The sequence below is a fragment of the Mercenaria mercenaria genome, chromosome 4 (genome assembly GCF_021730395.1).
Source record: "Mercenaria mercenaria strain notata chromosome 4, MADL_Memer_1, whole genome shotgun sequence".
Lineage (NCBI taxonomy): Eukaryota > Metazoa > Mollusca > Bivalvia > Venerida > Veneridae > Mercenaria > Mercenaria mercenaria.
Window position 1 is genome coordinate 11,953,371 of NC_069364.1, and position 72,089 is coordinate 12,025,459.

A 72,089-nucleotide genomic window follows, 5' to 3' on the forward strand; every position below is an offset into this window, starting at 1 on the left:
TAATAAACTTCATAACCCAAAGGGACAACTTTAAAGCCTGAATTTTTTTTAACATACACACAAACTTTAAAACCTATTGCATTTTTTTTCTGGGCCTTAATTCTGGCGGGAAAATCCCAGTGCTGAATATATTTCCCTTTTTTCAAATTTTTGGGCAAATACTTCCGGAATATGTTACAAAAAAATTTTTTAGATTTCTTATGCAGGGTCATAAATATGGGCTAAATCATACATCCCCTCAAAAAGTTAAGGTGCACAACTTCACATGCTGAAGAAAAATCCTATGTCTGATGACTCAAGGTCAAATAGTTTTTGAGACATGTGCAACAAAAATTCAAACGGATCAAGAAAAAAAGACTCGAATGACAACAGAATACAAAACTTCAACTCAAACATTTTGCATAATAAATTGTTTAGAACGACTGTTTTTCAGGGGTAAAAGTGTACCTTTCATAATCAGTTATTAATGTAAAATCTTCTAGTATATCTGGTTTTATTCTAGCAACAGATCTAGAACGTATTTCCAGTTACCAGAGTAATCAATCTGACTAAAGTACATCTCCTATTCGCTACGCATTAGGATCTGAAACGACCTAATACATTGCCTCGTCTGACGGCTCTTTACGCTAGCCATTCAGAGCCTAGCTTACAACATCTGCAAATCTTACATTACATTGACTTTTGATATTTACAAATCTTATGACGTAATGTATCATATAGCCGGTTAGCTCCGTCCGGTAGACCACTTGATTTGTAAACGAGGGGTCCCCGGTCGAGTCCTGGAATAACCGCATATTTTTTCCTTATCCTTTTGACAATCGAACAAGTGCGTCTGATTGGATAACATAAAATAGCAATAATGGAAAACCAAATATACAGAAGACGAATGTGAAAAGGGTCGTTCTCCGAGATCTTTCGTTTAGAAGATCAAGTAACTTTAGCAGATTGCCAGAGTAAATATAAAAAATTTATTGTCTATTCAAAAAAAATTTTTATGAATGTTTTGTCTGCCCTTTACTAACATTAACTTAGCTAATATGGATATTTACAGCTTTAACTGATAGAAGAAAACCCTAAAGTCCCTGTGGGAATTACTTCTGTTCCCACTGTAGAACCAGCAACCTTCCATAAGCTAGAAGAAATGATGGCTTCCTTACAAGAACAAATTTGAATTCATAGAGGTAAGGGGGCCTGTGACTCAAATTCAGTGATTCTAACTGCATGTCACTGAAAGTCCCACTTCAATCTTTATTGTTATTAAGTGCATTAGTCAATGATATTTTTCTGCTTAACTTTTATTCTAATGTATAGAAATGCCACATATAATAGGCTGATACACTATTACCATTTAAACAGCAGTATGAGTATAATTCATATGGAAAAATAACCTGTAAAAGACTGATATGCAATTAAAAATCAACAGTACTAATAAATTCATAATAATTATGAAGTTCATCCATGCAGAATGACAACATACAGGCAGCCTGTATTTCCAGTTAATGAGTTCCATTGTAACTTACCTCAAAAAAGCTTTCTACATATTGTAACATATACACGCCACAATCACTGAAGTTGTTTTGTTGTGGAACCTTAGGAGCACAACCTTTAATTGAAGTTTTACTCAGTTCTGGGCCACCTTTTTTCACTGCCCATTCCACTTGTAAATACTCTTTTAACACTGTCACTATTCTATTTCTGGAAGGACCCGATAAGGAGTCAAATATCATGATACATGGTCTGAAATAATAAAATATCATCAAAACTATTAACTTGAAAATTTAAACAGAATATGTAAGTCATTCATGTTATGAAGTGGAAACATTTTGTTGCCAGTGAATTACCAAGATCAAGAATAAATGCCTTTAAAAGATTAATGCATGCTTTACAAGCAGTTAAGCTAATTACACAACCATATAAAATGAAATAAGCAGACCAAGTCTAAAATCAAAGTCCTGTCAAGATACTCTCTTTATTTTACATACTTTGGTTTTATTATTGCATCTGAAGTCACACAAATACCTAAACAAACTATGATTTCTAAGCTTAACAGAAAATGAAGATTACAGCTATTTCTAGGAACAAGAAATCCTTCAAGCCAGCTTGATGGCTTCTTCAAATGGAAGAATTCAACCTTAGCCACCTCAAATCTACAGTGCCAAGGCACGGAAATATTCTAACCTTAGCCACTGCCACTTGTCCTTGATTAGTGCTGGTAAGACAATGATACAGGAGACACTGAATCAAGCATTTATGGAAGTGTCTTATTTCATATAGATATACAACAAGCTTCTTGTATCATATACAGTGCATTCGCGCTGCAGCGAATCGAAATTTAATGAAATACTGGTATAACTATACTACGAAAACATTTTGTGGTCCCGCAGCTTTTCTCTATTTCTATGTTACAAAGTCGCGGTTTTACGAAAATGCAATTTTTTAAAAAATTTTTCTCCTATAACTATTAGATCGGATGGCATACCAGTCCACACTTGCTTCCAATATCTATACGTCTCAAACAATCACTGCATAGAATATTTAATCCTGAATCGTTTGTATCTTGTCGTTATATTAATTTCAGAAAACTATACAGTAAAGGGTAGCTGAGGGTTCGAAAATACAAAGAGGATTTTTGTTCTCGTGCAACAGTGTACTCTGTATATGTATTAGTACAGTTGAATAAAAAGTAAAGAAAAGTACGTTTAATATCAGAAACCAGATTCGAATAAAAATTTTGTAGTAAACCCAGATGTTCATTGGGTATAAATGTACACCGATACGAAAATCACCTGTTAAAATAACTTCTCGGCTACGACTTGGTAAATATAAGGTGCGTTTAAATGAAATTTCCTATACTACCTCGAACAAAATGCGATTTACGAAAGAAAAGGAAGGCCGTCCCTTGGCTTTTCGTAGGATCGCGATTGTACTGTAACTGAGAAAGAAAAAGTATATTTATAATCCCAGCCTTCTAACAGAGTCGAGGATAACTTACTGTCTGACACCACAGATAGCCTCAGGAGGCAAGGTTTCTCCTTCAGATACAGCCTTTCCACGTATACTCTGTAAAACATGTTTTAAAATAAATATTTAAGTAACAGATCAATACCTAACTTTGATGTATGATTGAAATGGTAAACGGTAGCCCCATAGGCTAGCCCTACCGAATGGAGAAATTTGAAAATACAGAACTGTCTTAAGTTACAATCGTTTACTGTAAAATATGTTTCAAAATCCCAAATATTCACATATGCCAAAATTGAACCATAATGGTTTAAGTAAATATTTTTAATAGGTAACTTAGCACTGAAGGTTGTCTTTACTTTAAAAAGATGACCAAGTGATTCTTCTGAAGTACTCTGATTTCAGCAAAACTTAAAACATCTTTGTTTGACAAAGGAAAGTTATCTTTAATTGTTCATTATAAGACAATTATGTGTCATTACTTTGCAAGATACTACATACAATGGACACTAATTCATTACTAACAAGGCAGTCTGAAAGACAGCTAAATCCCCCGCCACTGCTATGGATAGTGAAAGGGTAAACCTTTGATTTTAGCTGTGACCTTGACCTTGAACTGACATGGCTGACTCATGAATTCTGCACAACGTCTTGATGAGTTGATCATTTGACCCAAGTTTCATAAAAATCCTTCAAGGGGTTTAGGAGATACAGAGCTGAAACCTTTGACCTTCAGTTGTGACCTTGACCTTGAGTTGACATGGCTGACTCATGAGTTCTTGATGAGGTGATCATTTGACCCAAGTTTGATGAAAATCCTTCAAGGGGTTTAGGAGATACAGAGTGGACACAAAACGGAAGACTCAAACCTTCGACCCTTAGTTGTGACCTTGACCTTGAGTTGGCATGGTTGACTCATAATTTCTGCACATCGTTTTGATGAGGTAATCATTTTACCCAAGTTTTATAAAATTCCTTCAAGGGGTTTAGGAGATACAGAGCGGACACGAAATGGAAGGCTCAAACCTTTGACCTTCAGTTGTGACCTTGACCTTGAGCCGACATGGCTGGCTCATAAGTTCTGCACATCGCCTTGATGAGGTGATCGTTTGACCCAAGTTTGATGAAAATCCTTCAAGGAGTTTAGGAGATATAGAGCAGACAAAAAATGGAAGGCTCACCCCTTTGACCCTAAGTTGTGACCTTGATCTTGAGCCGGCATGGCTGACTCATGGGTTCTGCACATCGTCTTGATGAGGTGATCATTTGACCCAAGTTTTATAAAATTCCTTCAAGGGGTTTATGAGATATAGAGCGGACACAAAATGGCAGACTCAAACCTTTGACCTTGAGTTGTGACCTTGACCTTGAACCGACAAGGCTGACTCATGGGTTCTGCACATCGTCTTGATGAGGTGATCATTTGACCCAAGTTTCATGAAAATCCTTCAAGGGCTTTAGGAGATATGGACCGGACACGATTTTGTTACGGACGAAAGGATGGACGGACGGACGGAAGGACAGACGGACGCAGACCATTCCTGTAATCCCTCCGCCACGGCGGGGGATTAATAATACATAATCATTTGAACGGAAACTTTTCGCAACTAATCAGTACAACAGCAAAGTTTAAGAATCTGTTTCTTTATTCTGTTACAAAAAAATTGTTAAGACTTTCCTTGAAACAGATACCGGTACCTGTAAATATGATAAGATGTCATCTTAAGAGACTAAGTATCAATTATATATCTGCTTACACTCCTGTAGAAAATGCTTTTACTAAGAAGGAAATGTATGCTGAACATTTCAATCTTTCTGACCAATATTCTTAAATTTTAATTATTTTTTTTTGTTGGATTTAATGTCGCACCGACACAATTAAAGGTCATATGGCGACTTTCCAGCTTTGATGGTGGAGGAAGACCCCAGGTGCCCCTCAGTGCATTATTTCATCATGAGCGGGCACCCGGGTAGAACCACCGACCTTCCGTAAGCCAGCTGGATGGCTTCCTCACATGAAGAATTCAACGCCTCGAGTGAGACTCGAAACCACATCGGTAAGGGGCTAAATTCATTTTACCTTTAAGATTGTTTTCATGGATCTTGTCTGTTTCACTCCGGAATCCCCTTGACCACATTCTGATTTTTCACCCGTAGTCTCAGACCCAGTCTCTTCCTCTTTTCCTTCAGAAGATTCTGCTTTTTCAGACTGTGACTCAGCTTTTTCTGACTGTGAATCAGTTTTTTCAGACTGTGTATCCTCACTATTTTCAGAATCATTTTTATTTGGCTGGTTCTCAAGTTTTGAATTATCTGCTGCAGGATTAGACTGTGACTCAGTCATTTCTTTCGCATTGTCTGTAACTTCTGAAGATGAACCATTTGTATCAGGTGCTGGAGGTTTTCCTACTTCTGTATTGGCATTTGCTATATCAGGCAAAGGATCCTAGAAAAAATAAAATTTATATTTAATATATTATATCTAAGAAATAATAAGTATCAAAGTTAGGTTTATCGTTGAATAATCCGAGTCTGGAGTTCTTATGCGTATGAATATATCCCGAAGGCCGGAATGATTAATTTCTACACATAAGAACGACAAATGAGGGTTATTCTACGATAAATCTTATTTAGATACTTATTATTTCGATTCTAACACGACTCTCTTCAAATAACATTAGATGAGAATCAGAGGAGTATTTTCATCATACGTAAATTACACCTGCCTGCCACGCCGCAGCATTTGGAATAGCCAAAACACGGTGCATGCCCAGCATAGTTCAAGGTCGGTTTATTGCAGAATAACCTGAGACAGATTTTGCTCCACAAGTATGTAGGTTATCAGCTGGTTGTGTTAGAATTTTTGATAATTCACGCTATATATATATATATATATATATATATATATATATATATATATATATGTTTTTATATGCAATAACTTCACAATCTTGGTATTGGGTCACCTTAGAATCATTTGTGCAAAATAATTTCAAAATCTGGTCAGAAGTTTATGACATCATCTTTAGTTTTTCTTTTCTGCTACCAAGGCAACTACAGTTTTGCAAGGTTTGGAGTAATTTGAACAATTTTAGAATAGAACCAATCGAGGAAAATTCATGTGAAATTGGTTGATATTGGCTGAGTGGGTTAGGAGGATGACTTGGAGTCACATCATCCAAATTAAACCTAAACCTGCCCACATTTTAGGGAAAGCAAATCTTTTTTCACAGTAAAAATGTTTATGAATTTAATTCCTGCTGCACAATTGCAAATTTGCAATGCAAAACATTCATCAAAGTCATTGAATTAAAAATCGACTTGTGCCGATAGATAAATCGTTGAGAAACAGAAATTTAAAATAAATTATTTTCACGCTTCAAATTGGAATTTGTGGTTGTGGTAGAATACTCCAGATATACATGTATGCCTAACCTGTCAAACACAGGACTATTCACTTTCGTGCCAATACAGACAATAAGCTAACGTAGCAAAACAAAATATATCGCTAGAATTTCTAATTCTACAGTAAACTTTAATGCAAACATACTTCATTATCCTCCGTGTCCATTTCATCCCCACCATCATCTGTAGGCTGTGGAGGTGTGGGGCAACTTGCTGGATCTATCAATGGAGTTGTCACTGGCTTTGGAATGTATGGATTCTCCACTGGTTTCTCCAGTCCCGGGAAACAAATGATAGCCAAGAACCAGTGAGCACTGTTGAGAAACAATGGAATTTTTTTTTTTTAAATTTTAATATGTACTTATGCATGCATGTACAGTGCATTTAGTTCTTACAACTAGGTATTTTGACCATGCTTGATGAGTAAGTCTAGATTTCTAGCCAGTATCCATACACGATTGTGAAGACAGGTGACTTCTGGGTTAGGACTGATGCTGTAGTTGAAGAATGAGAGAAATACTGAAGATATTTTAACAACGAAAATGTGTTTGTGTACTGGATTTTATAAGATGCCTTATCATGTATCAGCAATATATAATACTGGCTCTCAGACAATACTTCCTCCTGGATATTCAACAATATGCAGATTACTGACAACTCTCCGTCACAATAAAGGAGTTTGATATATCATTCTCCAAAGTTAAACTAGACAAGGCAGTCTGAAAGACAGCTAAATCCCCCCCCACTGCTATCGATAGTGAAAGGGTAAACCATTGATCTTAGCTGTGACCTTGACCTTGAACTGACATGGCTGACTCATGAATTCTGCACAACGTCTTGATGAGGTGATCATTTGACCAAAGTTTCATGAAAATCCTTCAAGGGGTTTAGGAGATACAGAGCTGAAACCTTTGACCTTCAGTTGTGACCTTGACCTTGAGTTGACATGGCTGACTCATGAGTTCTTGATGAGGTGATCATTTGACCCAAGTTTGATGAAAATCCTTCCAGGGGTTAAGGAGATACAGAGTGGACACCAAATGGAAGGCTCAAACCTTCGACCCTTAGTTGTGACCTTGACCTTGAGCTGGCATGGTTGACTCATAATTTCTGCACATCGTTCTGATGAGGTAATCATTTGACCCAAGTTTTATAAAATTCCTTCAAGGGGTTTAGGAGATACAGAGCGGACACAAAATGGAAGGCTCAAACCTTTGACCCTAAGTTGTGACCTTGACCTTGAGCCGGCATGGCTGACTCATGGGTTCTGCACATCATCTTGATGAGGTGATCATTTGACCCAAGTTTTATAAAATTCCTTCAAGGGGTTTAGGAGATATAGAGCGGACACAAAATGGCAGGCTCAAACCTTTGACCTTGAGTTGTGACCTTGACCTTGAACCGACAAGGTTGAGTCATGGGTTCTGCACATCGTCTTGATAAGGTGATCATTTGACCCAAGTTTCATGAAAATCCTTCAAGGGGTTTAGGAGATATGGACCGGACACGATTTTGTTACGGACGGAAGGACGGACGGACAGACAGACGGAAGGACGGACGCAGACCATTCCTATAATCCCTCCGCCACGGCGGGGGATTAAAAATGGGTATAAGAACACGCTCTTCCTAGTTTGCTTAATACATTTAATTTGAATGGCTCTTGAGGATCCTCGATACCTTACCCTCACCACAGTAGGTTCAAAGTTTGGGGTGTAGTAGAATTCTTTCAATCAAGCAAGATTGCTTGTGAAGTTGCTTAGATGTGACTAATGTAATGCCCAGAGAAGCAACTTGCGTCACCATCTACTATCTATGCTGAAAAGAAGCTGGATCTAACATGGAAAGGAGTGACTTACAAACAAACCAAATAAATATACACTTACTGTTCATTTATAGGAATAACTATAAAATCCTTTTCAAATAGATCTAATTTCCTAGTCCAAGTTTTTACTCTGGCATGTCTTTTAACTGGTAATCTAAAATAAACAGAAAAAGAATCACTTTTTCAATGGTCAATATACAGTGTTATATTTCAAAGTTCAACATCCTTTTTTTAATAATGAACTGTTAGTATCACAGGTACAGTAATTTAAACAGATTTTATATGAAGTCAAGACAGATAAAACTGGTAACGTAACCAAATTAAAGGTTTGTTTCCTAAACGAGACACTCATGATTATTGTATTGATATTAATTTTTTGTATGTATATTACATACATAACTTATAGATGTATTTAACTCCAATTCAGGTCCACTTTCCACGTAAGGTAATAAACCTATGACGTTTGATATTTCAGTGCAACTATGTATTTTCTATAAGTAATTTCCCCACACTCAGATTGTTGCACTTGTATGCGGTACATTTACTGATGGAGAATGGCAAACACAGCATAGGTGAATACTGTAATGCACGGATATTACTGGTTGTCAGTACCGTTCAACAAGCTTTTAAAACAACTAAACATTTAATATATACAGCAATATTTATACTACTACAAATTGAAAATACTTACGTTACATTTGGATCATCATCTATCGCAGCCCCTCGTATACGTTGGGTTAAACGTTTATAGAAAAATGAACTGAAGATATGAGTACGATCATGGTCCTCTGGACTCAACTTTTCACGCAACAGATACCTGAAGGAATAGGGAAAATCTCATTTCAACATGTGTTACAAAACTGTTAGCCAAACCAAAATCTTTTCTACATATATCTAGCAACTGGTGAAAAGACCTTTAAATGAACAAGCAAAAAGATCAACAACATCCTCTTCTCACCATACATGAAAACTGCCAAAATCAAATGCTCCTTGTGTGGCAAAGTCAGGCTAGTTTTAATTAAATATGTAAATACTATTCATGTAACCATTTTGTGAAGTGAAAATTAAAACAACCATTTATTAACAGAAATTCTGGACATCTCACTTACCTTTTAAGTGTGTAACTACCTTTATAAGATATTCAATATTTGTTACAAACTGCCAAATACTTGTGTATTGAAATATAACTTATTCAAATACAAGCTTGAAGAGCTGTAGTCACGCTTCATAATTATGGCATAGAAAAATCACCACCCATTATACTATTATCAAGCATACATGACAGGAACAAATTATATCACACATAAATGTTTTGTTTTTAATTCACACCAGTGTATATACTTGGAACACACATCCTAACTCGCAGTATCAAATGAACCACTTGTACACAATGAAACTATGTTCTATTTCCCATTGTCTATATACATTGGGTTGACTGCAATTTCTTACTTGAGATAGAAGTCAATGATGACATCATTTAGGAATTCTCCTTCCTGTAGACAATACAGATCTTCATTTGTTATCGAGATTCCACCTTTCGCTGGCGGTGGTGGGTATGTCAATAACCTGAAAACAATTGAAACGAAATAGTTATAATAATTTACAATATGTATGCTTTCTTGTTTTGAGGTTCATTTAGAAATTTCTATTCAATTTATTAATTTTGACAGAAGAGGTTTTATTAAGCACTTTTTTGTGTGTTTCATACAGTAGCATATTTTTAAGTCATATGGCTACTATCCAGGTTTTAAATGGTAGAGAAAGATCCCAGTTGCCACCACTCATTATAAATTCAAGCAAGGGCATGCACATGCATAGTACCACAGACATTCTATAAGCCAGTTGGAAGCATTCTTCAAACTAGAGCTATCACTAAAGGTGATGAATGTACCCCCCGCATGCACTGACACAGTACATTGCAATTTGACACACACAAGACTGCATAATTATGTGGACTGTATGTATATAGACTGTATGTATACAGTATAGTAACAAAAAACAAAGTCCCATAACTATGCAGAATATTTATCTAAAAGAATGTAACATGCCTCATGCACAACTAGGGTTGGTACTGATCACTTGTGTGAAGTTTCATTAAATTGTGTGCAAGGGTTTGGTAGATTAGGCACGCACAAGATTGCATATGAAGACTGTATGTACATAGTATGTTAACAAGAAACAAAGTCCCATAACTCTGCAATTTTTGTCGCTGAAAGAACCTAACATGCCCCATGCACAACTACTGTTGTTACTGATCAGTTGTGTGAAGTTTCATTAAATTGTGTCAAGGGGATGAGGAGAGATGGTGCGCACAAGATTGTGTCTATGTCTATAGTATAGTAACAAAAATACAAAGTCCCATAACTCTGCAAATTTTTTTTTCTGAAAGAACCTAACATGCCCCATGAACAACTACTGTTGTTACTGATCACTTATGTGAAGTTTCATTAAATTGTGTCAAGGGGATGAGGAGAGATGGTGCGCACAAGATTGTGTCTATGTATATATTATAGTAACAAAAAAAACAAAGTCCCATAACTCTGCAAATTTTTTTTCTAAAAGAACCTAACATGCCCCTTGCACAACTACTGTTGGTACTGATCACTTGTGTGAAGTTTCATTAAATTGTGTCCAGGGAATGAGGAGAGATGGTGCGCACAAGATTGTGTCTATGTATATAGTATAGTAACAAAAAAACAAAGTCCCATAACTCTGCAAATTTTTTTTCTAAAAGAACCTAACATGCCCCATGCACAACTACTGTTGGTACTGATCACTTGTGTGAAGTTTCATTAAATTCTGTCAAGGGGATAAGGAGAGATGGTGCGCACAAGATTGCGTCTACGGACAGACGACCAGACGGACAGACAGACAGACGGACAGACAGACAACCTGAAACCAGTATACCCCCCCTTACAACTTTGTTGTCGGGGGGTACAATGAATAGAATTCTACATCACAAGTAAGGTCTTGAACCCACAGTGGTGTGGTCTAGTGATCTAAACTCATCAAACACTACTAGAGTAACAATACATTGTCAGGAAAATATACAATAAATTCCCTTGCCTTGTGCCCTCTAACAGATGGATTCTTAATGCCAAACATAAAACATGAAATGGCATAATATGCTTTCGATGTAAGCATTATAATCACAGTAACTCCAATGGGAGACAAAACAGAAAAGATGCTTACTTGATAATAGGGCCAACGAAGCCTATCTTTGGAGATGGTGATCGACTTTGTCGATCTTCTTCACCAGCCTGACTATAACCATGATCTGTAACCATAGAAGCCGATGTGACAGCTTGCTGCACTCTCTGCACACTGGTGGACTGTCGGAATATCTCGTCTGCCTCATCTTTGCTTAGTTCCATAAAGAAAGCTTCGTCACCCTGCTTTCCCCAGGACTTGAATAATTCCATGTATTTTTGGAAGTCGAGCCTAGTTTCCACAGATACTTGATCCATCACAATTGTGATCATCTGATGTCGCATATCTGACAAGCACAAAAAAAAAATGAAAACGTTACTTTAGTGATGTTTTTTATTGCATTACCCTAACAGCTGAATTCATAAGTTTGCAAGCCATCTAGACTGGTGTACAAATCTCAATCTTTTCCATCGCAATCCTGTTTGCAGTTACTGACATAACACCCTTAACAAAGGTGTTCTTCAGGTACAGACCAGAATCCAGGTAAAACAATGGATCTTCAGTTACTCAGCTAAATGACATGAAAGAAATCAACCTTAACAACTGTCACATCAATGCCTTTGTGACCACTTTTACCAAAACAATTGTAGAAATTAAACCTGCTAATCTACAAGACACACTATCATATTAGAAGAAAGAATATGATCCCATTTGCTGAAAAACATAGTAACTTTACATCAATGTCCCCAATACACATAAATGAAGTCCTTAGTGTAGGAGAAAATACTTGAAAATCACAAATGAATATCAGAATTGCAGCACCTACCTGCCCCAGCAGGATCATAGTAGTGTTCAGGTGGTGGTTTCATGGGGTCCGCATTCATAACCATGCCCAGATCTTTCCTGGTCCTTAAAGCACAGGACTGTGTGGTCAGGAAGAATATCAGGTTTGGTTCACCATCAAACTTGGTTAAGCACTGCTGAATTTCCTGCGGGTACAGGTGAAACGTGTGGGTCCCTGTCACACCTGTAAATAAACACAGCCATGATGCTTCAAACTATAAACAGGTACTATTTACAGAATAATTCTGAGTCAAAATAAAAGCTTATATGCCTATATAAGGTCAATATTCTCTTGCACCGTAACAGCATATTACCCTTTTTTATTTCTCTCTTCAACTGAAATTCACCAGGTTGTCTCTATAGAAAAAGCATGACTCCAATTTAAACGATCTTAGTAGAGTGTCATCAATTGAATATGTCTGTGAAATTATTAAAAATTATTTAAAATTCAACAGTTCAGGATGAATTGCCATTCAATGATTTTTTCTAGCTCTGGTGGCCCGTGTGCAGCCGAGCAGAATAGTTCAAACAACTTTGGTAGAGAACCATAAGACGAACATCATCAACTTCCATCAAATGCTTTCAGAGATGTATTGAGAATGTCTTAAAAGATACGGGTGACCTTGAGCACATTGTGACCTGGCGAGCTAACCACTGTTGAAATGGATGCAGGCATGCACATTTCTTGACTTCAATATAAATTCTGTTTCCAAAATTTAATTTGATCTCAAGTTCTCAATTTCTGCAGCAGTATAATTCATACTATATACAACATAATACCAATACAGCAACATTTCTACTGTACATACATCTGTTACAGACATTTTTTAAAAACATTATACTAATGCTTCTACATGTAATCAAGTTTCAAAACTTGAAACCTATTAAAGAATGATAAAATGATATAATACTGTATTATGCTTGCATGAGTAAAACAAGAGGGTCATGATAATCCTATGACGCTTACAGTTAAACTTGGCCTTGGGATCATCAAGTTTGACATTCTGACCAAGTTTTATGAAGATAGGGTCGTAATTATGGCCTCTAGTGTTAACAAGCTTTTCCTTTGATTTGAGCTGATGACCTAGTTTTTGACCCAACATAACCCAGTTTCGAACTTGGCCCAGGAATCATCAATATAAACATTCTGACCAAGTTTCATGAAGAAAGGGTCATAAATATGGCCTCTCGAGTGTTAACAAGCTTTTCCTTTGATTTGAGCAGGTGACCTAGTTTTTGACCCAACATGACAACTTGGCCTAGGAATCATCAAGCAAGTTTCATGAAGATCGGGTCATAAATGTGGCCTTGAGCCTTTGACCTGGTGAGGTAACTACAGTTGAAATGGATGCAGGCAAGCAAGTTTCTTGACTTCAATATAAATTTTGTTTTCAAATTTGACCTCAACTTCTGCAGCAGTATAGGTCATACTATACAACACAATATCAATACAAAAACATTGCTACTATACATACATCTGTTACAATCATGTTTTATAAACTTATTATAAGTGTTTCTACAATAATCAAGTTTCACAACCTGAAACGTATTAAAGAACGATAAAATAACATAATATTAAGCCCGTATGATTAAAAAAAAGTTGAAATTTTGATTCAAATTGCAGCTGTGTTTCATATGAATGCTCAAAGAAACTAGAGCTGTTTTTGAGAAAAGTGCATGTCTCCCACAACTGCCTAATCATCTAGATTGGCATTTCTTCTCCATTATGTATCTGAGTCAACCATGCACCAAGACCTGTATTACTTGTAACTGGCAGGAGTATTTTCGGTAATTCAAGGGCCATAATTCCGAAGTGCCTAAGCTGATTTGGCTAGTTATTGAACTTGGTCGAGGACTTATTGGCAAACACATTTTGTTCAAATTTGGTGAAAATTGGATGAGAACTGTTCGACTTAGAGCGTGGACAAGATTTGTGACAGACAAACACATAGACACACACATGTAACACAGACAGGAGTAAATCAATATGTCTCCGACCACAGTAACTACTCAATATTTAGCTAACATGCATGAAAACAGAATTTACCTTCAATGAAGAAGTTCAGTCCGTTGTCTGAGATAAGTATAGGTTCTACTGGTGCGCCCCTGAATGTGCCTACTCGCACTGTTCTCGCAATCAATGTAACCTCAGTTGGTGAAGGAGATTTCTCTCGGGAATTGGTGCCCTCCTAAAATCACAATAACGTTGAGTGTACACAATGCATTTCACATTGCATTTTCTTTTAATTCTATTCAACAAGAATGGTCAAGGATGTCAATGTTGCCTGATAATGTCCCCTGAAAATGCTTGATGGTATTATATTTGAATATTTATTGTCAAAAACTTAATTTCTTTCAAGTTATCTTTATTTTTGCTCAATCTTTTTTAAAAATTCATTCTTTCTACAAAGCAAGTTGATGACATAAAGCTTTTAAGGAGTCTTAGGTAAAATTCAAGCAGTAGTTTTCAAAAATCAAGTACCTTCCCTGTCTTTCAGGATTTTAGTCATTTTCAAGGACTGGCATTAAATCTAATAACTTTTCAAGGTCTGTTTAAGCTGTAATATTTTAAATTAGAACAAGAGCTGTCACTAATGGTGACAAATGCCCCCCGCAGCACCTTAACCTTTGACCTGATGACCTTGACCTTTGACGTGGCGACCCCACAGTCAATAGGGGTCGTGTACTCAATAAGTACTATTAGCATGTGAAGTTTGAAGGTCCTGGGTGCAGTGGTTCGCGAGTAAAGTGCCTTTATGCAAAAAGTTAACACTGGCCCCTGTGACCTTGACCCCAAAGTCAGTAGGGGTCGTGTACTCAGTGAGTACTATCAGCAAGTGAAGTTTAAAGGTCCTGGATGCAGTGGTTCGCGGGTAAAGTGCCTTCATGCAAAAAGTTAACGTTGGCCCCTGTGACCTTGACCTTTGACCTGGTGACCCCAAAGTCAGTAGGGGTCGTGTACTCAGTAAGTACTATCAGCATGTGAAGTTTGAAGGTCCTGGGTGCAGTGGTTCGCGGGTAAAGTGCCTTCATGCAAAAAGTTAACGTTGGCCCCTGTGACCTTGACCTTTGACCTGGTGAACCAAAAGTCAGTAGGGGTCGTGTACTCAGCGAGTACTATCAGCATGTGAAGTTTGAAGGTCCTGGGTGCAGTGGTTCGCGAGTAATTTGCCTTCATGCAAAAAGTTAACGTTGGCCCCTGTGACCTTGACCTGGTGACCCCAAAGTCAGTAGGGGTCATGTACCCAATGAGTACTATCAGCATGTGATGTTTGAAGGTCCTGGGTGCAGTGGTTTGCGAGTAAAGTGCCTTCATGCAAAAAGTTAACGTTGTGACTAACGAACGGACAGTTGAAAACTAATATGCCCCCCTTCGGAGGCATAAAAACAGGGTAAAACTCAAGAAAAACTAATCAGACATGACTGTCATGAAAATATGAAATGGAAGAAAACTATAGGAGCTGAATACACAAGAAAGATGGTATGATGAACAGACTGACAGTTCAAACACTTATTTTCCATTTTCATTTTTGTTCATCATCATTTTCAGTAATCGTCTCTCTAGAAGAATATGCTCAGAATTTTAAACAAATTGTTGTACCTTGTTTAAACTTCAAATGAAGTGGTGAAGCTTAATTCTTACATTTTGTACTTTCTGCATTTTTTTCTGAAAAAAGTTTTTTCCTCCGTGAAAAAGATCAGCATCTATTCAACAAAAAAAGTTTAGTTAAAGCGGATTTCATAATTTATAAATTTAGTTTCATCTGAAATCTTGTTTTTTTGTTTGTTTTTTTTTGTTTTTGCAGGGTTCAACATGTTCAACATCGCACTAACACAGTTATAGGTCATGTGGTGACTTTCCAGCTTTAATGGTAGAGGAAGACCCCAGCTGCCCCTCCAAGCATTATTTCATCATGGGCGAATGCCTTGGTATAATCACCGTCCTTTCGTAAGCCAGCTGAATGGCTTCCTCACATGAAGAATTTAACGCCCCAAGTGAGGTTCAAAGGTTCAAATCAGTGAGGGGGTAGTGATTCAAGGTCAGTGACCTTAAACACGGCCACAGAGGCCCCCTAAAATCTTGAATTTAAGAAATGGCATACCGCATCTTCCATCTTTTTAACTCTGGCTTTTTCTCCTTTCTTAAGTGATAGTGGTATGGTAGGTATAAGTGGAGACTCGGGACATTCTGGCTGGTCCCCGGCGTGACTAGGAGATCTGCTGGGTACCGAGGCTGGTGTGGCAGGGGCTGACATTGATTGAGATTGTGACCTGTTTGTATCACTGCTTTCTTCCTCATCTGATGATATTGTTACTGTTTCTAAAAATATAAAGTCAAGATTAATATTGTTATTTAAAAAAAAAAAAAAAAAAAAAAAAAAATGTCAATTGTCTTGAAATTTTATCTGATTCCTTTGACTGATTCAATTAATTTCAGATTAACATCAATTGTTTTTTTTATTGAAGAATTCCCAGCATCTTCCCATAATCTATACTAGTAAAAATATTAAGAAATCAATATCTGTGGCAATTAAAATTCATCAATTTCGCAAATACGTCAATCCTCGAAATTTGATCCCAACAAACAAATACAATTTCCATTTATTTTATCTATAATATCTAATATTTATAAGTTCTTGTTCCCCCAACACCCACCCCACAAGAAGAGCTGATTTTTTGAAAACTGCTAAAGTCTATGCCCATGGAATTAAATGCTTTCATTGTACTTGATGCTGAAACAAATTCAGTTTTCTTCAAATAAGATGAAGCTGCAATATGATTCATTCCCATTGATAATAAGTTGCATATAACAGCCTTTATAGTCTGAAGTTTCAGATCCTTACATTGGCTGTTTTACAGTGAATAATGAACAATTCCTTTTATCAAACCCCTGTGTTACTATAGACCGAGCCTAAAAAACCAGCAATCACAAGATGTAATCACAAGCTAACTATTTTGCACAAGTTACTTCTAAAATTCATGCCTAACTGGAGTACTCACTAACATGACTTGTTTATGTTTACTGAATCTTTACAACATATGTACATCTTTCACATGTTTTCAATTTTTTTTTATTATTTCATCAATATTCAAGTTGCAGCTGATATATCAACTGACAGCAGCTGTTATAATGAAAAGCTAAATCAGTAAATGGCTAACATGCTAGTTTGTGTTTATATTACAATAATTATTTCTTTTCAATTCAACTTTTAAAGTCACTATTTTCTTACTTAAAAACTTCAAGTACTATACAAAGGAAACTTTTACGCTCTAAATTTACAACCATCTTTTACTAAAAGGTTCATAGTATAAACTGAATGTTGATTTGCATATATATGTGTATCAAAACTACGATACTGAACAGTCAGGGGTGTAACTGTTTTAAGTTATGTAACCTATTTCAGTTATTTTTTCAAGCATTTTATAACCTGTATTAGTTATAAAATGTAAGTTAACTCGGGTAAGTTATTCAAAAAAAGTCTTTTTGCTGTTCTCACAAAGTTACCTGTACAGTGAAATAAGTAGCAATCTGTGGTTAATCAAATTCTCTTTCAGTCTGGTCATGACCTGATAAGCATAATGGGATGCTAAGAGTTTTATAGCTTTAAACCTTTTGCGTAAAACTTTATCAGCCTTGCGTAAAAAAATTTACTGCATAGCTGGAAAGATAAGAGTTCAAGGATTCAGGAAATAATTGCATTAGTCACATTCAAAATGAGGAATTGGCACAGGAGGGCTTTGTAATATTTTATGATAACTGAAACAAGTTATGAAAATATAAGCAATAACTCAAATGGGTTATAAACTGTGATAACTTGAAACAGTTACACCCCTGACTGCTGAAGTCACTTTGGTAATAGTTCTTAATAATGAAGCTCCTCAAAATTATCAAAATGACATTTTGAATGTAAAATAACTCATACAATTACATAAAGAAAAATATACCTGGAACAAAAGTACCGCGCCCCCGACCTCGCCCCCTTTTCCCTCTTCCATAAGCTGGTCGAATAATCCGAGGCTGGTGCCTTGCACCTGGCCCCGTCACAGCATTGTTCGAGGCGTTTATCACTTTCACATATATTTCACCTTGTTCTTGGATCTTTTTACTATAAAATGAGCTTTTATCTACACTAGTTATTGTTGAAACTGTAGTTCCTGTTTCAACTGTAAGTTTTCTACGTTTTGTTTCCGGATTACCGTCTCCTGACGCACTAGGGATCACATATTTAGTAGCACTAGTGAACATTCGTTTACAACTTTCACATTTATATTTATCCATACTGGTAGTTCCACAATATTGACACACTGCATAAGCACTTGGGTCCTAAAACAAACATTTTATCAATGTACTTGTAATAATTCCATTAACTTTAAAGAATAAGTTACGACAGTTTGACGTTTAAACCTTAACCCTTACCCTGCTAAATTTCTATAACAAACTTGTCCACCTTCCAATTTGCAATTTGGACAGTACCATTAACTGTTAAAAGGGAAGCTTACCAAAAAGATACTGGCTGAATAGCGAACAGTGTAGATCATGATCAGACTGAACAGATGTGCAGGCTGATCATGAACTAAACTGGTCACAAAGGCAGAATCAATCGCGTCCAGCATGATAAGGGTTAAGTAAACCTACCCTTCTAAACACACCATTTAGTTGGAAAGTCTACTAGATAGACCTCCTGTCCATTCTACTCAAATCTGGAAAGGGCTAGAGAAGTAATAAACTAAAGCAACACCTCAGCATATACAAAAACCACAGCTGGTATAATTAAGAAATAATAAGTTCCCAAACATGGTTTATCGTAGAATAACCCAAGTTTTGAGTTCTTATGCTTAAGAATATATCATGAAGGTCGTAGGAACTTATTATTTCGATTCTAACACGACATACTAGCATCAAAAGTGTTAGGAAAAATGGTAACTACTTTTTACGACCGTGCTATGCACGTGGATTGGATGACGTCATTGCACGCGAGTGGTATACTGCAGAATAACCCGAGATAGATTTTGCTCTACATGTATGTAGGTTATTTGCTGGCCGTGCTAGAATAGGTATTTTAGAGCATGCAAGTTTTTTTTTTCTTCAACCAGTTCTTGGATGAATTGCAAGAAGTCCTAATATGGTTTATCCCGGGCCCATCTAAACCATTAAATTCTTATACTTAAGTTTTTAAAATATTGTTTCTAAAAATTAGTTTTGCTTTCCATGAATATCAAAACACAAAAAAGAAATGTCTGGTTCACCGTTGTCCCAAGTTTTTAACAATAGAAAAGCCAAAATGACTTGCCCATGTTGAATTGAAATCTGCCTTCCGATATAAAAATATAGTTCCTGATTTAAATTTAAAATATTCGTTAATCCAGGAAAATACATTTGCAAATTTAATTTTTATCATTACTGTCTGAAAAAATTGGTTTCAGTTATAATCAGATGTTCTTTTTGAAATTTTGGTGTCAAATTCTGAAAAAAAAATAATAATAAATTCAGAAAGCATTTTTGTTCATGTTCTTTTGTGAAGAACATAAGTTTGCAGAAAGGGTCACCCTTGTCATTATTAAATCAATTATGTTCCTACAAAAAGAATTTTTTTTTTCTTCCAATGAAATACTCACAGAGAATGTAAATATCTGCAAATAAAAGTGTTTTTTAAGAGAGGAAACTAAAGGAAGTGTGTAAGTTTGTAACATTTTTTGTCCAATGTGGCTGAAATTTACAATGGACAATACCTTATCAAAATTAACTTTTGGTGATTTGTCTAAAACGGATCAATTTTATTTTCAAATTTTCTTATTATTACTCTTGGGAGACTTTTTGAATGATGCATAACATGAATGGTATTAACATAATACTGTGAAATCATTAATATTCGTGGGGGACTAATTTTCGTGGATTTCGTGGTTGAGTCAATCCGAGAAATTTAATCCCAACTAACAAGTAAAATTCCCATTCATTTTATGTTGTAAAGTTAAAATACACGAATTCATATCCCCATGAAATTGCCATTTTGACCAAAACCACGAAATTTCATGCCCACGAAATTAAATGATTTTACAGTAATTATATTCAAAGAGAAATCCAGGAAACATTTTGTTAAACATGTATAACTAAGCTGAATCAGTGTATATCAATATTTTGTTGGAATTCATCAGTGAGATTTAATCTATTCAAGAGGGCCATGATGGCCCTATATCGCTCACCAGAGTTTATGAGGCTTACTGACCTAGTTTCTAACCCCAAAAGACCAAGTTTCGAATTTGACCTAAAGATCATCAAGACAAACATTCTAACCAAGTTTCATATAGATTGAGTCACAACTGATGCCTTTAGAGTGTTTACAAACTTTTCCTTTGATTTGACGATGTGACCTAGTTTTTGACCCCAAATGACCTAGATTAATATTGGACCTAGAAATCATCAAGACAAACATTCTGACCAAGTTTCATAAAGATTGAGTCAACACTGTGGCCTCTAGAGTGTTCACAAGCTTTTCCTTTGATCTGGCCTACTGACCTAGTTTTTGACCCCACATGACCCAGTTTCGCATTTGGCCTAGAAATCATCAAGACAAACATTCTGACAAAGTTTCATAAATATTGGGTCACAACTGTGTTCTTTAGAGTGTTCACAAGCTTTTCATTTGATCTGGCCTACTGACCTACTTTTTGATCCAACATGACCCAGATTCATACTTGACTTAGAGATCATCAAGATAACCATTCTGACTAAATCTCATAATAATTGAGTTACAACTGTGGCCCCTAGAGTGTTCACACACTTTTCCTTTCATTTGGCCTACTGGCCTAGTTTTTGACTCCACCTGACCCAGATTCGAACTTGACCTAGAAATCATCAAGACAATCATTCTGAACAAGTTTCATATATACTGGGTCATAATTGTGGCTTCTGGAGTGTTCACAAGCTTTTCCTTTGATCCGGCCTACTTACCTAGTTTTTGACCCCACATGACCCAGATTCAAACTTAATATAGAGATCATAAAGACAACCATTCTGACCAAGTATCATAAAGATTGAGTCAAAATTGTGGCCTCTAGAGTGTTCACAAGCTTTTCCTTTGATTTGACCGGGTGACCTAGTTTTTCACCCCACATGACCCAGGTTCAAACTTGAATTAGAAATAATCAAGACAATCATTCTGACAAAGTTTCATAAATATTGGGTCACAACTGTGGCCTCTGGAGTGTTCACAGGCTTTTCCTTTCATCTGACCTACTGACCTAGTTTCTGACCCACGTGACCCAGTTTCAAACTTGATCTAGAATTCACAAAGACAAACATTCTGACCAAGTATCATAAAGATTGAGTCAACATTGTGGCCTCTAAAGTGTTCACAAGCTTTTCCTTTGATTTGTCCAGGTGACCTAGTTTTTGACCCACATGACCCAGATTCAAACTTGATCTAGAATTAATCAAGACAATCATTCTGACCAAATTTCATAAATATTGGGTCACAACTGTGGCCTCTTGAGTGTTCACAAGCTTTTCTTTTGATCTGGCCTACTGACCTAGTTTTTGATCCTACATGACCCAGTTTCGAAACTGACCTAGAGATCATCAAGACAAACATTCTGACCAAGTATCATAAAGATTGAGTCAAAATTGCGGCCTCTGGAGTGTTCACAAGCTTTTAATTTGATTTGACAAGGTGACCTAGTTTTTGACCCCACCTGACCCAGATTCGAACTTGTCCTAGAAATCATCAAGGCAATCATTCTGACTGAGTTTCGTAAATATTTGGTCACAACTGTGGCCTCTAGAGTGTTCACAAGCTTTTCCTTTGATCTGGCCTACTGACCTAGTTTTTGACCCTACATGACCCAGTTTCAAACTTGACCTAGTGATCATCAATACTAACATTCTGACCAAGTTTCATAAAGATTGGGTTACAAATGTGGCCTCTAGAGTGTTCAAAAGGCAAATGTTGATGGACGCCGGACAATGACCGGTCACAATAGCTCACCTCGAGCACTTTGTGCTCTGGTGAGCTAAAAACTTAACTGTACGTGAGGCAGCTTTGTCAATCTACTTATACAATGTGTACTAATGACTTTTTCACATAACACTGGATGAAAATTGTACCATGCTTGGTTCTTTACAGTATATTTCTTGATTCAAATAACATTGCCGGTACCCGACAAGCATTTATAATGTTATGCTGTAAATAAAATATATGATGTAATTTTATATTGTTTGCATCTTTGTTATATCAAAAGAGGTCTGTAAAAGTTTTGTTTTACGCACCAGTTTCCTGTGCTGAGACTAACATTGGTTGCAAAATCAATATTTCAATGTAAGTAAGGGTATAATGAAAAGAAAATATTTTTATTTTTTTATGAATTTTGAATATATCTCACTTCTACAGGAGACAACTCAAGGACTGAGAGCGAAACTACTTTATCTTCTTCTTAGTTCATATACAGCGAGTTACAATAGTTTCGCCCTCAGCCCATAAACTGTGTCCCTTCTAAGTGAGATAGATATACAGTATTCTATATTCACTCTGTACACTTGATATAACGAGATGATTTGTAGTATAACTACTGCCTGTTCATAACTTATTATTGTCAGATCTTATAAATACCCTAACACAATTTAGATTTTGTTAATCTATTACAATGACTGCAGTTGCCAGGGATATTTGACATAATTATTTGAGAAGATTGCAAAGAAAATTACTCTGATTCGTACTTACTTCGGGTACATTTGGAGGGTCTAAAACATGTTCCTTATCTGTTGCTGCTGGCTCACTCCCTTTCTGTTCAACTTGTTCTATAACTGCCTCTGGCCTAATAATACACACACAAACATAACAATACACTGTACCTACTCATTACTGTAATGAAGTTAAAGTTTTTTTGTTTTTCTATGAGAAATGAATAAGTATGAAAACATACAGGTACTATTTCCTAAAACCATATTTGATTAAAAGAACACCAGCTCTTACTGAGATCATACTTATATCAGTAAATATCATTCAAGCACTGCCCATTCTAATTTCTATTTTAAATAAACCAAAATACGCACACTAAATTACATTTAAAACTTCTTGTATTCCTTTAAATTTTTTAACTAATTCCGGAGTGCTTTTGTGATATTTCAGACTTTCATATCTTTTATCGAATCGTCAAAGAGAACTTTTGCCTTGCCTGTGGATCAAACTCCTGACCCAACGATCTGTAAATCTGCGCCCTCCATATTGAGCTACCTGGGGGGGCACCAAATGTGAGTGGTCAGACAAAATATTTGCCATATGTGGTATGACTGAATTTAATCATAATAAATCTAAAAGAGTCACATTAACGTACTATCTGTTATACGGCTGCTGTATCAGTTTTTGTTGGTAGACGAAGAGCCCACCTGCCCCTCCGGGCATTGCTACAGGCACGAGCGGGACATAGATAGAACCACCAACCTTCTATAAGCCAGCTGGATGGCTTCCTCACATGAAGATTTCTACACCCCAAGTGTGATTTCAAAACCTCCATCATTGACAGGCAAGTGATTCTAAGTTACCGTCATCGTACGAGTATAAGACGCACATTTTTCACCGAGATTCTGGTCATGAAGGACTGATGCGACATATACACGGGGATAGAACAAGACCACATTTTCCCCCTGACTCAAAAAATTTAAAAAAATTATTTTTATTTATACCGCGTACTTTTACATTGAACAGAATTCAAGGGGAGTAACTACCTATGACTCAGGCATAGCTAACAGCCGGTATCGGGACCCGGCGTCTTAAATTAATTTTGTATAAAATGTAAAATTAAGAGCTCACGTAAAAGCTTTAGATAAATAAATGCTGTTTTTCATTAAAATATATTTTACAACGCATTTCTGTAACTCATCATTAAGTTTTTAACAAAACCTGTGTAAAACTTTCCCAACGTGTTTTCACACATTTTGCAATAAAATACTTGAAACTCTTTATCAAGTAGCCCGGATCTTCAAACATAATTTTGATAGTTGTCTATAATCCCCTTGTTTATCGAGAAATTCACGCCCGAGGCATTAATTATCTTACCACCTACTGTCACAATCTAACAATTAACCGTTTAATCATACCCATGTAATATTGTAAACATGTGCATGTGAGATTTTAAACTGATCCAATAACATCATAGTCGCTGATCCGTAGTGTTCAAAACAATATGCAACCCAGTCTTAAAATTACGTCATTTTACCACCACCTGCTAAAGTGTACTTTCGTTTTCGCTGGCCTCAATATTTATGGAGCAATCAGAGGATGCAGCAGTTTAGTGCTTACACGAGTTTATGCTTTTCAATCTAAATACTTGCACAACATGCAAAACAAGAGCTGTCGGAGGACAGCTACGCTCGACTATTCAACAGCCTGGTCAGTTGAATGAAAATTAAAGTTGAAAAAGGGACATAATTTTGTAAAATTGCAAAACAGGGTTATGGAACCTGTAAAATGCAAATCAGTTCATGACAATGGACAATTGTGTGAAGTTTCAATCCATTCCCATAAGTGGGTACTGAGATACCACCTTACATACAAAAACCTAACCAAAAACTGCTAAGTCAAACAAGAGGGCCATGATGGCCCTATATCGCTCACCTGAGTACCATTGCTTTAACCAAAACCAAAAAGAAAAAATTCTTACAAGGTACAGATATGTCAAAATACACTTAAAAATTGGAGGTACCATACATGTTGTACCACAGAAAAGTGGTCTCAGTTTTTCCCTACGGCCAATAATACAAAAGTTACTAAATAAGCTATTTATAGTAACATAAAAGGGAAGTAATAAAAAAATAACATTGTAAGCGAACAAAAGAAGGATCTGCCAAATAAAAACAAGAGCACTGCAATGCAACTCAAATGCAGAGCAATATTCACATAAAACAAAGTCATATGACCTTTGACCCCTAAGTGTGACCTTGACATTGAATTTAGCCATCCGAAACATGCGCTCTGCATCTTATAGCCTAGTGGTAGAGCGTCCGCTTCGAGTGCGGGAGGTCGTGGGTTCGATCCCCGGCCGCGTCATACCAAAGACGTGAAAAATGGTACCAGTAGCTCCCTTGCTTGGCGCTCAGCATTAAAAGGGAAACTGGCCTCTTCTCTCATACCCTCGTGGCGATAGATACCATCAGGAATGAGGTGTCGAGAGTGATTAATATAAGTTGTAGAACTTCCTTCACAATCGACCTAAAATAAATTATGTATAGACTAAGGGAAATTGCTAACCAACACACAGACAGACAGACGGACACCAAGGCGGTAACAAAATAGGTCCCTGTGGGCGTATAAAAAGAATCAATACCTTACGATGATACAAGTTGTGTGCAAGTTTGGTTAAAATCAAATCATAAATGAAGCTGCTATTGTGCAGACAAGGTCTAAATAGCCAATTATGGGATCTGGCCGGTTCAAGAATGGAACCAAGATCTTTTGGTGACTCAAGTTTTGTGCAAGCTTGATTAAATTCAAATCATAAATGAAGCTGCTATTGTGCAGACAAGGCCAAAATAGCTAATTCCGGCCCTATCAGGGGCCATAACTCTGGAACCCATTAAGGGATCTGGCCGGTTCAAGAAAGGAACCAAGATCTTATGGTGACACAAGTTTTGTGCAAGTCGGGTTAAAATCAAATCATAAATGAAGTTGCTATTATGCAGACAAGGTCAAAATAGCTAATTTTGACCCCTTCAGGAGCCATAACTCTGGTGCCATAATGGAATCTTGCCTGTTCCAGAAAGGAACCAAGATCTTAAGGTGATACAAGTTATGTGCAAGTTTGGTAAAAATCAAATCATAAATAAAGCTGCTATTGTGCAGACAAGGTTAAAATAGCTAATTTTGGGCCTTTCAGGGGCCATAACTCTGGAACCCATAAAGGAATCTAGCCAGTTCCAGAAAGGAACCAAGATCTTATGGTGATACAAGTTGTGTGCAAGTTTGGTAAAAATCAAATCATAAATAAAGCTGCTATTGTGCAGACAAGCTTGAAATAACTAATTTTGGCCCTTTCAGGGGCCATAACTCTGGAACCCATAATGGGATCTGGCCAGTTAAAGAAAGGAATCGAGATCTCATGGTGATACAAGTTGTGTGCAAGTTTGATTAAAATAAAATCATAAATGAAACCACTATCGTGCAGACAAGAAATTGTTGACGGACGGACGCACGCACGCACGGACTGACGACGGACGAAGGGTGATCACAAAAGCTCACCTTGTCACTATGTGACAGGTGAGCTAAAAAGGGACATAATTTTGTAAAAATGCAAGGTAGATTTATGTAACCTGTGCATTACATGTCAGATCATAACAGTGAACAAGTGTGTGAAGTTTCAATTCATTCCCATTAGTGGGTAATGAGATACCAGCTTACATACAAAAACTTAACCAAAAACTGTTAAGTCGAAAAAGGGACATAATTTTGTAAAAAAGCAAAAAAGAGTTATGGAACCAGTGCAATGTAAGTAAGTTTATCACAGTGAACAAGTGTGTGAAGTTTCAATCCATTCCCATAAGTGGTTACTGAGATACCAGCTTACATACAACAAGAGCTGTCCGTAAGACAGCCAAGCTCGACTATTCGAAATATTGTCACAGAAGCAGGAAATTATTACCCAAAATGTTAAATATCAAAAGAGTTTTAAGTTTGAAAGGGGACATAATTTGACCAAAATGTATATCAGAGTTATGGGACTTGACGCTATCAACTAGTTTTATAATCCCGAAGAAACATGTTAAGTTTCAATTCAATATCTGCATTAGTTTTGGGATAGTAACTTGCATGTAAAACTTTAACCAGAATTTTCTAAGTCCAAAAGGGGGCATAATTTGCTCAAAATACATGTTAAGAGTTATGGAACTTGAAGCAGAGAGGTTGGTAATTGACCTAGAAAAAGAATAAATAAGTTTCAAAGCTATATGCCTTTTGGTAATAGCTGTATGTACTTGCACGCGAAACTTTAACCAGGATTTCTAAGTCCAAAAGGGGGCATAATTTGCCCAAATTACATGTCAGAGTTATGGGACTTGATTCTATCAACTAGTTTAATAACCCCGAAGACACATGTGAAGTTTCAATTTAATATCTGTAGTAGTTTTGGAGATAGTAACTTGCATGTAAAACTTTAACCAGGATTTTCTAAGTCCAAAAGGGGGCATAATTTGCCCAAAATACATGTCAGAGTTATGGGACTTGACCCAGTGAGGTAGGTAATTGATCTAGAAAAAGAAAAAATAAGTTTCAAATCTATATGCCTTTTAGTAACAGCTGTATGTACTTGCCCGCAAAACTTTAACCAGAATTTTCTAAGTCCAAAAGGGGGCATAATTTGGCCAAAATACATGTCAGAGTTATGGGACTTGACCCAGTGAGGTAGGTAATTGATCTAGAAAAAGAAAAAATAAGTTTCAAATCTATACGCCTTTTAGTAATAGCTGTATGTACTTGCATGTAAAACTTTAACCAGAATTTTCTAAGTCCAAAAGGGGGCATAATTTGGCCAAAATAAAGGTCAGAGTTATGGGACTTGGTGCTATCAGCTAGTTTTATAACCCCGAAGACACATGTGAAGTTTCAATTCAATATCTGCATTAGTTTTGGAGATAGTAACTTGCATGTAAAACTTTAACCAGAATTTTCTAAGTCCAAAAGGGGGCATAATTTGCTCAAAATACATGTTAGAGTTATGGAACTTGACCCAGTGAGGTTGGTAATTGACCTAGAAAAAGAATAAATAAGTTTCAAAGCTATATGCCTTTACATGATAGCTGTATGTACTTGCATGCAAAAACTTAACCAAGGTGTGACGCCGACGCCGACGCCGACGCCGACGCCAGCCAGGGTGAGTAGAATAGCTAGACTATTCTTCGAATAGTCGAGCTAAAAACTTAACCAAATCGGGATGCCGACGCATGAGTGAGTCCAATAGCTCTACCTATTCTTTGAATAGTTGAGGTAAAAATCGACCATGATTTAGCAAAAATCGACACGTTCATGTCAGAAACTATAGAGAATTTCGGACAAACATAAATTCGGGTAAGTGAATTTTACGAGCTAAATTGCAATTCATACTACCCTAAGGATTTTGCAAGTTTATAAAAATTGATTGACATTCCTTTTGTGATATTGCAATGTTGCATTAATTAACATGAGAAGAATTCCCAGTTTAAATACATGTAGTTTTAATCTACATATGGACAATCCAGAGCAAGAGATTCCCTTTTTTCTGCTACCAATACATGGGTATAAGCATTTTTCCAGAAATCTGTTGATATTTTTTCACTGCGTCTTATACAGGAGTGCGACCTATACTCGTACGATTACGGTATCTGCCTTAACCATCCACTATAGAGGCCCTGATATTTGATTTTGAAATTTTGATTGATTTGCAACATTTATGTTAGGTACTTACTCAGTATAACTCTCCTCTGGATTCTTTGGCTTAATCTGCGCAGCTGGCATTAAGTTCTGCAGGGACAGCTTCGGCCGCTGTTGAACCAACTGTCCCGGCACACCGGGTGTTGTTACAACACTAATAATTGGCGCATTTAGGCTGCCCTGTGAGGTATGAATAACATGTCCCTGGTTTGACAGTTGGCGCATTTGCTGATTGCTTGGGTGGCCAACCTGATGAATTAAATTCTGTCGCAAGAAGTTCAATTGTGGACGACCTGGCATTGGAGTGTTATGCCGCACCGGTCTCATCCCGTTATTCATGGGTGAAACTCTGCAAGTTTGATAACATATAAAAATCATTCAGAAATCATCTTATCATTTTCTGTTCCTAATATTACAGCTAATCTGACACGCTGTTCACAGCAGTACTGCTGATCCATGATTAAAACCTTATGGCAGAGCAATAGATAAGCTCTACATTTGTGTACATACACAAGTTGGTTAATAGGCAATTCAAATATTGATAGCTCATACCAAAACGCATATGTAAATCAAAAGTATGCAAATCTCTATTTAATGCATGCATACTGGAGCCTCGACTTCAAAATCATTTTGTTTGTCTGGACCCAAGCTTATTCATAGTTGCCACTAGAAACCCGTATGGGGGAATTCTCTAGTAGACTGTTAGTGGTTTCACTTGTGGGAAAGTGCAAGATACAGATGTTCCAATTCCAGAAGCTTCCCCGGTTCCTTAACATGACAGGTGTAATGCACTCATACACCAGAGTCTTACCAAAATGTTTATTTTAGTTGGAGGAGCAGGAATAAGACACTTGCCCTTTGTTCCCCCAAAAACTAAAGCTAAAATTAAATGACCCATGTACTAGAAACACAGAATAAACTCGTAAATACTTACAGGTTATTACACAGGGTTGGTGTGCCTTAAGGCGATATTGGCATACTAGGAGAGGTATTGGCCCGAGGGCAAATACCAGTCTAGTATGTCAATATCGCCCTAAGGCACACCAGCCCTGTTTTATAACCTTTTTATTGCATATGTTCTACTGTTGAAGTGAAAACGAGATTAAAATAATTTAATGCTGCACAGCGTCATTGAATGTTCATGTAATGTGCGGGAACGTCCGAAGAAACAAGTGAAATTTCAATTCAATAGTAACTTGCATGCAAAACTTTAACCAGGATTTTCTAAGTCTAAAAGGGGGCATAATTTGGTCAAAATACATGTCAGAGTTATGGGACTTGACCGAGTGAGGTTGGTAATTGACCTAGAAAAAGAAACAAGAGGGCCATGATGGCCCTATCTCGCTCCGCTCACCAGAATTGATCTGGTCTACTGACCTAGTTTTTGACCCCACATGACCCAGTTTCTGATTTGATCTAGAGATCATCAAGACAAACATTCTGACCAAGTTTCATAAAGATAGGGTCACAACTGTGGCCTCTAGACTGTTAACAACAGGTTTTTCCTTTGATTTGACTGGGTGACCTAGTTTTTGACCCCACATGACCCAGCTTCGAACTTGACCTAGAGGTCATCAAGACAAACATTCTGACCAATTTTCATGAGTTTCAAACTTAAACCATAGACTCTAAGAGTCTTAACAAGCTTTTCCTTTGATCTGGCCTACTGACCTAGTTTTTGACCCACATGACTCAGTTTCAAACTTGACCTAAAGATCATCAAGACAAACATTTTGACCAAGTTTCATAAAGATAGGGTCACAACTGTGGCCTCTAGAGTGTTAAAAAGTTTTTCCTTTGATTTGACCGGGTGACCTAGTTTTTGACCCCACATGACCCAGATTCGAACTTGACCTAGAGGTCATCAAGACAAACATTCTGACCAAGTTTCATAAAGATTGAGTCACAGCTGTGGCCTCTAGGCCTCTAGAATGTTCACAAGCTTTTCCTTTGATCTAAATATTGGGTCACAACTGTGTTCACAAAGCAAATGTTGACTGACGATGCACGATGGACGCCGGACAATGACCGGTCACAATAGCTTACCTTGAGCACTTCATGCTCTGGTGAGCTAAAAATAAGTTTCAAAGCTATATGCCTTTAAATGATAGCTATATATGTACTTGCATGCAAAACTTAACGAAGGTGTGACTGACCCCGATGCCAGGGTGAGTAGAATAGCTTGGACTATTCTCTGAATAGTCGAGCTAAAAATGCCAGTTTTCCAGCTGAAGTACAAATTCATGTGTAAAACTTTAGTGTTTACACAGATGCTATGTAGTAACTGTTGCTTTTATCATAAAAGAAATTTGGGCTTTAAATCCCTTTCAATCAAATTATAACATCTCTATTTTTATAATCTATTTTTTTTTTCTTCTTTTAAATATACATGTTCTTATGTTCTTACCCTCTAACATTCTGAGTCATATGAACACCAGTGGCGTTACCATGGAATTGACCACGACCTCTACCTCTGCTTCTACCACCACGAGCACCTCTACCTCGCTGACTAGAATCTATCGCTGAATGCTGAACTGTTTTTATGGTAATAAGATATATAAATTTGTGCACTCTAGCATAAAACTGCTGTTGAAGAGTAAATGTGTGTTAACAAAATCATATGCTTCTAAAACACCTTTATTATACAGGGATCATCCTACAAGGCGATTTGAGCGATATCGTCGCTGTAAAGTCAGCCACTTCGCCTAATTATCGCCTCCAGGCGAAATCCAAATCGCCGAGTTTTTCAGAGTGTTGTAATCTGTTTACTAAAAGTTGTAAAACTTGATGCATATTCTAGATTTAATTACCAATAAATCCATAGTCAACCCCGCCCACTCGCCTGTCAAACCAGCCAATCGTACCGTTAATATCCCACTGTTAATAATATTGTAAGCTGCCGCCATTTTGAAAATTTTCAATCGGCATGTAAAAAGCCGCTAAATTTAACTAGTGCATGATCTTATGCATCAATTGTATATTATTTCTTGATTTTATTAAAAATTACTTCAAAAATTATTTCAAATACAGCCGATTTCTGTAAATGAATTGCCCGTGCGTTGTGGATATAAAAACAAGAGGACCATGATGGTCCTGAATCGCTCACCTCTTCCCACATGACCCAGTTTTGAGTATGACGTCGTTTTTTCTATCATTTGACATAGTGACCTAGTTTTTGAGCTCATGTGACCCAGTTTTGAACTTGACCTAGATATTATCAAGATAAAAATTCTGACCAATTTTCATGAAGATCCATTGAAAAAAATGGTCTCTAGAGAGGTCACAAGGTTTTTGTATTATTTGACCTGGTGACCTAGTTTTCGAAGGTACGTGACCCTTATACTTTACCTAGATATCATCAAGGTGAATATTCTCACTAATTTTCATGAAGATCTCATGAAAAATATGGCCTCTAGAGAGGTCACAAGGTTTTTCTATTTTTATACCTACTGGCCTAGTTTTTGACATACGTGACCCAGTTTCGAAACTGACCTAGATATCATCAAGGTGAACATTCAGATCAATTTTCATGAACATCCATTGAACAAGAGCACCGCCTTGCGGGTGCTGACGCTCATCTGATTTTTTTTGTGTAATAGAAATATTGTCCTACCCATGATTTTCTAAGTCTAAAAAGGGCCATCATTCTTGCAAAAAGCAGGTTAGAGTTATGTTTCTTGATGTTCAGTGTCCACTTATGATGGTGAAAAACTGTTGCAAGTTTTAAAGCAATAGCTTTGATAGTTTATGAGAAAAATTGACTTAAACATAATACTCAACCAAGAAAATTATTTTCTAAGTCCAAAAAGGGCAATAATTATTGCAAAAAGCAGGATGGAGTTATGTTGCTTGCTGTACAGGGTCAGCTTATGATGGTGAACAAGTGTTGCAAGTTTCAAAGCAATAGCTTTGATAGTTTAAGAGAAAAAGTTGACCTAAACATAAAACTTAACCAAGAAATCTGATATTTTCTAAGTCCAAAAGGGGCCATAAATCTTGCAAAAAGCAGGATGGAGTTATGTTTCTTGCTGTACAGGGTCAACTTAGGATGGTGAACAAGTGTTGCAAGTTATAAAGCAAGCTTCGATAGTTTAGGATAAAAGCTGACCTAAACATAAAACTTAACCAAGAAAACTGATTTTCTAAGTCCAAAAGGGGCAATAAATCTTGCAAAAAGCAAGATGGAGTTATGTTTCTTGATGTACAGGGTCTGCTTATGATGGTGAACAAGTATTCCAAGTTTCAAAGCAATAGCTTTGATAGTTTAGAAGAAAAGTTGACCTAAACATAAAACTTAACCAAGAAATCTGATATTTTCTAAGTACAAAAGGGGCCATAAATCTTGCAAAAAGCAAGATGGAGTTATGTTTCTTGCTATACAGGGTCAGCTTATGATGGTGAACAAGTATTCCAAGTTTCAAAGCAATAGCTTTGATAGTTTAGGAGAAAAGGTGACCTAAACATAAAACTTAACCAGGCAACGCCGACGCAGACGCCGACGCCGACAACCGCTCAAGTGATGACAATAACTCATCATTTTTTTTCAAAAAATCAGATGAGCTAAAAATATGGCCTCTAGAGAGGTCAAATTTTTTTAATAATTTTAGACCTACTGACCTAGTTTTTGACCGCAGTTGACCCAGTTTCAAATCTGATCTAGATATCATCAAGATGAACATTCAGACCAACTTTCATACAGATCCCATGAAAAGTATGGCCTCAAGAGAGGTCACAATGTTTTTTTTTATTATTTGACCTACTGACCTAGTTTTTTATGGCACGTGACCCAGTTTCAAACTTGACCTAGATATCATCAAGGTGAACATTCTGACCAATTTCTATGGAGATCCGTTCAAAAGTATGGCCTCTAGAGAGGTCACAAGGTTTTTCTATTTTTAGACCTACTGACCTAGTTTTTGACCGCACATGACCTTGTTTAAACTTGACCTAGATATCATCAAGATGAACATTCAGACCAATTTTCTTACAGATCCCATGAAAAATATGGCCTTTAGAGAGGTCACAAGGTTTTTCTATTATTTGACCTTCTGACCTAGTTTTTGAAGGCACGTGACCCACTTTCGAACTTGACCTAGATATCATCAAGGTGAACATTCAGACCAACTTTCATACAGATCCCATTAAAATATGGCCTCTAGAGAGGTCACAAGGTTTTTCTATTATTTGACCTACTCACCTAGTTTTTGATGGCATGTGACCCACTTTCGAACCTGACCTAGATATCATCGAGGTGAACATTCTGACCAATTTTCATGAAGATCTCATGAAATATATGGCCTCTAGAGAGGTCACAAGGTTTTTCTATTTTTAGACCTACTGACCTAGTTTTTGACCGCACGTGACCCAGTTTCGAACTTGGCCTAGATATCAACAAGATGAACATTCAGACCAACTTTCATACAGATCCCATGAAAAATATGGCCTTTAGAGAGGTCACAAGGTTTTTCTATTATTTGACCTACTGACCTAGATTTTGAAGGCACGTGACCCAGTTTCGAACTTGACCTAGATATCATCAAGGTGAACGTTCTGACCAATTTTCATGAAGATCTTGTGAAATATATAGCCTCTAGAGAGGTCACAAGGTTTTTCTATTTTTAGACCTACTGACCTAGTTTTTGAAGGCACGTGACCCAGTTTCGAACTTGGCCTAGATATCATCAAGGTGAACATTCTGACCAATTTTCATGAAGATCTCATGAAATATATGGCCTCTAGAGAGGTCACAAGGTTTTTCTATTTTTAGACCTACTGACCTAGTTTTTTATGGCACGTGACCCAGTTTCGAACTTGACCTAGATATCATCAAGATAAACATCCTGACCAACTTTCATAAAGATCCCATGAAAAATGTGACCTCTAGAGTGGTCACAAGCAAAAGTTTACGGACGGACGCACGGACGGACGACGGACACCGCACGATCACAAAAGCTCACCTTGTCACTTTGTGACAGGTGAGCTAAAAACGATTCCGCGGACATCTGAACTGCCGTACAAAATATTGTAAAAAGATCGCCAATATGTACGAGTTTGGTACTATTTTCGAAAAGATTAATAAATAAATCAATTAAATGTACAAATCTGAACTAGATGACTGAAGAATCGGGCATTATTAAACTTAAAGCACGAGAATCGAAACATGAATGAAAATTTTCACGGCGTTTCGATCGTGCACCTGATACATTTACGAGTTTCATAGCTAAGTTAATACTTTATTTGGAAATTCATGAAAATAATAATGCAATAATTCAATTACATTAAATAATTATAGCAAGACCCATAGAAAGTGGATATATATAGGCAGTAAACTGAATACTATGCCGAAACTTCTCCTTAAATTCCTCGATTTCTCCCTAAATTCTGTTGAGGGAGAAGTCACTTCTCCCTAAAATTTTGACCTAGGATGATCCCTGTTATATATATGACACTAGCGAAACATAAACATATTTAATTTAAATACGGCACTACAACACATTAATTTGGATCTTCTGAATTTTTAAATGTATCTTTAACAATGTCCACTTAAGGCCAAAACTATATTTTTCTCCTATGTAAATATCAGGGAAAATACAAAGAAAAATAGAATTCTAAAATTTTTTTTTACAATAAAATGTTGCTATCATGCTTAGTAAAATATCCTGACAGTCTTACCTTACCCTGCTAAATTTCTATAATGAACTTGTCCATTTTTCAATTTGGACAGTACTATTAACAGTTAAAAGGGGTGCTTACCAAAATGTTACTGACTGAATGGCAAACAGTGCAGATCATGATCAGACTGCATGGATGCGGAGGGTGATCACAATCTACAGGGGTCGCAAATGCAGACTCAGTCGTGTCCAGCATGATAAGAGTTAATCATCCTTTTACAAATGAAGAAAAACTGTTTTTTTTTAAATATAGAAAATACCACAGGAAAAAATTTTTGACAATAAATTCAAAGTTATCTTGAAAGTTCTTTAGAACGATGTTTCAATGGTACTGTCTTGTATTTAAAGAAAAACTCCTCAGCCTTCTCGTGGCAAGTGATTCAGCCTTTGTGACAAAAGCAGACCATGATCAGCCTGCACGAATCAGTATCTTTTTTTGGTAAGCACCCCTTTTAACAGTTAATGGAAATGTCCAAATTGAAAGATGGAAAAGTTCATTATAAACAAGAGCTGTCCGTAAGACAGCCAAGCTCGACTATTCGAAATATTGTCCCAGAAGCAGGAAAATATTACCCAAAAAGGTTAAATATCAAAAGAGTTTTAAGTTCAAAAGGGGGAATAATTTGACCAAAATGCATATCAGTTATGGGACTTGCTGCTATCAACTAGTTTTATAACCCCGAAGGCACATGTGAAGTTTTAATTCAATATCTGCATTAGTTTTGGAGATAGAAACTTGCATGTAAAACTTTAACCAGAGTTTTCGAAGTCCAAAAGGGGGATAATTTGCCCAAAATACATGCCAGAGTTATGGGACTTGATCCAGTGAGGTTAGTAATTGATCTAGAAAAAGAAAAAATAAGTTTCAAATCTATATGCCTTTTAGAAATAGCTGTATGTACTTGCATGCAAAACTTTAACCAGAATTTGCTAAGTCCAAAAGGGGGCATAATTTGGCCAAAATGAAGGTCAGAGTTATGGGACTTGCTGCTATCAACTAGTTTTATAAGCCCGAAGACACATGTGAAGTTTCAAATCAATATCTGCATTAGTTTTGGAAATAATAACTTGCATGTAAAACTTTAACTAAAATTTTCTAAGTCTAAAAGGGGGCATAATTTGCTCAAAAAATATGTCAGAGTTGTGGGTCTTGACCCAGTGAGGTTGGTAATTGATCTAGAAAAAGAAAAAGTAAGTTTCAAATCTATATGCCTTTTAGAAATAGCTGTATGTACTTGCATGCAAAACTTTAACCAGAATTTTCTAAGTCCAAAAGGGGGCATAATTTGGCCAAAATGAAAGTCAGAGTTATGGGACTTGTTGCTATCAACTAGTTTTATAACCCCGAAGACACATGTGAAGTTTCAAATAAATATCTGCATCAGTTTTGGAGATAGTAACTTGCATGTAAAACTTTAACCAAAATTTTCTAAGTCCAAAAGGGGGCATAATTTGCTCAAAATACATGTCAGAGTTATGGGACTTGACCCAGAGAGGTTGGTAATTGACCTAGAAAAAGAAAAAATAAGTTTCAAAGCTATATGCCTTTAATTGATGGCTGAATGTACTTGCATGCAAAAACTTAACCAAGGTGTGATGCCGACGCCGACGCCGACGCCAGGGTGAGTAGAATAGCTAGACTATTCTTCGAATAGTCGAGCTAAAAATAAGCAGGGTAAGGGTTAATAAAAAAGCATCTTTCGATGGAAAAGATGGATCAAACAGTAAGCTTTATATTTACGTTATCTCCGAATTACATTTGTGTTGCATGCTTTTTGAACCAGTATGACCTCTAAAACAACAATCATGGTACTTTAATCTGTATATTCACGTAGAAACGAAAAGAATTTTATAACTTACTCTGTACTCCCTTTTCTTTCTCATATGGATGAAATTCACCATTTCTCCAAACCATTGTTCTTGCAGTACCATAGCGATCTCGTATAACATATGCCTGACCCTCTTCAAACTGCCCACCCCCTTCAAGAACTACATTGTTTTTATTAATTTTTTGCATTGGATTTGGGTTCCCTGTTTTTACTAAAGACTGATTTTGTGTCTGATTAGTTGATACTGTTTGTACCTGTACCGGACTTTGGTACGAGGTGGAGGTAGTTCGATTCCCTTGCATTGCCTGACTAGGCAACTGCACAATGCCAGGCTTCATTTGAGGTCTTTGCTGAGTTTGAGATAAAAGAGACTGCCCTCGTCCAGACACGGTTATAACTTGGGCTTTCTGATTGCCCTGTCCCCCTTGTGATAGTCTTTGATTCTGATTTGTTTGAAAAGCACCATTACTATCTGGAAAATTAATATCCACTTTCCTTTGTGTTGGACCACCTTGTGATTGAGTTAACATCTGCCGAATTCTCGCACCAGGGTCCGACTGATTGGCCGAGCCCTGCACGCGCATTGATCCCATATAATCACAGTTATTAAGTATCTGTTGTGGTGAATTAAATTCTGACTGTGCAGAAGTTAACGCAGACACCGGTGGGAGGCCAAATGAAGCCAGTTTTTTGTTATTTTCTTCAATCTCTTTCTGTGTTTGGAGAAGCTGTTGGTTTATCTCCTCCTCAATCGGATTGTTATTGCTATTCATCAAAGACTGCTGCTGTGTTGCTGCAGGTCTGTTCTGACCTTGCTGCACATGGAAGTTCTGTCCAACGTGCTGCGGACCATGATGACGGACAGGTTTATTAGGCATCACTATCTGTTGCGGTTGTTTCCCTGAATGTAGGACAGTGTACATTAATTTTTGTGGGGTAGACTTTCTGTTCGGTGACTGCTGAACTATCCCTTTCTGACTCTGCAGCATGGCTTGCTTCTGCTGAAGATGATGTTGCTGCTGATACAAGTGCTGCTGCTGAGACATTGACGTCTGCTGCTGCTGCTGTTGCTTCACTTCATGTTGCTGCTGCGACAACATTTTTTGCTGTTGCTGCTGTTGTGGTGTCTGTTGTTGTTGGATTGTTTGCTGATGTTGGTCAAAACTCACTTCAGACTGTGGTTCATTTTCTTGTATCACTTCTCTGTAAAATAACAATTAAGGAAAAGCTATTACCAATTATAAAACAAAGCAATCATTTGAGAGTTATAAATAAAATATTTCAACTATTTTCAATAAAGTACTGTATGCTCTCAGTATTTGGTTTCATCTTTTGTTTATTTCAATTTACCGGTACTCAGCCCGATTGAAATGAAAAGCTTTTCAAAGCTTATAGTTATAGTAATCACTCTCTTGTCTGTTTCCTGGAAAACTACATTTTCTGTAGTACTGGTGTGGAAAGAATTGTGATCCTGACCACTATTGGACTAAAAGCTGAGCCTCCAGGCTTAGAGACCAACTCATTAACCATCTGATCAGATACCTCTAGTTTCAGTTTGACTTTGATCTGTTCTTTTTTCCATCAATTAATTATTTGGGAATGCAACCAAATCCGGTTGAATTGGGAAAATATCATTAAAATTAAAATCAGGAAAAGTTGAAACTCAATATAAAGATATTTTTTTGGATAATAGTGGAATGGCATTTCAATAATTGTTCAACAGACCTACATAGTCCCCTAATGATGATAAACAAGTGTGCAAAGTTTCAAAGCTGTAGCTCTTATAGTTTTTTGCGAAAAAGTGACCTAAACAAAAAATTTAACCAAGAAACTCAAATTTTCTAAGTATAAAAAGGGCCATAATTCTGATAAAATGCAAATTAGAGTTATGGTTCTTTGCCTACATTGTCCCCTAATGATGATAAACAAGTGTTCAAAGTTTCAAAGCTGTAGCTTTTATAGTTTTTGAGAAAAGGTGGACCTAAACAAAAATTTTAACCAAAGTCGACGCCAATGTTCAAGTGACGACAATACCGCGTAGATTTTTTTTTAAAAACAAGCATTCGGGAATTTTTAGTTCAGAATTGGGGAGAAAAACATACTTTTTTGCTTTGGGAATGCCTCCTTTACCGGAAGTAGCTGCATAGGAGAAAAAAGCCCTGCTTGATAGTTAAAACAACTTTTTCTTTTAAATGGGCCAACATCCACCCTACAGTCTCACTGACAGAAGCTTTAGGCACTAGGAAGTAACACTTACATAACACAACAGACTAGCTTTCTGAAATGGTAAGACTGTAAAAACATAAAAAGTGATCAGTGCAAAATATGAAGTTCATACCCAGCCAGTCATTAAAGAAAGATACGGGCATTACTTACTCTTCTATAAGAGCATCTGGCACCTCGCCGGAGTTGTTCTGATTGATTAAGTGATGATAGTCAAACTGTTTGCCTCCAGCTGAGGAATCTATGCCAAACCGGTTTGATGTATTCCAGCCATGTCCTGGACTCTGCTCAGTCTCATCCAGAGCTGGAAAAGGAAAGAGAAATCACTTAGTTTGGATTACAATTATTCAAAGTTAAAAACAGTTTGTTCGTCAAAATTTGCAGCGTACACCTACATTAATGAGGGATGTTTTCAAAATAGTACAGATAGTGAAACTCTTTTCCTCTGCAAATTTCAAAGTTATGCAGAGCTCCAGGTTAGAAGTGTATCTGAGTAACTATGCCTTGATATTTACAAAAAAAATGCATATTGGTCTACTTCAGTGATGCAAAATGCCTAAAATAGGATATTGTCTCCCCTCCGGCGACCTGCCAGAAAAAAAAAGAACTAGAACCAAAATATTTATTGCAATATCCAATTAAAAAATGTTTTCAATGTTTCAAAATTTCGAGATTGTTCAAATTGTTTTGGGATGAACACAAATCAATGCAAGTACAAATCATACTTGTACAATTCCCTTTGTTGCCCGTCATGACCATAAAATCTTTTTTAAATATGTCTGGTTGTCCTTGGCAATGTTTGTTTGAAATACTTCTTGACCTCTGGTTGGTCTACGTTGATCAAAACCACAGGTTGAACAAGAGCTGTTGGATGACAGCAATGCTAGACTATTCCACTGCCTTGTCAATTGAATGAAAAAGGAAGTTCAAAAAGGGGCACAATTTTATAGAAATGCAGAACAGAATAATGGAACTTGTATATTCAATGCATGTCTGCTTATCACAGTGGACAAGTGTGTGAAATTTCAAAATGACATGAGCTTCTCAACTTAAACTGATAACCAAAGGTGTGATCCCCTTTTTGATACGATCAAATGGTCAGTAATTATCGGCAATTAGCGTGTCACTTCGTGTTAATTTTGTTGTTCACAGTTTGATCTCGGTTAGAGATAATACCCAATATCTAATTAGTAGCATAATATTTGTGATTTTTTATATTTCTTTCATCAAAATGCTATTAAATTTATACGAAATTTATTGTGTTTGACAGAAATATAAACCACTCGATCTTTTACATTGTTTTATGTAACGTAACGGCAATTTTAGCAGAGACAGTAAGCACGGAGAGTAGCTTCACTTACCAAAATGGCGAAAATTGTAAACAGACTTGTTTTGAAGTTGTAAAAAAAAAAAACACGCCGGAGTCTTAGATTGCTAGGAAGACCATTCGTTTTTCGAAGGCAAATGCACATCAATGTATCCTGGTCAAATAATAATAGAAAACCGAAAAAGAAATGGGCCTAAAGGCTAAACTGGTCAGAAGTCTGAAAAATACATATACAGTCAAACCTCAATTATTCGAAGTACAAGGGACCAAAATCTTATTTCGAATAATGCATAGGTTCGAATAATCCAACTGCTAGCTCCGACCGGTCTTTGTTTCATTCCAACTGTTGCAACTTACTCCAGACTTAGACAGATCTCCCCGATCTGACTATAACTTTACTTGATAAACCCTTTTTATTACTATATTCACGAGAACATTGAGACAAATAAGAAAAATATATTTTTATCAGTTTTATTTACAAACAAATCTTCATAAATCCACATAATAAACACATTATTTTAAAATACATGTACAGATAATTACACAGGAAGTACACAGTGATATAAAACATTTACGAACATGTCGGTAACTCTGTTATCGTTGTCATCTCTCTCGTTTATTGTATTTCGCAGTCACTGTTTAAAAAATGAAGTTATTACTGTCTGTTTTGAGCACTTTTTACGAAGATCGTCTTTCACAATTTTGTCGGACATTGAGCAGAGAGATTTTAAAAAGTCACTACAATTGTCTTTCACACGGAAGTGGTTAGATAATGTCCTCACAGCATCTAATAAGTCCTGGGTAGAAGGAATCGGGATCTGTACATTTTCTTCTTCTTCTTCCTCGTCGTTTTCCTCTATTTCGCCCGATGTTGTCTGGTTTCGTCTGGCCTGCACCTCTTCTATTATACACTCGTCGGACACATCTGCACTTGTCTGAATGTTATCGTCAACACTAATGAATTCAGACATTGTCTTTTCCGTAAGACCCAATGTTGCTAACTGTGCAAGTGGGATATCGTCGTCCGGATCATCCTCAGTGAGGTCTTGATCAGTTTGTGTCTCGCTCACAATAAATCCGGCATGTCTGTAACAGTTTTGTATTGTGACCGCAGTCACACTTGACCATGCCTGCTCTAACATTTCAAGTGCTTGGAACACGTTTATTTTCAACTCTGTGTTTGCCTCAATATGGTGGAGAAGGGTATAAATTACTCGTTTCCTATAATGACACTTTAAAGACTGAATAACACCCTGATCCATGGGTTGTGTTTTTGATGTTGTATTTGGTGGAAGAAATATTAGTTCGATTGCCTGCAGACCTTTTACATTTGGATGTGCAGGGCAGTTGTCAATTATCATAGCAATTTTTCTGCCCTTTCGTGTCATTTTTCTATCAAGGCTTCTAAGCCATGACTCAAACATATCTCCTGTCATCCATGCTTTCTTGTTTGCCTTGTATTCAGTTGGCAAGGATTTGACATTTTTAAAGCAACGTGGTTTCTGAGATTTGCCCAAGACTAAAAGAGGTAATTTTTCTCCACCGGACATATTGCTGCAGACAAGCACCGTGAGTCTTTCCTTACTTCTTTTACCACCATGGCACTGAACGTCTTTAAATTCTAGCGTTTTGTCTGGGGTAAGCTGGTAAAAGAGACCAGTTTCATCTGCATTGAAGATATCATCGGGTTTGTAATTTTCCAAAATAATTTTGAGCTTACTCTGCCATGCGGTCATGTCATCAGACGTAGAGTTTACAGAATTTGATTCACCACAGACTTTTTTAAAGGAAATGCCATGCCTATCCTTAAATCTATCTAACCAGCCATTTGAAGCCTGAAATCCTTCAATAGACATTTTTTGTGCCAATTCATTTGCTTTAGCTTGAAGCATCGGTCCTGAAATAGGGATGTTGTTTGAGCGAGTGGCTTTGAACCAGGTCGTTAGAACTTCCTCCAATTCATCATAAGCCCCAACTTTCATAGATTTTCGTTTCAGTCCAAATTTTTGATAGCCATCTTTAATTGAGTCTTTATTTTTAATCCATGTTGAAAGAGTGCTTGCTGGAATATTAAACTGTCGCGCTATCTCCGTTTTTGATCGAGTACCCTTCTCACATTCTAATATCGCTGCGTATTTTTCTTCAATAGATTTGCTCTCCTTTTTTCTTTTCAAACCCTTTCCGCCCGTAACTGATCTGGCTATCCCCCCGACGTTGCCGGGTCCTTCACCAGATTGCTCAGCTCGGACAGAAAGAAAAACATTGGCCGATCTGGGTATCCCCCCGTTACCGGGTCCTTCGCCAGATTGCTCTGCCAGAATTTGTTGTGCTAACGTTGTAGAAGTCATTTTTGATATGACAACTTCTAAAACACTCCTTCTTTATATAGAAGTGGCCAAGTTTATTGTTTGCAGGTTTGCATAATCGTAATAAAGTCTGGAAATGAATGTGAACACTTTTAACAAAATTCACCAATATTCAAAGCCGTTTTCACAAACAAGTTGAATACCGTAAGTGTAATTATCACAATTTGGCGAATATTACGAACAAACCGCTTTTCGTTTTTCACACATTGAGCGTGTCAGCAACTTGTAAATTGATTGGAGTGAACTTCGAATAATAGGTGTGAAATTCTTTACAAACACAATCCACGGTGCTCAAAAAAGACTTCGAATAATGGCATGTTTTCGAAAAATTGATTTCGGGTAATCCATGTAATTTAACATAGCATTATATAGAGAGCAATTCGGGACCAATTAGGTTGTTGAATAATCGGGGCTCGACTGTACTGGCTGCACCTCCGATCAGCAGTCACCTGGCTTAAGCGGCCAAATTGTCTGCTTCTCCTGGCTGGCTGCTTAAGACAGGTTAGACTGTATTTACTTATTTGAAAGACAGCTAACTTAAAAATCTGCAAATCAGCTAAGTAAGAGCAGCATCGTGATTCTGACATTTTGAAAATTTGAAAACTAAGCAATGAACTGAGGTGTGTGTCTGTGTGAAATACTTCGTTGCTTCATTGGAACAAAACTGACGAAACAGGTGCTTGCAAAAGCTTGTGGTTAAATCAGGAGGTTTTTTTTACCAGGAAGGGAAAGGGCCCAGGCCTGTTATTTGGGGGAAAGGGGAATAAAAAACCTGATGTAAAGTCAATTTTTGGGGAAAACTGCATGATTTAAAAGAAATTTTCTGAGGGGAATGGGCCTATTAATGGTCCCTATTATGAAGGGAAAAAAAACCTGTAAATAATAAACGTTATAAAGTCAGTATCATTTGAAGGGAAATCTATAGTCCAACTAAATTTAGGAAGGACCTTTTCTGTGGTGAACCTTCCGCGACGATTCTACGCAGTGATTTTTAAATAAGTTTTAACTATTAAGAAACAAAAATATTAGTGAAATTTTAAGATACCTGGAAAGAATATCCATTTTTCCTTCCATTCAATTGATATTTATAAATGTGAATAAACAGCAAAACACGAGTTTGTCACTGTTTTAAACAATGCACCCTGAAGTTTACACACATTTTTCATGGCCCCGCTTCCTGTCATGTGATCGATAACTAACAACTGCATTGTTGGATGTACTGCCTGTAATGGCGGACATGTAAAAACAGCGAGGTAACCAAATGATACAGTGTTTACATTTTATTAACATGTTTTAGTGTTATGTTTAAATTACCATAAAATGACTCTTGACAGTTTTTAATTTGTTTTACGATTTCATTGTTTTAAGTATATTGCCTGATTGTGTTTTTATTACCTATATCTATTTTCACCACAGAAAAGGTCTTTACTGGTTTTGATGTAAAGAGAGGGATTCTACCCTATCACGAACATATCCCAGAATCAGTTCCGACGTCAAATTATTTGGACTAGGAAATTAACTGCATCTTATCCTTCATCGCAATCCTCGAGATCAGGAAATTATACATAAAAAAAACAGTTGTAAGTATAAGATTCTTGAGGTACAGATCTGTACGCCTAAACATTTTCAATCATTATCCTTAATGACTGCTCCGGAGTAACATGTATTGTATTGACTTATTTGGATTTCCTTGTCAAATAGGCATTTCTTAATTTAATTAATAAGTAATTACATAATGTTTTGTTACAGAGTAAAAAAAATCGACACACTGAAAAACTGGGCACATGGTTATGAATGAATGATGTTTAAAATAATGTCACTGCAAAACCCTCGGTTTCTGAACATGTTTTCATTTTAATTCAGATTTATGCAACACATTACAGAATTTTATCATTTAGAATTATTGTGTACCTGGCAGTAAAGACATATTCGACTGAAATGCTGTGTGTCTTTCGCAATAACAAGCTTTTTGTCTTAGCTTTTTCTGCGAACAGAGGATTTTTCGGCCATCGTCGGAGCCAAGCCTAAATGAGGTTGTCGTAAAAGAATGAGTTTCGTCAAATGATGCAAATACCGTAGTTTTATTCCAGTTTTATTTTCAATAATATCAAAATATTTCAAAAGAATTTGAATTTATCTTTAAGTCTAAAAATTGATAAATTTACGACATTTCCTTACGGGTAACTCTTCCCGCCAAACAAGGGAGATAATTGCAACAAATTGCGCGGCAGATTTGAATATATATAATAACGGCGATAACACAAGTCTTAGTTACAATGGCCCGCGCAACTAGCCTCAGAATCCCAGATTTCCTACATGAAAATACCGTCAAATGAGACATGTGACGTCATTCATTGGCGTAGAATAGATATGCTGTACATTATATAAGTAACAATCATGGAATCCCTAGATTTGTGAAAGATATTGAATGTCTTGACAGAGTACAGAAATATGCAACAAGGTTAGTCACTTAGTGCCCGAGTTGGCGGATTTAAATTATGAAGAACGTTTGGATCTTTTGAATATGTAAAGTTTGAAAGAAAGGCGTTTAAGAGGTGACTTGATTGAAACCTATAAGTTTTTGACTGGTAAAAATACAATTCTTATCCTGACAAGTTTTTCAAGTTATCAGATATTTCATCTAGATCTACCAGAGGACATTCACTCAAGCTCTAGGCCTATAAACCAACTCCTAAGAAAGGACTCCTTCCTCGGATTTTTTTTCTCCATCAGAATAGTAAATGCATGGAATGGATTGCCCGAAAGGGTTGTAGGCCTATATCTAAGTGCTCAGGCAGTTGAAACATTAAAAAAAAAGATTAGACCACCACTGGAATGTAACTAAGAGACATGGGACACAAGGGGCTTTGTCTAAACCTTAAACTCCCATCAAAACTGTAAATGTAGATCTAGATCTAATTGAATTAATATTCCAGCTTCCTATCATAGGCACATCTGCAAAAGGGGAAAAGTTTAGCTCTCTAAGGCTACTTTTTGCACTGCTTGGACACCGAAGCTTGCCGTTTTAAAACGTCAGTGATATTTTATTTTCTGTACATTTAATACGTAAAGTGCTCCATTGAATTAGCTTTAAAATAGCTAAATCCGACACCTTCCGAATACAGATCGACATCTTTGCGATTTTTCGTTATTACTTAATTTCTGAGCCAATTCACCAAAAAAAGGGGTTGCTTTTTCATTCGATTCTTTTGTGTTGTAACATTCTGTCAAATAATTGCCTTTAAAAAAAAACTTCCATTTAATTATTCTTCCTAATACCGACACTTTAATGGCCAGGTAAAATATTTTAAAATTCTACTCTAAGAAAGCGTACAATTATGAAAACTTAGCACTTGATAACAAAACAAATGTCATGTGTACAAGGTCTTCTATGATGTTCAGCTCAGTAATACTGTGAGAGGAAAATCTGATTCTTTGAGTTTCTAGCTTAGATTATGGTAATGAAATAGGCCTAGGCTAAACTGCGGTCTGGCTTTTATTTAGCGCTTTGCGTGAGTTAATTGTAACAAAAGTAATGTAATATGGAAGTTTTGACTATATAGTGTACAATTAAATCGTGCCTTACTTATGAATGTAAAAAAAAAAAAAGAAAAAAGGTGTCTGTGCGTTATAAAGAGACATATAGGAAAAATTTCTTGTGTTCTGGTTTATGTTTATTACCTCGCTGTTTACAACTTTTAGTAATAGTTGCAAGGCACATTTGATATTATATTTAGAAAACTAATGTAACTAATCAATAAACTTACTAGTAAAGACTTAAATAGAATTATCTTAAAGGTGTCGATAATAGGATAGGGGGTGTCGATATTAAGGCAAATTTGAAAATTTCAAAGAACTTGACTAGGTTTGTTAAAATAGTTCTCATTGGTCAATGTACAAAACATCATAATTTTAACCAATGAAATCCAGTTTTGTTAAAAGATAAATTTCAATTGCAAAATTCATTGCCCTATCATCGACTATATTCATTCGTGCTTAAGGTGTCGGTAAAAACGTAGGGCAGTTTACTCTAGATCTATAGAGCTATCACATGTGTGGAAAATGTCTACTTTCAAACATGGCAAAAAAAAAAATGCAAGATGATTATTTACTAGACCTAGATCTAATCTAAACTATATTTTTATTTGTAAAACTAAGCCTCAAAATGCCTCCCCGAGGTGCCCCGACCACTAGAATGCAGCTGCCACGATAAAAATTATTTAAAAATGTTCTGAAGGGACATATAGGCTATCCACAGACTCCCAACGAACATCCGAGCTTACACATTGACTTTGGTCAAGCTGTGCCCCTGAAATTCAAGCCAAAACTGACATCCATAAACTCTTATTCTACCGACAGTCAAGTTGAACACATTTCATACATTGTCGTAGGTTCCTGAGGTATCTCAATGTTAGGGTGGGGTGCAATGGGGGACTGGAAACTTAGAAAATAGGTTACAATCGGCCAGAAGAGTGCTTGATTTGAAGGTGGACATCCGTCCCGCATCTTCCACCTTTGCCTCTTGAGGCTTCAAGAAAGTCTCTTACCTTTAAATCCTGTTTCCAAACCTCTGCGTACGGACCTAGAACGGCAACAAATTTATAATCCTTTCGATGTACCATAAAAATATGATAAAATCAGGCCGCGAATTTACCGCGGACACGGCGACACACGCAAGCATCTTTATACATAAGTTTTTATTGAGTGTGATAATTTTAATGGTATCATGAATAGGCAGGAAACGAACGAATTCACGAATTCGCCTAAAGTTAAGAAAATCTCCACGGAGGAGCATGCGCACGCCCCCCCCCCCCCCCCCCGCCAACACACATCCCCTCTCCCATCCACACACCCACACCACAAACACTGAAGATAGCCTTTGTCAAATCCTGTCGCCAGTTACAGGCCTGCTCGCATACTGTTTGCAGTCTTTACAGTTTGATTGTAATACAGAAAATTGTGTTTCAATCAAAACTGATTCTAACGAAAAAAAAAATGATATTATTTAAAACTAGGGCTGTCATTGATTGGGTCTTTGTCATATCGACGATACTGATATATCGGAAGACAGATATCGACGATACATCGATATATCGATTATTAAGTTAGTGTAACAACCTATTTGTTCATGTACATGCTATATACCTTCTTGTTAATGTTATTTTTAGTTTAATTGCATGCTTTTCGTGTGTTTTAATTGTATTTATGTATTTCCCCATATAGGCAGTGCCGACTAGTTGGAAAAGACTGCTACGGGACAAGTTTAGACATGACCTTTATTGACAACTTCCGTTACTTAGGGCGCATTTTTGCAGGCAGAAAAGTTGTTTTAGAGGGTCTGAGTGTTTATCTGGATAGTTTCTTTTCTCTGTGTAAAATATCGATTTTTAAAAATGGGAATCGATAATCGATTGACCAAAAAATATCGTTGATACATCGATATCGTTTCTATCGATGACAGCCCTATTTAAAACCATTCTATAAATGGACCAGTGAGTCTGTCACTAATGACAAAACTAACCAGAATTGCCGTTAGCCTGGCACTGTGTGTCGGTGGGTACAGTTCACGTAAAGTGCAGATAAGGTTTACAATATTAGCTCCCCGCCATTCAACCAACAGGTTAAGGATTCGGATCCCGCTGTAGGACTCTATCTGAATAATGTTATCAAACATAGAGGAATATGTGCCTCATGAATTTATAGGAAATTTGGAGAAATTTAATGCAGGTGTCATTGACTGAAATACAGAATTTCTTTCTAAAGATATTTTATATATTTTATAATATGGTGGCCTCCGTGGCTAGTGGTTGAGGTCGCTGACTTCAAATCACTTGCCCCTCATCGATGTGGGTTCGAGCCTCACTCGGGGCGTTGAATTCTCCATGTGAGGAAGCCATTCAGCTGGCTGACGGATGGTCGGTGGTTCTACTCAGGTGCCCGCTTGTGATGCAATAATGCACGGAAGGGTACCTGGGGGCTTCATCCACCATCAAAACTGGAAAGTCCCACGTGTCGGTGCGACGTTAAACCTAACAAAATGATACCAAAATAAATAAATATTTTATAATATATTAAACCCGCTTTCCTCTTAGTTTCTTATTATGTCTCCCACCACACATATTGATTTACTCCAGTCTGTGTGTGTGTCTGTCTGTCACAAAGCTTGTCCGCACTCTAAGTCGAACATTTCTCATCCCAATTTTCACCAAACTTGAACAAAATGTGTCTGACAATAAGACCTCGGCCAAGTTCGATAACTAGCCAAATTGGTCAAGGCAGTTTCGAGTTACGGCCCTTGAATTTCGTTTTTACTCTTGTCCGCACTCTTAAGTCGAACATTTCTCATCCGATCTTCACCAAACTTGAACAAAATGTGTTTTACCATGAGACCTCGGCCAAGTTCGATAACCAGCCAAATTGGTCCAGGTATTTTGGAGTTACGGCCCTTGAATTACCGAAAAATCAGCCTTATTACTCTTGTCCGCTCTCTAAGTCGAACATTTCTCATCCGATCTTCACCAAACTTAAACAAACCGTGTTTGCCCATAAGACCTCAGCCAAGTTCGATAACTAGCCAAATCCGCCAAGGCACTTTTGAATTATGGCCCTTGAATTACTGATTTGATCTACTCGTCCAGACCATCTAATTGGATCAATTCATCTAAACCATCTAAAGAAACTAGACATTTTTCATAGGGGCAGTTGTGGGAGACATGCGCTTTTCTCAAAAGCATCTCTAGTATTAAATTATTTTTTTTTAAATATTTCATCTTTGTTTTGTTTTATTTAATGTTTATTTAAAGAAAACAAAATAAAAATTCTCTCAGATGGTTTAATTGTTAAAAATAGTCACGTGTATGCCATTCACTGTGCAAGCGTGTAACAACAGGAAGCACTCGAATGACTCATATTTTAGTTTTCCACTTTGAAGAAGAGCATACTTCCGTTTTATTTTATTCAACACTTGAGACACACGAGAACGTAATTTGCTGACATTTTTTAAACATGATAGTGGATACACAATGTGATATATCATCTCTGATTTTCCGAGCATATTCTTTAATTAGAAGGTCTACAACCATGGCATTTGTTGGAATATATTCAACGGAAACCTACGAGGTCCTGACTTCAGCAGATCGTGAGAATGTGAGGATATATTCTGATTTGGTGGACGAAGAGAATCATAAGTGGCAAATGGCTGTTGAAATTCTTCCCAGCCAGATCCAGGCGATTGTGCGGCATATCCGTACACCAGACAATCCGTTAACGCAAATAAATATCGCAAATCTCCGTTTTGTATGTCTCAGAACAGGAAGTGGTTGCATGACGGGGATGTCAAATTTTAACATGGACACGAAAAGAGATTCGGTTAATGATATTGATAAGACTGTGTTTAGTATCATACATAAACATTACACGAGTCAGGAACTTCTCGAAGGAGTGCATGCTTTACAGATATCAGCGATACTGAAGGAAGATTTTATCATTGTTGGCATGTGTAGAGCGGGAGAGGAGTCCTCCCTGAAAATTCTCAAAACAGTTTTTGAAGAACCCGGCAGTCTGGATAACGATGTCTTTGAAACACATTGTGATGAAATGGAAAGTACAGAAATGAACTTATTTGGCGACCGAGGAAAACCAGAAGTTTTCTTTCCGTCTGACAGTTCTGAAAACGGAAACTGCTCACAGGATCCTCTTTTGAAACCGGAAGTTGAACTCCGTCACTCGACCCTGCCTCCTGAAGAAAGACAGAGATTGAGAGAGAAGAGAGAAACGTCTTTCTGCGAAGATTGGCGGGCAGATACGAGCAAGTCCATCGATGCCTTAAAATTGATTGGTCCATTTAGGTTGGATGACGACTTCTCTGATAGAGACGATAGGCCCTTAATCGAAAATATCGAATCTACCGACATGTGTCCTGTTGAAAATGTGTCTTTTGATTTCGAAAAAGAATGCAAAAACAGCCAAGAGGATCCGAAATCCAAAGATGCTCGTGTGATCCGCAGGCCATCACGTGCAACAATGGTATGATGACTGTTAAATGTTATATATGGAAATTATATCCGCCGGTACATATGTATGTTGCAACATGACAATTGTAGCGTGGTTTGTTATATTTGTGATACTTTCACGTGCTTCAGTGATGTTTTCATGTACGCTAATGTTAAATTAGTATGCATGTTTGATGATTAATGTCAATATTTAAATGTGTAGTACCAAAATGGCAAGCCTCCTGTCTTCGACGAAAGTCAGTTTTAATATTTTGGACTGTTTAAATTTAAGAGTAAATTCCAATATTTTATATCTCTTCAGGTCACCACTAGCTGCGAAAAGATAATAACTTCGGTTCCAATTTCAAACGATTACAATTTGGCAAATGAATAAAAACTGATCACAAAAAAACTTTCCATATAACGCATTGTGACAAGAGACTTGCGAAAGAGACCTTTATAAGAGTAACGGCTATTTTAATATTTTTGTGATTGAATCAATTGTGTACATGAATATGAAACTAAATTTTCTTATCAGTTATGTCTGCAAAAATTGCTGACCCGTTTTTTTTGAAATATGTCTTCAACATAATAACCGTAAAATAAAAAAAAATAAAATAAAAACCTCAAAGCGGAATCAAGAGCCGGTGAATTCATGAACGTTTCCGACAAAATTTGCGCTCTATAAGTAATCAGTGAAAAGTTAAACTGATTTTAATAGACAAAAGGCCGGCCATTTGCAGTTTAATTATACTATGAAATCACTTGCTTACTGTTGCGAAATGCTTTCACATTTTGCACAAATGTACAGTTTTGAAATGTAGAGGTTTGTTTTCGGTAGTCCTGATTCTTTATTTTTTGTACACTTTGTTTTGTTAGTGTTTTGTTCACCTCGACTTATTGTTTATGTGGCGGCATATGATTAGGATATGTCAGAAGTGTTTTGCGGAAATGAAACAATTGCACAAATGAGAACAGACTAAAAATATTTCCAAGTATTAATATTGATGAATGAACATAATGGAGTTTCATACTACGCCTCGAGTAGAACCACAGGTTTTGCAGCGACACATTTCTGTTTTATTCTTGATGTGACTGTTATTTATTACTCGCATTGGGTTCTTTCTTTCGTTCTTATTTATTTTGTTCCTTTTTAATTTCCATTTGTTTAACCGGAATACATAAAATACGTTTCTGTATTCTACGCTTCGTTGGTACATATCTAATAGATTGCTTCTGTGTTAACGTTTTTACAGTAATATTTAAAATAAAACACGATTTGAACGAATATTTGTATGCTGTATCAGAAATATCTTAGTCCCTCTTTCACTAACATGTTTTTCGCATTTCAATTTTTAAAAAATGCATTATCATTTTATAGATTGAACATGTCATCAATTGATACGTTTCATCAGCATAATAATATCAACAGTGTCTTTCTACGTAGATGTACCTTCACATTTATGCGTAGAAAAAAATGAATAGATTATCGACTTTGCGCGAAATGTACTGCGCATCTTTTTACGCCAAAGTGACGTAAAAAACAACGTTACGTACATCTACAAGAAATGGACGTTTCCTGTAAAGAATCAGCAGATATTTTGTTATAAATCTTGATCTAATCTACTGTCTGCCGAAGATGGACTACAATGAATAGATTAGTACTAATCGCTGTGTGTTTACTTTGTTGTGCCGTGATCGCTGAAGAAAGGTTTGTCATTTTTGTATGTCTCCCTGTTCCTTTCTCATAATTCCGAACCTACTCATTGAACCGAAACCTCGGATATTGCATTTAGATCAGATACCGTCTTATGTCTCTAAAATTTGAGAACGGAAAAAAATGAGTAAAAAATAAATATCAACCTCATAAAAGGAAATTTACAAAATAAAAATTTGACACTTAAATTCAGTGGGGAAATTTATCACGTCTTTATAGGAAACAATGGTTCCTAATGACTAAACACATTTTTCTATAGGCCTAAGAAAAATAGTTGGCTAGAATGCACATAACAGGTACTGTCGTGTACGCACTTCCGGGTAAAGTGCAGTTGTCCCAAATATTATACCTGTCAGAAAAATTGCAGAAGGAAATTCAAACAGCAGCATGTCAATACATGCGACCAGCTGTTTAAACGGAGTAGAAGCTATGATATCATTATATAGAATTAAGGATATCATTAAAAGGAACACATATGTGATTCGAAAACACTCATTTTATGATCATTTAAAAGAGTTTTAGATATCTTAAATCCAATTTTATGATATTATTAAATGAATCTTTGATATCCAAAAAACATAGCTTAATTTTGGATATCACTTCAGTCAAAATCGTACAACAATACTATTTGGCACGAAATATTGATATCAATGAATGGAATTAAGGATATCATTAAATCAAATATTTTTGAGATTATTTTTAATGATTTATTGATATCATAAAACGTATTTTAGATATCAAATACTAAATTGAAGCTATTATTTAATATCTACTTTTCTATTTTGCATATTTTTAAATCATTTTAGGATATCACAAAGTTTATTTAATACCCTTACCTTTTAATTACTATTTTGTGATATACTAATATCCTTAATTCATTTTATGGCATCATTGAATGTATCTTGTTTTATCAGTGCATTTAATGATATCACTAGATATTATTAATTAAACACACTAAATAGCTGGTCTACTTTATTCTACATGGCCACAACACACACCAGGATCCATTCTAATTGTCTGTAACTTTCATTTTATTGAATTAAAAATCGAAAAAAAAAATGTGTATCATATTAGATGCAAGAAAAACACTCCGTAAAATCAGCTAAAAAATGAGACCCCAGATTGTAGCAGTGGTGTAACTTTTTCATTACAAGTTCTGTAATGCCATTATTTCAATATGAAATGCTACCTGAATATCAAGCATTGATCTGTCGTGTGATTTAAGCAAAAACGAAATGCAATGAAAATAAGGAAAATAGCTCTACAGAGCAAAACTGCTGAGAACTATTTGAATCCGCCATTATGCGATACCTTTTTTTTCGCGCCATTTTCCCCATTTAGTGTGTTTGTACCTAAAACAGCAAACATTATCATGTATATTTAAAACTATCATTATCATGTAGCAAAATCTTTTGCAACTAACATCAGCACTTGGCAAGAGCCGGTATACCAGCCAAGGGGCTTGGAATTATGCAAAAAGGGCATATGATACTAAAAATATCATCACTAACACGGTGTTAACATTATTTTACAGTGCAATTATCGATGTGTCGGTGCTATGCCCTGTAAAGCAGAACGTCACTAAATTTTCAGATTCATACAATCAAAGTCATGTGATTTTTTGTTTAGAAAAATAGGCATATGTAAGATAACAACATTGATATTGTTTTCATTCTTAAAAGTTGCGCAGCTCTCTGTAACCGTTTTTTATGTGAATTTATTTAGGAGATAGGCATATATGTTATTCAACATTCTACTGGTCTCTTAAGATGGTAGTTGGAATGCTTTGAATTTCTTGAATAATTTTAATTTTATGGCCAACTATACATATTTTCATAACTAAATTCTGACTCATAACCGTTCTTATTTTTTTTTAGATTTTTTATGTAAGTAGATCTATACTGGTTTTGCATACTTATTTAAGATATTCTGAACAGGAGCACTTAATGGTACGTACGTAGTGCACACTTCCGTATGCGGAGATGTGGGGGCAGCAACTCCCCTAGCAACTACACTTCATCCAATGTTATCATCATAACTTGACATATGAAAGAAGAAGAATTGCTCAACTCGACTGTGTACAATCTGCATTTTTTTTTTGTGATTTTTGACTGTTGTTTTTAAATTGTTCCCATGCACGGAGGATTCCCGAATGCGAGGTTACAGCAGGCGAGTTTACACAAAATGCGGGACCTTTACATATACTTTTAAGACTTTTTCATAATTTTCTATAACCCATAAGTTAGTATCTCGAAATTTTGAGTTAGTATGTCGAAATTTCGAGTTATTAATGTGCACTAATGCTTTTCTAGGGAAGAACATTAGTGCCAGGTGCGTTTTTTTATTAACTCGGAATTTCGAGTTAGTAACTCGAAATTTCGACTTACGTAACTCGAAATTTCGAGTAAGTCGAATTTTCGAGTTACTAACCCGAAATTTCGACTTATTAACTCGAAATTTCGAGTTACTAACTCGAATTTTCGACTTACGTAACTCGAAATTTCGAGTTACTATCTTGCCCTTTTATCCGCAAAATTTGAACGTCTGTCAAAGGCCAAAAATGTAATGGACGACTTTTGACTCTTCAAAGTGGAATCATCTTTATACACATCCATATATTGTACCGAACATGTAGGGACTTGAACATATACTACCATACATCAATGTATGACCTACCAAAGCCTCTAGAGTTACTCAAAATTTCAAACTATATCCAGGATATATACCCTCATTTACATGTATAATATGTTCATGTGTTAGGGGCTCGAACTAGGTTGAAAACCTTCCAGATGCGGTCAAAATAGAGAAATATTCTAAGTTTGAATACTACCCGGTCACCTTTTATGACCTCACCTCAAAATCTAGATCTGTCCAGGTACCCAATCTTGGTTAGACTCATAATTACACTTTTATTTAGGTATGTCTATATTTCATTGACATATGGGCTCAAACTAGGTTGAAAACCTTCCAGACTTAAGCATGGTTTAGGCACCTGAAGTCTTCCTCCAACGTCGCCTGTGTCGGTGCGACGTTACACCCAACACAATCAATAAATAAAGAAACATGGTTCAAAAAGTGATATTTTCTATGAGCAAACGCTGCCATTTGACCCTGTAGGGCTACCCAATGGATACACCAGGTACCTAATCTTGGTCAGGACCTATACATCAACGTAAACAATTATAGTTAGTAACCCGAAATTTCGAGTTAGTAACTTGAAATTTCGACTTAGTAACTCGAAATTTCAAGATACGTAACTCGAAATTTCGAGATATTAACTCAAAATTTCGACTTAGTAACTCGATATTTCGACTTAGTTACTCGAAATTTCGACTTAGTAACTCGATATTTCGAGATAATTAACTCGAAATTTCGGCTTAATAACTTGGAAATTTCGAGTTAATAAATAACATACATCTGGCACTAATGCTCTTCCGTACTTTTCCGTATCCTTAAGACATATCGTCTCGAAATTTTTTTAGCGCCAGCACTATATTTGATGTAATACAAATCGCAGTCAGTCCGATAAACTTTATCTTTCATAGACATAAGATAATATTATTTATCATTAAAATTTCAAATTAATATTATTCCAACTTACTGTAAAAATAATTTGGCTACAGTTAATATTCTTTTTTTTTTCTCAAGATTTACACCGAGCACTACGGAAGAGCATTAGTGCCAGGTGTATGTTATTTATTAACTCGAAATTTCGAGTAACTTATCTCGAAATTTCGAGTTATTATAGTGGTGTCCGGTAATATCTCGGGTTCCCTCGTATCGCGGTAATCTCCCTTTGCCGGAATTTCTTCGCCGAGCAGCACCGCAGTGACTTACATTTGTAAACCGGTACCACGGGATTTTGTTTACAAACATTTTTTTGCAAAATTCCATCGTAAATGGTAAGTATTACTTAGTTTTATCGCAACCATTCAATATCTCAAACTTATGCATCTGCTCATCACCCCTTCCCGCCAAAAACGCTTTTTATTTAAATTAAACTAAATCCACAACCAGGACAGCTTCAGAAAGTTCGTCTGATGCATTATTTTTATGAATGAATATATTGCGGCCACATGGTGACGCAAGTAGGCGTGTCCCGCAGCTGTCAAAATCAAATACCGCGATATTTGAGACTATGGGATTGTTAAAGTAGGTCAAATATGGCTGACATTTTATTGTGTTTTTTACACATTCTCCACTGGCTGAGATAGAGAGATGATTTGCAAGTTATATCAGACAGTTTGTTTAAAGTTTTAATGCAGAAAACAAGCTAGATCAGACTTTATTGATATGTTATTTATATTGCGACCGTTAGAACCGCGATACGAGGGAACTCCATCCTAAGTCGAAAATTCGAGTTACTAAGCCGAAATTTCGAGTTTCTTATCTCGAAATTTCGGGTTACTAACTACAATAGTTCACGTTGATGTATAGTTCCTGGTCAAGATTAGGTACCTGGTGTATCCATTGGGTAGCCCTAAAGGGTCATATAATTAAGATAACCGGGTAGCGTTTGCTCATTGAAAATATCACTATTTAAACCATATTATTTTATGTTTTTCGGTGGTTTATCGAAATATAACGGTGAATTATATCCTGATAAACTCACTGGCCACTCAGTGAAAATTATCAAATCTGATACCCAGATTAACGTCAAAAAGTTTACCGAGCGTACTGAAAGCCGGAAACAATATGACGATGACGTTGTTAAAATGACGTAATCTTTGCGATGCTTCCTGATAAAATTTCCCGCAAATTTCGACATTTTATTGAAATAAACACAACAAAAGTAGAGTTTTAGACATAAAATAAACAGAAAAATTGTTGGTATCGATGTAATATCACGGTAATTTCACTCGTGAACACCAAAAGTTGTTATTTTCACTCGTGGCTGCGCCACTCGTGTAAATATCACTTTTGGTGCCCACTCAGTGAAATTATAACGTGATATTACACCAAAACCAACAATTATCCTCTATTTTATTTATTTATTAACTTTTTTGGGTCTAACGCCGCACCGATACAATTATAGGTCATATGGCAACTTCCCAGCCTTTATGTTGGAGGGAGACCTCAGGTGCCTAAACCATGTTTAAGTCTGGAAGGTTTTCGACCTAGTTTGAGCCCATATATTAATGAAATATAGACATACCCTAATGAAAGTGTAGTTATGAGTCTGACCAAGATTGGGTACCTGGACAGATCTAGATTTTGAGGAGAGGTCATACAAGGTGACTGGGAAGTATTCAAATTTAGAATATTTCACTATTTTGATCATATCTGGAAGGTTTTCGACCTAGTTCGAGCCCCTACCACATGAACATACTATACATGTAAATGAGGGTATATATCCTGTATACAGTTGGAAATCTGGAGTAGCTCTAGAGGCTATGGTAGGTCATACATTGATGTATGGTAGTATATGTACAAGTCCCTACATGTTCGGTACAATATATGGATGTGCAGATAGATGATCCTTCTTCGAAGAGTCAAAAGTCGTCCATTACATTTTTGGCCTTTGACAGACGGACAGACGCTCAAATTTTGCAGATAAAAGTACAAGAAAGTAACTCGAAAATTTCGAGTTAATAAGTCGAAATTTCGAGTTAGTAACTCGAATTTTCGACTTACGTAACACGAAATTTCGACTAAGTCGAAATTTCGTGTTACTAAGTCGAAATTTCATGTTACATAAGTCGAAAATTCGAGTTTCGAGTTACTAAGCCGAAATTTCGTGTTACGTAAGTCGAAAATTCGAGTTACTAACTCGAAATTTCGGGTTAATAAAAAAACGTACCTTGCACTAATACTCTTCCGTAGAGCACTCTATCTCAAATGATGAAAATTAAATTGCGGCTGCTGCATCATACCCCGTTTCTGACATGCGCAATTTAAATACAACCATGGATGGAACATTGTTCATACGACTTATTTACTTTGTGTATGTTATGGTATTTTTTGTGTGTATAAAAATAATTCAACAGATTTTCATAAAACTTTAACAGTTTGATTGTCCTGTAAAAACAATACGCCTCTCGTGATTCTTTATGGATATTTTTTACTAAGATTATTATTCCGTTCACTCAGCATCTTATTTCAAGCACTCTACATCTTATTCGAGGGATCGACTTATTTTTTCGATCGTACATCATATTTTTTCCAGAGCTCGACATCTTATCCCGAGCACTCGACTTACAATCTCGGCATATTATCGGGCGCACAATTTATCATTCGATCGTACACAATATTTTGTCCAATGCTCGACATCTTATCTCGAGCGCTCAACCCATAATCTCGAGCGTTCAATTTATTATGTGGTGCAGCGGGATGACAAGTCGAGCTGTCGAGATAATTAATCCTCAACATACCACAATAATGCACATGATAGAAACATATCTGATAAATGCACACTATTCAAACATTATTAGTAATTGAATATAAATTCCTGCCATACAGTTTTAATATTTCTTGTCTACAGTTTTGATATTTTAGAAGATTCAATCTTTTATTATTGGTGCTACTGCTTTTATATTTCATGTGGCACTTGTAACTAACGTTGTTGCTGAACAGTGTATGTTCACAACCGTACTGAAGAAACAGCAACATTCTTTTCGCTTCCTTATTTATACTTTTTATTGTTGTTCAATACAGTAAAATTCTATTTGTCAAATTATTCAGCCTCGAAAGAAGACTAGCCATTATCAGGAAGCTACTGAATTATTATTCAACATTCTAACACTTTTAAGAATTTCTTTAGGATTTAATGTCGATTAGAACATGTTGTCCTACTTTTGGCTATTCCGGTTTACTCCCTCGTATTTAAAACCGCATTTTATTCCGGAATAGTATCCCTTCCTGGTGTAATTCGAACGTGTTAGAATGGAAATAGATTTTAGTTTTGCGTACTTTGTTGGCAAATAAAACACGATTTTTTTCGTTCAGATGCGTCTTAATTAATTACTCAGGCCTTCGGCCTCCGTGATTACATTACTATGCATTTGAACTCAAAACCGTTTTTTATTTGCCAACAAAGCACGCAAAACTAAAATCTATTTCCCAAACAATGTTCACTTCAGTTTTTAGAGAACTTCATGTTGAAAAGTTTCAAACGTTATATTCTTCAAATAATTTCCAGTGTTTGTGGCAATGATGACAGGGAACCAGTCTCTGACGCTTGGAATTATCGTTGGTTCCCGCTCTCACTGTTAGACTGGAAAGGTCAGCTCTGTGATACCGACGTTGACTCATCCGGCAGGGATCGTTCCCGCGATGGAATCTCTCTCATCGGCGGAGGAACGTTCTCATTACTTGAACGTATCCTGCTTTTTCCCGTCTGTCTGTTAGAAGACGACGAATATAACAAAGGTTTCGAATGTACCGACGCTGGAGGCACAGGAACGGCACTCCAGATATGCCAAAATAATGACGATACATGTCTACTTGAATATGTCATTGATGCAGGTTAGTTATAATAAAGTTATTATATATTTTTTTAGCTCATCTGAGCACGATGTGCTGAAGGGTGAGCTATTGTGGTCAGTGACAGTCCGGCGTCAAGCGTCGTCCGTCAACATTTTCCTTTAAACAAAATCTCCTCCTAAACCACCACGCCAATTTTGATTAAACTTCACAGAGATGTTTCTTCTTCTTTAAAAAATGTTAAAGAATTGAATTCCGTATAGAACTCTGGTTGCCATGCCAACCGAAAGCAACAACTTTAAAAATCTTCTTGTCCAACACCACAGGTCCTAGAGCTTTGATATCTGGTATGTAATATCATCTAGTAGTCCTCTACCAAATGTATTCAAATTATCCCCCTAGGGTTAGATATGGCCCCATGCTGGGGGTCAAATAGTTTATATAGGAAACAACCTTGACAATCTTCTCGTCCATAACAACATGGCTTAGGGCATCGATATTTGATATGTAGCATTATCTAAGGAGCTTCTACCAAGATTGTTCAAATTATCCCCCTAGGGTCAAATATGGCCCCACACTGGGGTCACATGGTTTATATAGACTTATATTGGGAAAAACTTTGAAAATATTCCTGTCCAAAACCACAGGGCCTAGGGCTTTGATATTTGATAGGTAGCATCATCTAGAGGTCCTCTACCACGATTGTTCAAATTATTCCCCTAGGGTCAAATATGGCCCGTCCTAGTGGTCTCATAGCTTATATAGACTTTTATTCTATATCTATTTTATCTATCCACTCGCGAACGTTCATTTGCAACACGTGACCGTACAATATATTACGGTATTTGGACGCACGTGTGTACAAAAAATCCTGTATTTTCTGTATTTTGACGGTTCAACAGTCCCATGTTAAACATACGATAATGGGGGCAAGGGACGGTAAATCTAAAAATTCCACAAATCTGCGCTGATACCAGTGCGAAAAAAATCATAAAAAATCCAATTTTGATCAATTCAAGGCAAGTGTTGAGCGAATGTCTTGCATAGACGTAGCACTTCATTATGGGACATTTTCAGCCTGCCGATTCTGTTGCTTCTGTGATAAAAACGAGTAAAACGCAGGTTTCAGGACACTAAATTTTGAGACAAAAATGGCCCAAAATGCACACCTTGCGCGACCTGTACCGTATTATCTGCAAATGACTGGCCTAAAACACATGCATATTTTTAAAGCATGTGGTCAGACAAAAATAATGGTGGGAAGAAAAGTGTCTCATAACCGTTTACTTTTTCCGTAAATTTGAGCTGAAGCTGGATGGATGGATGGATGGATGACCGTTTCCATTTCGTCTGACTTCCGTTACCTCAGGTAAGGTTTTAAACCCGGTCGTCTACACGGAGCTAGGAAAATCGATACAAGCACATATTCATTTTACACAAGAATCACTCGTACGCAGGAATCCTTAGTTCTATAAACATCATAAATAACCAGTTGAATATACATGTATATGCATGTAAAGTACATCTGTCTATTTTATTTAAAAAACGCAACCGGGCCAAATGCGAAACTGCCCGAAACGCTTGAAAATGTTCCAAATGTAAATCGGATGAAGTAGGCGCTCTTATGTACAGAGTTTGATTATCATCTTGAAGTCAGGATATTCCCAAATAGAAACAAGTCGAAAGATTTCCTGCGGCCAGAAGTTATACCAGGCTAAAAAGAAACTTATGAGTGCTTGTTTTTTTTTACCATACCATTACGCTTTACATAGGAAAAATAAATCCATTCTACATGCTGTACAAGTAGACCTATGAAATATATATTTCTTAATTCTGAAAGTTATTGTTTTGAGCAAAAGTAACTATATTTCCCTTTCATGTATGACATAACTTTTAGCTCAACTGGCCACATTCCTTGACTATTGAAATACTTTACTAGAGCTATCACAAATGTGATTCATGCCTTCACCTGGACTTAACTGACATATAGAGCAAAACAAAACAACTCAAGACCATAATCCAAGAAATTAAACAAAGAGGAATCTAAAAAATCCCTTATGCACAACTAGGTATCAATATTGATCACTGCTGAAAGTTTGAATAAATTATATGAAATAATGAATGAGGAATTCAGGTCACAAGACTTTCTCTATATATATCATACAGAGTGCCAGCTTTATTGCAATAACGGCGTTCCATAAATCCGATAAGCCAATCGCATATCGGTAAAATATCACGTGAAATCACCCAGTCTCCATGTGCTTTACTACTTGTTGCATTCCAATATACCTGCGGCCTTCAGACCGCAGGTAAATATATAGATTTCGATCTATACAGATATAATTGGAAGAAAATTTTATTGATTGGAAAAATCTATTATTTTGTCACAGGTTGAGAAAATTTTGAATGGCAGTGGCTAGGGGTCTGGTAACCGGACCTCTAGACAACCCGTACAGGAAAACTGCAAATTTAGCCTTGTCCGCTCTTTAAGGTGAAGAAGGTGTAATGAGCGGTATTTTCAAAAACAATTTACACCCTAGGTAACATACGTAGATAACAGCAAAAGTTGATCTTCACCCGATGTACAATTATTGAAAAGATCAAATGCACACTTTTAAAGCAAATGACGTCGAAAATTCACCTTTAAGCCTTAGTCGGAAGTAGTTGTGACGTTGCCTTTTTCCTGGCGATTAATTTAGTCTCGAGGCATTAATTTTATTTAAAATGTATTTTTGTTCCATTTTATATAATATGCCAGACGAAACCTACACGGTGATGTAATTTTCAAATACATACTCCCGCTATTCGCTGAAGAAATGCTTATTTTATGCAAAAATCATGCCGAAATCTTTCTATGAGATCATTATTTTCGTGCGGAATGACTAAGTAGTGTGCAAAAACTGGTCCATAGAATTTTTTAAAAAACTAATATTATCTTATAAATTTATTTTACTGTAAAATGAGCAAATAAAAATCAGGGGTCACCGACTTCGTTTTCGCAGTATTGTCATAAATTTTACCCTACCCCCATTTTCTCGTGCATTTTTCAAACATAAAAAATATAAGAAAATCATTTGATAAATCAATGAAATACACGTCTACTAGATAAATGTTAGCCCACAGCGACACTGACTGCACGTGAGTTTGTTAAGTGATAAGTTTGAGGCTGAGTCTTTCCGATTCATTAAGTTGTAACCATAAATCTTAGCATGTGTTGTTCCAAAATCTGACCTCTACGGAAATGACGTTTCTTGTATAAATTGGGAGCATGCATTTACTGGTCCATAGATATTTTTAAAAACTTATACAATTATTTTAAAGGCATATCTCGGCAAAATAACGGAAAAAAAGTCCTTGACTACCGACTTCGTTTTCGAGCTACGAAGTCGCAAAAAAGGATAAAGTCTCAAATGGCGCTATGGACGGCGTTTGACGTTGCGCATTTTCCCGCTTTTTTCTGACGTTACGCAAACGTCTTATTACTGAAACTGTGTATGCTGTTTGCAAATAGATATTTAGCCATTCCGTTTTAAAAAAACCTAATATTTTCTAAAACATACTTTCATTCTTGTATTTCCAAATCATTATATTTCATAGTTGTCTTTATCACGTGAATGTATGTGTTAATTTTCAAGTTACCTACTTAGATTGTACAATTGCGAGACAAAACACTATTAAGCCAGTGTATATATACGTACATATACAAATATTCGGTCGGAAATAATCTGAATTTTCATTGTATTCCGTAGTGAAAAGAAAGCCGTACATTTTTTTTCGCATGAAATGTTAGGACATATTTCAAGACGTGTTTTAAGTGTAATATACGGTGCAACTGGTGGTGACTTTCTATGCGTAGAGAATGTAACAATATGAAATATATATTTTTATGTGTCCTATCCAAGTTATGTTTGGTCGGGGCAGTTAGTGTTCCCCTCGCACGTCCGTCCGTCAGTCCGAAATAGTGTCTGACATATCTGAGAAAGTATTGACCCAGAGTAATCAAACCTCACAGGATTGTTATCAGTATTACCATTTGAGTATATAATGTTTTAATTTGATTTCACACAGTCAGAGCGGTGTTATGGCTCTTGACGTAGTCGAAAATGTACATAAAATTGTGTCGCATGCATCTCATTATGTGGTTCAAGATTTTTGTTACATTTATTTTAAAAAATGATAGAGACGTGAAACCATGTAGGAATAATATGCAGCATGCAAAGTTGTAACACATTCGGGACTGAGCGACCGCCAATTTACTTGCTTTTGCTATAATTTATCTTTTGGAACTACTGCATCTAAACAAACCTGCTACATAGATGTTGTCAGTAACAAATGTTGAGCAAGTTGATACCGTTAGGAAGTTTGGAAAAAATTACAGTTAAATTGTCGGTAACTCATTTCTACCTACAATACAAAACAAAACACAAACCTCAAATTTTATAGTTTTTCATAATTTTTCATTTTTATTATCACAAAGCGTTTGATAACTGCTATGGCTGTATGTTATACAGCAATGATATAAAATGTCTGATTGATAAATAAAATTTACACACATCAGCAGTCTTCAAAATATATAAGAATTTTGCCTTTCATAATTCTCAAGCCTGTACCCATTATCATAGAGAAAAGACATTTAAGTATGTTTTCCGACTGCTTGCGAACCCGTCGCGCATCTTCGTTTTTCCCCCGGAAGAATGCCCCAAAACGAGGCTATAATTTATGAATAGATGCAAACACCAACGATAATGTTTACAAACATAGGGAATTCAACATTTTTTTTAACTCACACAAACTTCATGAAAATCATTCTTATAATACAGGTAATAAACAGCTACACTACAAGTTTTCGGGGGAACAATTTAGGCCCTTCCGGAATAAATGTTTTCAAAACTTCATACGCACACGTATTCAGTTAATCTTTTTTCAGCATAGTATTAAGAATATAGATCTTCTATATGACACTGTCAATTTGAAACTAAAAATCTTGTATGTCTCATATTTTTCATGCAAACCAAGTATAATTACCATGAAGGAAATACAAAAAAATAAAGTTATTTTGTGCAAGTCGTGCGTCTTTAAACGGGATATTCGTTTGAATGAATTTTAAAATCACGTGATCCCCGATTACGGAAAAGCGATAAAGACGAAAGTAGGACAAAAAACCACCCATGTCAGCCAAAGAAAATATAAAAAGTCGTTTTTCTGCACATGTTTTGACTTCAAACGAATTTTGCACGGCTTTTGTAATGTTTGGTAGTATATTTCAAAATGTGTAGCTTTTTTAAAGATTTATTTTTTTATTGGTCTTTATTTGGTACCTTTAACCACCAAGATTATCCAGCCGAGAATGAAAAAAAAAAAAAAAAAAAACAAAAAAAAAAAAAAAAAAAACGTCCGGTGTATCGCCCTCCCGCATCGCTCGGCGCCATTTTGTTTCTTAATAGAACGTAATGACGCGACGTTGCGAAGCGTGCTGACAATGTGGTCATAATATCTCGGCGTATTACGTGAATATCCATGGCAGCGGGCGGGCGGTCGGTATCCAAAGCATGTCCGCCCTCTAATTCAGTTTTCATCGCCAAACTTGCTGACAATGTTTGTGGGCATAATGTCTCATCCACGTATAATAACCATCCAAATCGCCAAATGGCTGTTGTAGGGAGGTTGAAGCATATAATTTATTTAATACTGATACGCAGTAAAACAACATTAAATGAATTACGTACATTACGTATGAAGTGAAATAAATATAGAATAAAAAGGTTATTTAGGGCCTAACATTGTTCTGTATAATATATATTTGCACTCATACCAAGCTGGGAAAAAAAACAGAAAAGGCAGGAATACAATATTCAGTGAAACATTTTTAATTTAAACTAAGATAAAATAGATAGAGAATAAAAAGGTTATTTAACATTGTACTGTACAATACGAGATGTATTTGGACTCGTACCCAGCTGAGAAAACCATATTGGACTCGCCTAGCGGCTCGTCCAATATGGTTTTCTCAGCTGGTTACTCGTCCAAATATATCTCCGCATTGTACAGAACAATGTTAAATAACCTAATAACATTGGAAATTTGAAATTCTTCTTGTAGAAAACAACATAGCCTAGGGCTTTGATATTTGGTATGTAGCATTATTAAGTGGTCCTCTACCAAGACTGTTAAAATTATTCCCCTAGGATCAAATATGGCCCCACGCTGGGGTACACATGGTTTACATAGACTTCTATAGGGAAAACTTTGAAAATCTTCTTGTACAAAACCATACAGTCTAGGGTTTTGATTCTTACCAAGATTGTTCAAATTATCCCCCCCCACCTGGGGTTAAAACTGGCCCACCCCGGGAGGCACATGGTTTAAGTAGACTTGTACAGGAAAAAAAAACCTTTACAAATTCTTGTATTAAACAATAAGGCCAAGAGCTTGATATTTAGTATGTGGCATGATCTAGTGGTTCTCTATCATGATTGTTCAAATCATGACCCTGGGGTCAATATATGCCACGCCGTGTCCTTTGTTTTACATTGACGTATATAGGAAAATCCTTAAAAATATTCTTGTACAGAACCATAAGGCCCAGACCTTAGATATATGGTATTGTCTGGTGGTCAACTATCAATTTTGTTCAAATCATAACCCTTGGGTCAAACTGAATGCGCCCCGGGGTCAACAGTTTTTACAATGGCTTATATAGGGAAAAACTTTTAAAAATTCTTTTTCTGAAACCATAAGGCACAGAGCTTAGATATTCGATATGTGGCATGTTTAGTGATTCTCTACCAAGATTGTTCAAATCAAGACTCCGGGGTCAGTATAGGCCACGCACGGGTGGTCCCTTGTTTTAAATAGACTTATTTGATTTTGAAGCAATGGCAAAGAAATGTGGACCACATGTATAGTTTTTGATACAGATTTCAATACCCGTCTTGAATAGTCTCAACCTTGACCTACTGAACTACTTTCTTGTTTTTGAAGTTACAGCATAGAAATTTTGACCACATGTTAAATGTTTGATGCAGATTTCAATACTCATCTTGAATAGTCTTAACCTGGACCTACTGACCTACTTTCTTGTTTTTGAAGCCACGGCAAATATATTTGGACCATCCATATGATTTTTTATACAGATTTCAATACTCATATTGAATAGTCTTACTCGTGACATACTGAACTACTTTCTCTTTTTTTGAAGTTACAGCATAGAAATTTGGACCACATGTTAAATGTTTGATGCAGATTTCAATACTCATCTTGAATAGTCTTAACCTTGACCTACTGACCTACTTTCTTGTTTTTGAGGTACAGCATAGAAATTTGGACCACAAGTGTAAGTTTTGATACAGATTTTAATACTCATCTTTAATATCCTTAACCCTGACCTACTTTCTTGATTTTTGAAGCCACGGCAAATAGATTTGGACCACCCGTATGATTTTTTTTATACAGATTTCAATGCTCATCTTGAATAGTCTTAATCGTGACCTACTGAGCTACTTTCTTGTTTTTGAAGTTACAGCAAAGAAATTTGGACCACATGTTAAATGTTTGATGCAGATTTCAATACTCATCTTGAATAGTCTAATCATGACATACTGACCTACCTTCTTGCTTTTGAAGTTACAGCATAGAAATTTGGACCACATGTAAAATGTTTGATACAGATTTCAATACTCATATTGAATAGGCTTAATCATGACATACTGGCCTACTTTCTTGTTTTTGAAGTTACAGCATAGAAATTTGGACCACATGTATAATTTTTGATACAGATTTCAGTACTTACCTTTAATGTCTTAACCATGATCTGCTGACCTACTTTTTGTTTTAGAAGCTACAGCAAAGAGATTTGGACCACCTGTATAATTCTTCATACAGATTTCAGTAGTTATCTTGAATAATCTTTACCATGACCTACTCATCTACATTTTTGTTTTTGAAGCTTTAGCAAAGAAATTTGAGCCACAAAATTTGTCACACAGATTTCAATACTTATCTTGAATAATCTGGTTAGAATAACACCAAACTTTGTCAGTAGCATCCTGCCATGGACCAAGTGTGTTCTAATGGTTTACACATTACCTGCCTGTATTTATTTAGTAGAAAATTTTAACTGTTTAAGCAAGCAACTAAACACTCAGGTGAGCGATATAGGGCTATCATGGCCCTCTTGTTTATAGAATAAAATCTTTTTAAAAGCACGTTTTGGCTTTTGAAAGAATTGGTCTAGTGCTAATATATTTTACCAACATTTAGCATATCCTAATGTCTGCCTGTCTGTCACAGAATACAGGTAACAAACGGATATATTTATATAATATCTTACTTGAGTGTCTTTTCATATCGAGTAAAAAAATATTAAATAAATGCATCGAGATTAATAAATCAATTGTGGTAACTCATTTTATCACATGTTAGCACCTTTTTTCTAAAACATCTCAATTTTTGTGTTACCTAAGTACTATTATCAGTCAATTCGACCGACGTCTTCCATACGTCAGTCGACGTTAACGTCAGAATGTAGGGTAAACGCATGTTGTTTCGTGTTATAACATCTGCATAATCCCGAGGGATTGGTTGGTTTGTGTAATTTTAGACACTATGTTGCATTATTTTAGACAACTCTAATATCTTTATCACCTGAGATCACTCCTGTACTATTGATCCCTACTGGAATTACTAAAACATTAAAAAATATACATATTATACGTACCAGTAGCTAAAAATTGTTTTATATGACTTAATATTACACATTGCACACGGCTACTTCCTTGTGCGCCATATTACCGGCAATGTAAACAGAGCACGGAGAAGGCTTGTGTTGTTATAGACGTGAAAACAAGTAATGTTCAATATCATATTTGCTTGAAAATCAGTATGATAGATCAAGTGTTGTTTGTTTTTATAGTGAATTCACTTTTTGGTGAAAAAGTAGGCGTTTTAATAGTTTTAGCAAATCAAAAAGTCTTCACTGTCTCATATTACCGGCCACAGGGCTAATTACACTAGTGTAATTTCAAAATATGATAGCTTTATTTTACCACGGAAAATCCAAGCATGTGATACAATAGGGTAATTATAACAGAACCTTGGTAAGCACTGTTGTAGTCGGCTCGAGTGGGGTTTGCCTCGACCCCAAGAGGCGATTGTGCCGTGTATGATCCGGCTCGGCAAAATCTACAAGAGCCGTATCATTATAGACTTTACCAAGGTACTGTTTCCTTATAAAAATTTCTGAATTTGAATCAGACTCGTTTGAAACACATTTTGTTTTATCACCAGAATGGGTATCAATATATTAATTGTTCTTAAGAAAGACAACTCTGTTAAGAAAATATGGTTATTTTTTCATGCTATTGCTGTTCTTTGATAACTGGGTATATGGCTCGATAAATTTAATTAGATTTGTAATCAAACACATTGATAAAAATATATTCCGTACAGAGCTTTTGTCATTATCAGAAGACTTTAATTCGTTCTGAAAGTCTATGTTTCTTTTTTAATTTTTGAAATATATTATCAGATTCTTATCCAACAGTCACAATTTTTAAGTTTTATGCGTCTTTAATTACATTAATATATATTAAGGACAAGAACATCATAAAAAATTCTGCATACGACCATTTGTGTACATGTAGCTAGTTTGAAAAGTATATTTGTAAAAAGTATGGATGCCGTATTAATTAACGATTAAAACCCTTTAAGAAGTTTAAAATCCAGTCATAGACTTAAAAGTGCCAAATATATAATGTCCAATATTTTTTATCGAATTTTGCCAAAGTCTTTGATGTCATTGGGGGCTACATTGTTGAAAAAATGTATTTATTTTTTTTTAAGAATTTCGCGGAAATACGACAAAAAGGAAATTCTGCATTTATAAATTTTGTTTCTCTGCAGTGGATGTATACTGGTCACGATATTTCTAGAATACATACATACCGTGTTATTGATTTTGTTGATTGGTTGATACTGAAAACATTTCAGGTCAGAAAGCTTTAACCAGAACCAAAACATCAATAGAAGAGAATTACTCAACGTTCGGTTTGGGAAAGGCAACGTTACTAGCACAGTACCTGCAGGACATATACCACAACAAGTTACTCCACTTGGATAAGATACCATCCAGTGTCCTGTCTGCTCTCCAGCCGTTGTTCAATTGCATTGACACGGCCCAGACCAAAGTAATTACACATCTGGGAGAGTTCACTGTCCCAGATGTTGGACTTTCAAGCACGTGGACTCTGTTTCAGCACCTGCTTAAAGAGGCGAAATGGACAACAGTACGCTATATAATTGTCGGAATAGTTGCAATATCTCTCTTTCCGCCATCCAAACAAATAGGTATGTTGAGTGACTGAGTTTGGTTTTGCCACTTTCAGCAGACAAGAAAGAAATTGCCATTTTACACGTTATACACCACACTTAGATTAACTATGAGAATCATGTTACCAAACGGGAAAATATACTAGCCCATTTCAATCGCGTATCTCGCACATAAATCACGCACACGGGTGCTATGTATATTGAAAAAGTTGCAATTTATCCTCCAGTGTGTGTACCAGGCACATTTTCTCAATGGACACTCCGCTATTTTCTTGTTTTCTTTAACGTTTATAGAACAAACTTGCGTAACATTTGAAGTACTAACCTTCCGGTCAGAGTTAAAAATTGCACGCATTTGCGTGCAAGAATCTTTGTAACAAAATCTAACTCGAAAGTACTAGCAAAAGTCTTTTTAGCTCCTTTGAGCATGTAGAATCCAAGAGCCTTTCTTCTGGAAAAAACAACCTCACTAGCTTCATTCGAAAAAAGTAACTATACTCATTGTAACTTTGCATTAAATGACTCTGAAATGTATTTCAGTTTATTCTATTCTTTGTTTATCACTGAATTAATCAATTACACTTACAGGTAGATATGTAAGAAACGCCATGCGTTCAGCGAAACGATTGTGTGGTCTACATAAAGAGACACGTGCATCTGATAGGAGGTTCCAACCATCTTTGTGTCCAATTGCGGAACATTCCTCAGATAATCCGGTTTTAATTAGGCTTGAAAGTTTCATGGATATTATACGGACAAGTAAATTACAAATGCCATCTCCAAGAATAAAACAAATGTTAAAAGAGCACTACCCAATGTGTGAATGCTTTGATTATCAAAACTGTAATTGCGACGGAAAGTCCTTCTGTAAAGAATCAACACACTTTAAAATGTGCGAGGTCTTTGATTTGTTGCCGTGTAACTGTGGAGGTGCCACTATGAACTCTACATCTACAGACTGTGATGCCTCTGCAAATATTCCACTTGATGAACTTCTTTTAAAGTCAAATGTCTGTAATGATGACGAAACAGCACACACAAAATGTACTGTAACAACTACAGACCAAAGCGTTCAAACAGTACTGGATGTTACGTCTAGAGACACTTCACCTGAACCTTCGTTTGAGGCAACGAATGTTGAACATCACTTGCCGCACTGGGTCCAGATGGCTGTCGGTCACTATCACATGCATGGTTGCAAGGTCTTGCAGTGTAGAGCTTTGCATGAAAGTAATGACGAGTCAAAAGAAGCTGCAAACCCCGACACTTCAAATGCTAGTCCATTGGACTTATCACAGTCGGTGAGCGACGTATCGGTTGAACTATTAAACGATAGCATAGACGCTGTAGAGCATTCGCAAGACGAGAGTGAGGAGGGGGAAGATCTACCTAGATATTTAGATGACTCCCCGGAGTTGGATTCTGATGAGGAAGAGTTTAACAGACACCTTGATGGTAGTGCCACTAGTGATATCGGATCTCCCAACATAAACTCAAGCTTTAAAGAGGGTTCACCATACTTCACAGCTAACTCCGTTACTTTATCCGACCTGCAAGATCGTGGCGATGGAACGGTGTATTCTACACTGACAAGAAGGTCCCCGTACGTTGAAGATGGATTGAGTGACCTGTCTTTGAATACGAG

General features: G+C 36.4%; 2 protein-coding genes across 2 annotated transcripts in view; one reads left to right on the forward strand and one right to left on the reverse strand.

Annotated features, from left to right (window-relative positions):
• Positions 1-1,481: 1,481 nt before the first annotated feature.
• Positions 1,482-45,018, reverse strand: LOC123551016 (uncharacterized). Its single transcript, XM_053540453.1, has 18 exons — positions 44,900-45,018; positions 39,449-39,599; positions 37,104-38,275; positions 30,980-31,106; positions 28,607-28,921; positions 22,897-22,990; positions 18,128-18,506; positions 16,285-16,502; positions 14,229-14,370; positions 12,165-12,365; positions 11,381-11,684; positions 9,638-9,754; positions 8,880-9,005; positions 8,250-8,342; positions 6,512-6,680; positions 5,042-5,407; positions 2,993-3,060; positions 1,482-1,737 (listed from the first exon to the last, which is right to left on the reverse strand). The coding sequence occupies exons 1-18, from the start codon at positions 44,913-44,915 to the stop codon at positions 1,497-1,499; spliced, it is 4,299 nt and encodes a 1,432-aa protein (XP_053396428.1). The 5' UTR covers positions 44,916-45,018; the 3' UTR covers positions 1,482-1,496.
• Positions 45,019-52,411: 7,393 nt separating this feature from the next.
• Positions 52,412-72,089, forward strand: part of LOC123551019 (uncharacterized) — a 21,948-nt gene continuing 2,270 nt past the window's right edge. The window contains exons 1-4 of the mRNA XM_045339619.2: positions 52,412-52,690; positions 59,835-60,160; positions 70,106-70,462; positions 71,033-72,089. The exon at positions 71,033-72,089 is cut by the window's right edge and continues 76 nt beyond it. Of these exons, the coding sequence (XP_045195554.2) occupies positions 52,629-52,690; positions 59,835-60,160; positions 70,106-70,462; positions 71,033-72,089 (1,802 nt within the window). The 5' untranslated portion in view covers positions 52,412-52,628. The remainder of the gene's footprint in view (positions 52,691-59,834; positions 60,161-70,105; positions 70,463-71,032) is intronic.

Bases quoted from the DNA above. Each gene is read 5' to 3' on its own strand.
- LOC123551016 (XM_053540453.1), bottom strand. The intron at 31,107-37,103 runs GTAAGTTATAAA...CCATAAAAACAG, and splicing joins GAAAGAAAAGGGAGTACAGA to TTCAGCATTCAGCGATAGAT. The intron at 6,681-8,249 runs GTAAGTGTATAT...GTTTCTCAACAG, and splicing joins GTTATTCCTATAAATGAACA to TGCTCACTGGTTCTTGGCTA.